The 71,892-nt window shown below is 43.5% G+C and overlaps 1 protein-coding gene and 1 pseudogene across 1 annotated transcript; both read left to right on the top strand.

Moving 5' to 3' along the window:
- The first annotated feature begins 12,019 nt into the window (after positions 1 to 12,019).
- On the top strand, positions 12,020 to 22,807 carry LOC122497367 (annotated as a pseudogene).
- A 329-nt stretch (positions 22,808 to 23,136) lies between these two features.
- TRIM36 (tripartite motif containing 36) lies at positions 23,137 to 55,283 on the top strand. Its single transcript, XM_043603588.1, has 10 exons — positions 23,137 to 23,439; positions 25,510 to 25,744; positions 34,324 to 34,649; positions 38,982 to 39,128; positions 41,253 to 41,348; positions 44,884 to 45,137; positions 45,347 to 45,471; positions 49,623 to 49,913; positions 52,774 to 53,071; positions 54,828 to 55,283. The coding sequence occupies exons 1-10, from the start codon at positions 23,413 to 23,415 to the stop codon at positions 55,177 to 55,179; spliced, it is 2,151 nt and encodes a 716-aa protein (XP_043459523.1). The 5' UTR covers positions 23,137 to 23,412; the 3' UTR covers positions 55,180 to 55,283.
- The last annotated feature ends 16,609 nt before the right edge of the window (positions 55,284 to 71,892 follow it).

Here is a 71,892-nt window from a genome sequence, read left to right as displayed (position 1 = left end):
TATTGTGCCCTCGGTCTTATTCATAAAAAGGTGATCTGTTATTTTAAATATATAGCATAGCTCCTCTCCTTGCCTTGGCTTGTAGTTTGGGACAGGTGAAAATGCCTACCTCCTGGCCAAGAGATTGTCCTTCCTGCTTTTCAAAGTCAATGTTATTTTTATAGTAGAATGCTTATAGAATCCCTTTCTTGGCATTTGTTTCTACTCTGCAAATTTCTTCCTGGGTGTTTCCCTCCCCTATAAGAGAACAACGAGCTCAAGCCTTAGCAAGTACTTTCATCAATAAATAAATCAGTATCCTATATTGGTGCTATTAATATTCTTAACTTCAAATTAATGGAGATATGAACTTTGTTGAGGAACCCCAGCACAACAAGGAGATTTTTAAGATATGCCTTGGTGGCAAAATAGAACACGAGACACAGTTTATCATTTTTGCCAGAGCCAACCAGCTCCTTGTTTAGATAATTAGCAGCCAATCCTATACTAATGGATTCCTCTTAATATACCCTATCTCCTCATTCACTGCCACCAAAAAACAATACTAGATCTGAATCTGAGATCCTGTAAATTGTACCCCCATCTTCCTCCCCCTATCTCCCTTCTTCCAACACTCACAAAACAAACTTCTAAAATAAATAAGGTGGGGTGCCTGGGTGGCTCAGTTGGTTGAGCGTCCGACTTCGGCTCAGGTCATGATCTCACAGTCCGTGAGCTCGAGCCCCGCGTCGGGCTCTGTGCTGACAGCTCAGAGGCTGGAGCCTGCTTCTGATTCTGTGTCTCCCTCTCTCTCTGACCCTCCCCTGTTCATGCTCTGTCTCTCTCTGTCTCAAAAATAAATAAACATTAAAAAAAAAAAAAATAAAATAAGGAATAGAAGACAGCTCTTGGAGCCACTCCATTTAGCTTATTACCAGTACTAGTAAATGACTTCCTTTATCTCTGGCTTGTGACATCTCAAAGGCAGCAATGCGTTTGAGATCCTTCAGGATGCTTAGTGATGAGGCAGATGGGATGGAAACAAAGCGGACCTTTGCCCCCGGAAGAGGACTGAGGTGCCGGGAGCATTTCTTCAACCTCACAAAGAGTAAACTTTTGTGGCAGTAACACCACATGATGAGAGAAGCAGATCAAAGAACTAAAAATGGAGGATGTGCTTAAATTATTTATGATGATGCCGCAGCTGTATTGATCAGAGGCAGTTTTCTCTCTTAACCTTACCTTCCCTCTACCTACAGAAGCTGCCACCTGCACCCCTTACCCACGCCCCCTCCCCACCTGCCCCCCTCTTCCCCACTACCGAAGGAATTATGCCATTATGTGCCTAGTGTGGTGGTGAGGGGTGGGTTACTGGTCAGGACCTTGGTTAAGAGAAGGCTGGTCATCCAATATGGTTCCGCCATATCTAATGACAAACAAACCCATGATCTGTTTGCATATCTCATTTCCTAGGAAAGAAATGGTATATTGTTTCACAGTGTACCCTGCAGGAAAAAAAGGTTCTGCCCTCTCTGTCAGGATCACATTACCTCAGTATCCAAAAGCCTAATACAAAATTGAAGCTGTTGAAAGACATTATGGTATTAAGAGGACATTTATATTTTAAGAACCTTGTTTATCTTGTTCTATGCTGAATCTGCATGGCCACAACACCTCCAGGCACACAGTAGGTGGTCAGTCGTAGTTAGTGAGTGGATATTGTTGGTATATTGGGATTTGGGCAATGAAGGCTGTGTGTGCAGCAGCATATCTTAAGGAGTCGCTGGCTCCCCAGCTAGCCTGGGTTGAACATTCTAGGCTTCCTCTTGGGCAAGGTCTTATTTACTGTCATCTCACATTGAGGCTGAATTGAGGATATGTGCACACAGTTCCAAGCTTTGTCATTTGGGCAACTCTAAGGCAAGGCTCAATGCTTTGTCCTTAAACGATCCCAAGGCAATTTGCCTCCCCTCTTTGGGCCAAAGACGAGGTGTGGTAAACTTCTGAAAAAGAAAGAAAGAAAGAAAGAAAGAAAGAAAGAAAGAAAGAAAGAAAGAAAGAAAGAAAGAAAGAAAACATTAGAAGGTATAATCTAAGAATTTGTCCCAAGTGGGTATTAAAAGCCATGTAAGAAAGGCAGATTGTGACATATCTCCATTACAGGTAACTTTGGTCAAGGTACTTACTACCTTTCTTCCTGACAGTCAAGATTTTATGGGATTAAATAAAAAAGCACATTATTAAAAGAGAAGAAAATGTTAAGTAGGTGTGCCTAGTTTGTGGTGATATTTAAATCAATCAGAGAGTACTAGAAATAATCAGGTTCCAACAAGAACCTACAAATGGCATCAATCTTAGATTTGGGAGAAGATGGAAAGTACAGCCTATTCAAAGGCTGCTGTCCCTCCCATCCCAAATTCCTGGAAATGGCAGATTTTTTTTTTAATTCATTATAGTACTAGAAAACAGAAACAGGTGCACTGGGTAAGCCAGAAATTATTAGAAGGAATCCCTAAAATATGCAAAAGAGATGCAATCTTATTAACAGAAAAAATCCGCTTCCTGAAAATGAGATGACTTCAAATGCGCTACTGGCTCAGAAAGGTCAGAGACAGGGAACAGGCAGAGCCCTAGGCCACCAGAGAGTGATCAGATGGGACAGATGGGAACATTAGAGCAAAATGCTGAAGAACACGTTAACATATCAGATTCAGTAATGTGTTAATAGGATTATATATGATAACCAAGCAGAATCTACACCAGGAGAGGTTCAATATTGAAAAACTATACTAATGCAATGAACTCTACTGCTAGATTAAAAATGGAAACCCTTTAGTCATGTAAGTAGATGTCCCAGAAAACGTTTGATAAAATTCAACATATAGAAGACTTTCTTGGCATAGTAGGAAAAGAAAAAACCCTCCTAACCAAATATAGCATATTAAACCAAAGTCCTTAAGCCAACAAATCTTCAGCTACAGAAGACTGTCTCCATTAAAGTCAGAAATAAGACAAGAATGGCTGTTATCACTTGTGTTACCCTCATCACGACATCATCACCTATTGTACACATCTCCCCACCCACCTGCCCTCTAGTAACCATCAGTTTGTTCTTTATGACTAAGAATTTGTTTCTTGAGGCTCCTGGATGGCTCAGTTGGTTAGGCGTCTGACTTTGGCTCAGGTCATGATCTTGTCGTTCGTGGGTTCGGGCCCCACATCAGGCTCTGTGCTGACAGCTCAGAGCCTGGAACCAGCTTCGGATTCTATGTTTCACTCTCTCTCTCTGCTCCTCCCCCACTTGCATGCATTCTTTCTCTCTCAAAAATAAATAAACATTAGAAAAAAACTTCTTAAAAGTTCTCTTCCCGTTCCCCGCTTTGCTCCTGTATTTTGTTTATTAAATTCCACATATGAGTGAAATCATATGGAATCTGTCTTTCTCTGACTTAGTTCATTTAGCTCCATCCATGTCGTCGCAAGTGACAAGATTTTGTTCTTTTATATGGCTGAATTATATTCCATTGTATAAATACATACCACATCTTCTTTATCCATTCATCAATTGATGGGCACTTGGGCTGCTTCCATTATTTTATATTTTATATATATAAAATTTGTATGCTATACAGAATCTGGAGATTGGGTATAGCATAAATTATCCAAACACTCCTTCATGAGTGAAAAGTAAATTTCTTCCAGTGATTTACCATTATAGACAATGTTGCAACGAACATATTTATACATGCCTCCTTGCTAGATGCTTCTCTGAAGAGATACTGAAAAGTGGAATTTCTGGTTCATTTAACACTGTGATCTCTGTTGCCAAATTGCCCTCCAAAATGGCTGTTTCAATACCGAATGCCGAAAGTTCTTAAAGGTACATCTTTCCTTACACTCGTACAAAAATTTGTATTTTCAATTCCTTTTAATTTCTGATAATCTAATGAATGAATGGTGACGTGTCATTGTTTTTATTTCTGTTTCCCTGATGGCTTTTGTGGCTCTGCATCTTTTTATGTTTACCAGTCATTTGTTTTCCCTCATTTACAGATAATCTGTCCATATCCCTTACCCATTTTTCTTCCGGGCTACTCATTTTTTGCTTATTGATTTATAGGACATTATTTAAGTATTCTTAAATGTGCCCTTTTATCTGTTGTGTATATTGCAAATATTTTCTTCCAGTCTGTCTCATGTCTTTTATCTTGGTATCTTTTGTTGTACAGACTTTTCTCATCAGTATTTGATCGGTCTGTCCTTTCACTCCTGATTCTAAATGTCACCTGTATGATTTAGTAAATAAGTATAAATCACGTACAATCTGATCGTGGGTTTTTAATCTAGACAGTGCAGATCTGGATGTGGGGCTCGAACTCAGGAGCCATGAGATCATGACCTGAGCCCAAGTCCTCAAATGCTTAACCGACTGAGCCACCCAGGCTCCCCATGCATTTCTCTTTTGAATTAACTTTAGAATTAATGTGACCAGTTCCTGAACAATGACTGAGATTTTTATTGTGATAGGTTTGGATTTACAGATTAATTAAAAGATTGAAGGAGTTCATGGCTAATAGGTTGTCTTACAGGGTACCCTACAGGGAGTCTTCAGGATGAAAGGAGATGCTTACAAATAACAAGAAATGTCGAACACCAGATATTATAAACATGTGAGTAAATCAGTTTTTCCTTTTCCCTTAATTTCTTTAAAGAACACATAGTCTTTTGTTAGATTGTATAAAGTGATAATCATAACACTGTATTGCTGGGTTTATAACATGTATAGATGGGATATGTAATAGACAATAAGGAAGGAGGATTGGAACTGTATTGTAAAGTTGCCATGTTTTACCAGAATTTAAGTCAGTATTAACCTATTATAGATTGTGACCAGTTAATATTTACATTATAATTCCTGCAATAACTCCTACGAAATAACAGTTTTGTTAAAAATCAATGGAAGAAGGGGGCAGGTATACTAAAAAATATTTAACACAAAAGAAGACTGAAAAAGAGAGGGGTGCCTGGGTGGCTCAGTCGGTTGAGCATCCAACTCTTGCTTTTGGCTCAGGTCACGATCTCATAGTTCATGAGTTCAAGCCCTGCATCAGGCTCTGCACTGAACAGTGTACAACCTGCTTGAAATTCCCTGTCTCTGTCTCTGTCTCTCTCTCAAAAATAAAATAAATAGAAAAATAAAGTAAATAAAAAGAAGAAGGAGGAGGAGCAGCAGTAGAACAAAGACATAAGAAACCAGCCTTACCTAACTGATTTGTGGAACACTCTACCAGCAGCAGAACACACGCTCTTTTGAAGCACACATGGAATATTGCCTCACATAGATGATAGTCTAGACTGGGGTCAATAAGCTACAGCCCAAGGGCCAGCCACCTAAATTTTTTAAACCATTAAAGAAAAAAATTTTTAATTCATTTTTGAGAAAGAGAGAGAGACAGAGACAGAGTGTGAGTGGGAAAAGGGCAGAGAGAGAGGGAAACACAGAATCCGAAGCAAGCTCCAGGCTCCAAGCTATTAGCACAGAGCCTGATGTGGGGCTCAAACCCATGAACCATGAGATCATGACCTGAGCTGAAGTCAGACGCTTAACTGACTGAGCCACCCAGGCACCCCTTAAACCATTTTTAAGTGTGCAATTCAGCGGCATTAATTACATTCATGATGTGCACCCATCACCATTAACTACATCCAAAACCTTTTCATCCTCCCCGACATAAACTCTGTATCCATTAAAGAGTTAACTCCCCATTCCTTACCCCGCCCCCAGCCCCTCTCATCTACATTCTATCCCTATGAATTGGCTTATTCTAGATATCTCATATATGTGAAATCATATAATATTTGACCTTCTATATCTGGCTTATTTCACTTAGCATGTTTTCAAGGTCCATTGTAGCATTGGACATATTGTAGCATATATCAGAAGTTCATTCCACTTTATCGCCAAGTAATAATCCATTATATGTATATACCACCCTTTGTTTACCTTTCATCTATGGATCAACACTTGGCTTGTTTCTATCTTTTTTTTTTTTAAGTTTATTTATTTATTTTGAGAGAGAGAGAGAGAAAGTGTCAGCAGGGGAGGGGCAGAGAGAGAGGGAGAGAGAAAGAATAGAAAGCAGGCTCCATGCTGTCAGCGCAGAGCCTGACATGGGGCTCGAACTCATGAACAGTGAGGTCATGACCTGAGCAGAAACCAAGAGTCTGATACTCAACTCACTGAGCCACCGGGCGACCCTCTATCTTTTGATTATTGTACAGAGTGTGGCAGTGAACATTGGTGAATAAGTATCTGTTTATGTCTCTTGTTTTCAGTACTTTGGGGTCTATCACTAGAATTGGAATTGCTGGGTTCTTTGGTAATTTTTTGTTTAACTTTTGGCAGGATCATCAAACTGTTTCTCAAATGACTCCACCATTTTACATTTGCAGCAGCCATGGGTTCCAATTTCTCCATATTGTCACTGGCACTTATTTTCCAGTTTTGTTTGTTGGTTTGTTTTAATTATAGCTCTCCTAAGAGGTATGTGAAGTGGAATAAATTGTGGTTTTGATTTGTATTTCTCTAATGACTGGTGATGTTCAACATCTTATTTTTAAGTTTATTTATTTTGAGGGGGGGAGAGAATATGAATGGGGGAAGGGGAGAGAGAGAGGGGGAGAGAGAGAATCCCAAGCAGGCTTCATGCTGTCAACTTGGAGCCCGACGTGAGGCTTGATCCCACAAACCCCAAGATCATGACCTGAGCCAAAATCAAGAGAAGACCCACTTAACCAACTGAACATGAAGATGAACATCTTTTCATGTGGTTATTCCACTGCCTATTTTTTTAAATAAATATTTATTGGAACATAACATTACCCACTTGTTTAATATTGTTGATGGTGGCTCGTATCCTGTAACTGCAGTATTCACAAAGACTGTATGGCTACAAGTATAAAATGTTTAATTATATCTCACCCATTAAGAAAAAAATTGCTAACTCCCATGTTAGACCACAAAAAGGCTTCAATATATTCAAAAAGTCTTTTTAAGTTTATTTATTTATTTTGAGAGAGACAGAGACAGTGTGAGTGGGGGAAGGGCAGAGAGATAGAGGGAGAGAGAGAATCCTAAGCAGGCTCCCAGCTGCCAGCACAGACCCTGATCTGGGGCTTGAATTCACAAAACCATGAGATCATGACCTGAGCTGAAACCAAGAGTTGGATGCTTAACCAACTGACCCACCCAGGCACCCCAAGCCTCAATATATTTTAAAAACAGAAATCATTTAAAGGATGGTTTTTGTTCAAAACAGCATTAGATTGGAAGTCAGTATAGAAACATGAGAAATCTAAAATATTTAGGAGTTTGGAATTTGTGAAGAAACCACATGGGTAATTTAGAAAATATTTCTCACTGAAGGAAAACAAAAAGACAACATATGAAAATTTGTGAAATATAGGTAAATCAGTACTTGATGGTTAAAGACAGAATGCTTCTCTCCTGTGATTGGGAATAAGGCAAGGGTGTCCACTGTTGTCATGTTGACTTAATATTGTGCTGAATGTGCTATTCAGAGTAATAAGGCAAGAAAAATAAATTAAAGGTATAAAGTTTGGAAAGGGAAAAGTAAAACTTGTTTAATTATACATAGTATGATAAGGAATCTTATCATATATCAAATAAAACCTATTAGAATTAATAAATGAGTTTGGTAACATTGCAAGATACAAGTTCATTATGCAATTATTAGTTGTATTTCTACATGCAAGCAATGAGCAACCCAAAAATGAAATTAAGAAATCATGTACAAAAGGAGTACAGTGCATCCAACACCCAAAGCTATTAAGCATAGCTAAGAGACGTTAAAGACAATCTCAATAAATGGAGAGATATTCCAGTGTTTAAAACTAGATTGTGGGGGGTGCCTGGATGGCATAGTCAGTTAAGCATCCGACTTTTGATTTTGGCTCAGGTCTTGATCTCATGGTTCATGGGATCAAGCGCTTCATCTCTCTCTCTCTCTCTCAAAATAAATGAATAAATAAATGTCAAAAAAAAAAACAACCAACCTGGATAATGGGATGCTTGCATAATTCTATAATTTAATTTAAAAAACTGTCCACTTACAGTGGACACTTACATTGGTGGATTTTACAGAATGTAAATCATACTTCAACAAAGCTGTTTAAAAAAAACAATTTCAGGGCACCTGGGTGGCTCAGTCAGTAAGCATCCAACTTCAGCTTGGGTCATGATCTCACATCTTGTGAGTTCAAGCCCCACATCAGGCTCTGTGCTGACAGCTCAGAGCCTGGAGCTTGCTTCAGATTCTGTGTCTCCCTTGCTCTCTGCCTCTCCCTTGCTCACGCTCTGTCTCTCTTGCTCTCTCAAAAAGAAACAAAACATTACAAAATTAAAAAAAAAAAAAGATTTGGGTTTTTAAAATGTCCTTTCTGGCTACAGGTGCTAGGATTCATTTTTGTCAGAAAGCCACATTTTTCTGCTTGTACTTTTGAAATAAAAACCAAGGGTTTACCAAAACCGAGATCTTTTTAGATTTCTTATTCCAGCCTCTAACTCTTAAACTGCTGTGTATTCATCATCATAGATTTCAACCTTCTAAACCTCCACACCTATTTGTGTCCACAGTTTAAGAAAAACTTGAAATATGTTTTCTGTCAGTATTTGTTAAAACTCTTAATGTATCATGTTGTTTACCCTCAGATGGAGAAAGTAGGGTGTTAGGGGTGAAAATGAAGTCAAGACTGCATATGTGTTATGCTTACTTCAGTAATTGGCACGGTATTGGAGCAGTTGCATTGAAGTCCTTCTCTGTTAGATGGAGGTTGGCAATTAGAGGGTTTCCCACAGCAAGTGACCCATTTAGCATCGCTAGTCCTCTCTGTGTGAAAAATTCACACATTACATAATCCCACTGTTAAATACCTTTCTCTTAGGTAGGAAAGCTCCCTGTGAAGCGGCATCTGTCATGTTAATTTTGTGATATTTAAGAAATGTGAATTCACTTTTTTTTAATTAATTTATTTATTTTGCAAGCGAAAGTGCAGTGTGTGGGTGCACAAGTGAGGGAGGGGCAGAGAGAAGGAGAGACAGAATCCCAAGGGGGCTCTGAGCCAACAGCCAGAACTGGATGTGGGGCTTGAACTCGTGAACCCTGAGGTCATGACCTGAGATCAAGAGTCGTTCACTTTAATAGGCTGAGCCACCCAAGCGCCCCAGTTAATCTTCTTCTTAATTTTGGTTCCTTTGGGGAATGAAGTTTAAGTGATATCAGTGTTTATCATATTAATCTTCATTTGTTCTTAGAAAAGCAATGATAAACCACACTTTGGTACCTGTTGACTGTCTGTCCCTGTGTCTTTGAGGTTCATGCTTAGAATTTCAGGAGAGATTTTTGTGGTCTTTATTTTGTATGCTTGTCATCTTTGAAAGGTCTTCGCTCCACACCCAACGTGGGGCTCAAACTCACGACACTGAGATTGAGTCACATGCTCTACCAACCGAGCTAGCCAGGTGCCCCACTTTGAAAGGTTTTGAATGCTCCATAGTGCCTCACACACTGCCAACCACAAAGAGTGGTAAATACCACCAGGCGTCTGCGTAAACTCCAGGATCTAACCCAGGTTGTAATTTCTGAACACTGATCTGGACTCTCACGGGCACTTCTTCTCCTTGTCGCTGAGCAACTGATTCTAAGACCCTTGCCTCCACCACTATCTTGGTCTTGGGTAGGAATCCAGGCAACTGAGAACGATATTTTGCCTGGGGTGTTTCTGCGGTCAGGTGGACAGACCTTTGCTAACAGCAACTTTTTTTTCAGGGAAAAGTGCTGGTGCTGCCAGATGGCAAAGGGATCCTTAGATCAGAGATCTTAACGTTAAGATCAGGGAGGGTTAGAGACTGTTTAGTTCCAAACTGGTCATTTTACAGAAGGGAAAGCTGAAACTCAGAAAATTGAATGGACTTACCCAAGGGATAACAGAAACTAACAATTTCCTATCCAATATCTGTTTCTTCTTCTTCCTTACTAGCAAGTCCTTGATTTTGTTTACAGTGGCAATGCTCCCAGAGTAAAATAATCACCTTCCCAGCCTTCCTTGAAGCTAGGGGTGGACGTATGACCCAGTTCTCACAAGGGATATGTAAGTGGAAGTCATTGGATGGGGCTTGGGGGAAAGCTTTTTAAGAGGAAACATTTGGCTTGTATGCCCCTTTGTCTCAACTTTCCTCCCTCTTGCTTTTCATGCAGACGGAAGACTAGTTCAGTTCTAACACTGTGGTTTTTATTATGTGCCAGATTCCATTCTGGGGCATGAAAAACTCACTTTTAGAGCAGTGGCTCTTTCTGGTAATCTGTTGGCTATTGCTAATGTTAGGGAAGAATCTGTTCATAAATGCTATGGATGTATTAGAATTCTGCTAGTATTTTGGGGCACCTGGGTGGCTCAGTCCGTTAAGCATCCAACTTTGGCTCAGGTCATGATCTCACGGTTCATGGGTTCGAGACCTGCATTAGGCTCTGTGCTGACAGCTCAGAGCCTGGAGCCTGCTTTGGATCCTGTGTCTCCCTCTGTCTCTACCCTTCCCCGTTTATGCTCTCTCTCTCCCTCTCAAAAATAAAAATAAACATTAAAAAATTTTTTTAAATAATCCTGCTAGTTTTATTATAGAAGCAAAGAGAACACAGGAGGTTCTCCAGAACTTGAGGACAAGAAGCTTCCAAGCAAGAAGTATTATGATTGTGTCTGACCTCCTACTCAGCCCCAAACACCTAGCGCCTTATCTTTTGCTGCTTTGCTCCAATCAAGTATCAGCATCAGCTCATAGAGGAATGTAACACATTGAAGAAGTAGGAAAGTTATGATTAGAACAGTTAAGGAGCAACATTATTGAAGCTTTAAGGAGAGGTGTGTAGGGACCGGGGTGGGGGGTGGGTGGGGGAAGAAACACAGCTCTCTGGGCCAGAGGAGAGAAGTCAGAACATGACCAACAACAGAAGAACCCAAGAGGAAACCCCCCCTGTGTATTATGGAGCCTGGAAAGCTGCCCTGTGCCTGCAAAATGGGTCCTTTCCATACACCACCCTGCCCACTGGTGCTGAGCCCAAGCTCAGCACGATGCCAACCTGCTTAAGGAAAGTGGCTTCACTCCTGTAGTAAATCTTGTGTTTGTGTCTAATCCAATTATCGCTGGCTGATTTTGTTTTTGGGGGAAAACTCAAGCCCTTATCCCTTTCCTCCTTTCCGAGGAAGATAAGAGACAGCCCACAGGGGAGTAATAGACCAGGGCAGACTTGTTAAGCCAAGTATTCTTTCCAAGGGAAGCAAAGATTGTCAGGTATGAATGAAGCAGGGAGGAGACCGGGAGGCCATTTCAGCCCCCCTTCCTGGGGGAGCTGCTATTTTAAAAAGAAGTATAAAATGTGAGAAACATGCGCTGAATGCTTAACTCGGGTAATGAAACGAATTGTTGGAAAAGTGAGTGAGTCGTAACTAAGGGTGTTCATGCAGTGCTGGCAGAAATGATGCTTTTTTTTTTTTTAATGGGAAAGTCGAGTATCAGGAGGATATAGAGATACAATCGCCCTTGCACACTTAGAGTGTTTAAAATACAATCCTTGTATTTGTTCTCATCTCGGAAGCGCTGGGCTTGGTCTTTGTTACCTATTGGGTTTCAGGAAGGCTGACTTGAGATGCGGCGTTGCCATTTTCTGGGCTCTCACTAATTTTTTTTTTTTTTTTTCCGGCGCTGGCAGCCTGATCCTTTGTTGTTGCCTCCTCTGCATTCATCCTCTCTGCCCTCGCACCTCCAGACAGTGTGATGGTTTCCCCCCCCCCAGTCCTCGCGCCGGGAGCTCCGGAAGGCCACCTTCCCCGGCATCCGAGGAGGCACCGCTCTCACCATCCCGGGGGCGGAGGGGGGGGTGTCGTTGGGCTGGGACCGCGCCACGCCGGGAGCGGACCCGCTTTTGTGTCGCTGTTTGTCTCCGCAGCCGCTCGACCCCGGGCTGGAGGCGCGCGGGCCGCGACCCCCGAGGAGGCGGGGCCTCGGCGCGGGGCTCCGCCTGGTGTGCATTTCACTGCCGCCGCCGCCGCCCTGGTTTGTTCAGATACTCCGCCCTGCCCCTGCCGCTGCACCCAGAGCCCAGGACGCGGCCGCCCGGATCCCTCTCGGGCCTCGAGCCCACCCAACCCCGCTTTGGGCTTTTCCCCGAGCTTGCTGGCTTTGCCTCGTTAACCGCATCCTGGAGCGGCGCTTGGCAAAACTCAGACTAAAAAGAGAGGGTGGGGGGAGAACAAATTCGATGCACCCGTCCGGGTCCTCCAGAGTTTGTGAAGGGTCGTAACCATGACCGAGTCGGGGGAGATAAGTGAGTTTGGCTACATCATGGAATTGCTAGCCAGAGGCAAGGTAAGTGCTGGGGCGCGCGGTGTCGCGGCCTGGGCCCCCACCCCGGCCACTACCTGGCCTGTCACTGTGGGCGTCCCGGTCCCTTCCAGCGCCCGCGGAGGGCGGGGGCCGGAACCCCGGGTCCGCGCTCCCAGCCAGGGCGTCCCAGCAGCTGCAGAATGCAAAGTAGCCGCCTTTTCTTTATCGCGCCGCATCTCTGAAATGAGCCAAGGGGACTTAGCCAGCTGGGCGACGGCGGGGGCTCCTGGGACGGCGAGGGGCGCGAGCTCAGCTCCGGGAGATGGAAAGGAGGGCGGGGCGTTGGCCTTCGGGGGCGCTCCTCGACGCCCCCAGGACTGCCCAGTCGTGGTGACTTCGAGTAGGTGACCTCGAGCGTCCAGGCGCGCAGCGAAGAGCGGAGCGGAGGGTCGGACCAGCGGGTGAACAGTCGGGAGGCGGGATCGGGTTCAGCGCGCAGTGCGACCGTGAGGCGGGTAAAAGGCAGAACCCCAGTTCGCAGGCCCTTGGCGTTGTCAGCCCTCTTTCCAGGTCCGTAGCCGCTGTCCGAGGCCGAGAACATTTCAAGCAGTCTGCTTTTGCAGGGGAGGCTGAGGGGGATGCCAAGGAGCCGGATTTCAGGCAGGCACCTGTCCGGGAGCCCGTTCGAAACCCGGGCTGGCGCCGTCGGTGTTGCCTCGCGACCACGCCCTCGGCCGGCCCCGGTGGCGCCGAGCCTAGGCAGAAAGCTTGGCGGCAGGCTGGCCTCCGCGCTGCAGCCGAGAAACTGCCCAGGGAGGCACCTGAGTGCTTTGTCGGCCGGCGGTGTCGGGAAATGCAAAGCTGAGCCAGGCGCGCTCAGCCGGGAGTCGCAGCAGGAGAGAGCGAGAAACGGCGCCTGCCTTTGCCCTCTGCACCTGGAGTTTCGATAGGTGCTGGCATGAGGGAGAGAAGGACTTCCTGCGCGCAGTCTTCAGAAAGGAGGATGATCCCGCAGCCCTGCTGTGAGCATCTGAAACTTCGGGCTCACACCTCACCAGCCCCAACTGCGCCAGGTTTTAGCTTTCAGGGCAGGCAGTCCCAAGGCTCCCCGCCGGCGCGGGTCCCCGCACTCCCAGATGAAAGCGTCCCCGGGGAACCGCGCGCCTCCCGGGATTCTCTCTTCCGTTTTGCAAACACGGACTACACTCATCTGAAATAGAATGCTGGTTAACATCTCCAAGATAGAAGCTGTGCTTCGGGCCGCCCCCCGCCCCCCACCGTTGCCACCCGGGGCCCAGAAGTACACGTGGAGGACCCGCTTTCCACTTTTCTTTCTACCCTGAGCTCTAGCCTGCACCTGGAAGGGGCCTCCGGCGCGTGCGTGGGAACACCCGGGCCACCACATCCAAGCTTCTGTCGCCCAAGAAGCTTCAACCTTGGCCACCCGCTGGGCCTAGGGTGCGTACCACAGCCCGCTCCACCCTTTGGAGGGCCCACCCTGGGAGGAAAGGAGAGGGCCGGAAAGAAGGAAGCGTCGCTTGGAAGGAGGAGACTTGCAGCCAGGGGGTCAGAACCTGGCTTTCTTAAGCGCACCGCAGGATCCAGGCTGTCCATGATCTCTGGGGGCTGGGGGCGCGGAGGAAACAGGATGCCTTTTGCTGATTGCAAAATAAATGGACCGCTCTTGATGGGGAGGAGTGGGGTGATTGAGAGGTGAGTTCTTCAGAGGGAATCAGAATTGTATTCATTGGCTAATACTTTCCTTCAGTACAGGCCCAGACTTGCAGTTCTGAGAGAATAGCTCTGGGGCGGGCCCCAGGGATCTGCGTGTCGACACCCCAGGTGATTATGAAGCAGACGGATGAACTTCCCATAAACACCAAATGGGCAACTAAGGCAGCACCATTAGTGAACCCTTAACACTTACAATAAAACCAAAACCAAACCGCTCAGAGTGAGCCACGTGTTCACACTGTTCTTTCTGAAATGAAACGGGGAGAGCAGAAGAACCTGGCTTCATCCACGGGGTCTGCATCGCTCAGTAGCCACTCGCTCGCTAGGCCGACCCTCTACACCAGGCTTCCCGCCAAGCACCTGCAGCAAGCACACGAGCAGCGTTCTCCACCGACTTCCAAGGTTAGAGGCGTGGGTGTCTCTCTGAAAACCTCTGAGGTTGGGAAGCAGGCTCTTACTGTAAGAACTCAGGACAGTTCCGCCCTGGGCCTTTTTTTTTTTTTTTTTTTTTTGATGGGGTGGGGGTGGGGGATTAGGAGCAGCCTCCTACCCATTTCCCCTCAAGCTTATTCTCTGCCCACTCTCCTCATACTTCCCGCCCCCACTTATGTGTGTGATTACACAGGATCGGGACACTGAATACCTCTGCGAGCATGAGCCAATGAATAGCAGACCGTTGAGATTCACTTGCTTTCTTTTCCTTTGGGAAGTTAGACCCCACTTTGGAGTTCAGACTTATAGTGTAAAGGATACTATGAAATGGCGCTGATGACACCAAGTCTCCCGAGTTAAAGGAGAGCAGAGGCCCATTATCTTCCTGCCCCCTTCCCTCCCCTCCCCATCACTCTCCTCCACTGCCCTCCCCACCACGCTTCCCTTCCCTTCCTTTCCTTCAAAGTTGAGACCAACAGCTTGACCGTCATCCTAATTGCTTTTGCTTTTCTCTGATGGCTTTACAGCTTTACGACATTAATACGCTTGTTCGCGTGTAACAGACTTTACACAAAGTTTTACAGAGTAAAAAAAATGGCACTTCACTCCCACCTCCAAAACCCTGCCCCCCTCCTCCTGGGAGCTGCAGTGTCTTGTGTGTCTCTTAACAATTAAATTAGCTTATTGTGTGTTCTCTGAATGTGTGTGGGGGGGGCGGGGGGGGTGGGCGGTGAGGCCACATTCATCTGAGGGTAACCTAAAACCTGCATCACAAACTTGATCAACCTATTTTGATCAGCTTATTTCACTCTCTTGTGATGATGACTTTAATATTTAATGGACACAGGATTCTCTACCATTGTGGTCTTTCTGCTCAGCAAACCATGACCTGGAAGTATAGTTGATTCCTGTGATAATTCTCAGGAGGCTTAAAAATCAACGTACATGGACCACCTTATATTTCACTCTCAGAGACATTTGTGCCACTTCTGGGAGATGCTTTTTGGGCTTTTGTTTGTTTGTTTTTGTCTCTTTTGTATCTCATCCCTTTGGACTAAAACAGACCTTTCCAAATCTGTGGTCCATGTCCAGGAATACTCAAAAGCAGTATTTTCAAAACTTTTGGGCTCTAGAAGGGTTTGGCTCATTAATTTTTTTTTATCATCCTCATTCACCTTTTCCCTTCACACCATCACACACTCTGGAACCATATAATGAAGATTTGATGACAGTGGAAGAATTGTCCATACAAATGGAAGAATTTATATTTAGGGTACCTCTTTATATTTAGACAATTTAACACATTTATATTTACGTATAAATAGTCAGAAAGTACTATTTGGTTTTTGTTTTTTTAAAGTTTATTCATTTTTGAGATTTGAGAGAGGCAGAGCATGAGCAGGGGAAGGGCAGAGAGAGAGAGGGAGAACAGAATCTGAAGCAGGCTCCAGTCTCTGAGCTGTCAGCACAGAGCCCAGCGTGGGCATGGGGTTCAAACTCAGGAACCGCGAGATCATGACCTCAGCCAAAGTTGGACGCTTAACCAACTGAGCCATCCAGGCGCCCCTAGAAAATGCTACTGGTTTTTCCCATAGTTCAATAGTTTCCTGTTCAGACACCTCCAAGGAGTATAATAGTTTGAGCAGAATAAAAGCAGCTTTGGAAAGCTTACTATTTAACTTTGATAGAGAAACAGGCGATGATTCCATTATCTGGTGAATTATTACTTTTAATTTTGAACATCTCTGAAGCATAAAAACTACAAGAACTTTCATAAGCACAAAATTTACCGTGAAACAAGAAGATACTTGTATTCAGAAAGAATTAGGTTTAGAAAATCCTCAAATCTAGACTAATGGAAAGTCTTAAAACCTCTCCAGGGACCAAAACAAAAATAACACCAAATGATCTGTTTCAGAAGGCTCAATAGGTACTTGCTCACACAACCAAAATCTAAACTGGGTGATAATGCTAAGGTTGGGTCCACTGCAAAGTATTCTTTAAAATATTTTTTTATATCCTGGGATAGGGTGAAATGTGTGCGTTGTGGGGGGTAGGAAAGGCAAACAGAAAATTCAGACTTTAGCAATATATTTGCAAAGTAGCCAATTTCACAAATATAATTTTCCTCTGTTTTTTTTTTTTACTTTGTTCAATAGATAATTTGAAAAAAAAAGGATCTTAAACTATTTAGTCATATAATGCTTAAATTGTATTTTTTTGTGCAACTGTGAATATACATGTTGTATATTTATCTGTGGGCAGTGCAATAGGGATGCTGGAGGGAGACTCAAATTTGAATCTCAAGGTTCTTTGGTATCTGGTCATGTGACCTTGAGGGTATTAATCTCTGGTTGAAGGTGGAGAGCCCTGTCCTGTCTGAAGGGAATCATACCTATTCACAGTGTTATTGCCAGGATTAAATGAGTATTTTACAGAAAGTTCCTAATACTGTTCTTGGCACACAGTAGGCTGTTAAGTGAAAGTTATTACCTCTAGCTGCCATGACAGCAGAGTTTGGTTTTGAGACACCTTTATCCAAACTGTGATTACTAACAAGTGGAGATGGGGAGTTGCCAGCCAGGTAAAATACAGGATATAGAATCACATTTGAGTTGCCGATAAACAACAAATAATTGGTTTAAAAATTTTTTTAAACGTTTATTTTTGAGAGATAGAGTACACAAGTGGGGGAGGGGCAGAGAGAGAGGGAGACACAGAATCCGAATCAGGCTCCAGGCTCCCAGCTGTCAGCACAGAGCCCTACATGTGGCTCGAACCCACAAACTGTGAGATCATGATCTGAGCCAAAGTCAGATGCTTAACCCACTGAGCCACCCAGGTGCTCCAACAAATGATTGTTTTAATAGAAGTAGGTCCCTTGCTGTTTATGGAGCATACTTACACTAAAAAAAATTAATTATGTGTCTGAAATTCAAACTTATCTGGGTGCCCTGTGTTTTTGCTAAACCTAGCAACCCCAAGTGTAGGAATAACGTGTAGTCCAAGGGGACCTGCTAACAATGTCTAAATATTGTTGTTCACCTCAAGTTGGCCAAGGGGGACCAGCCAGTTCACTCCTGCCATTAATGGAAAAATGTCTGCCAGAGAGATGCTGTGTTTTTCTCATCAAATTTCAAATTACTGGGCTGGTGCTGTTTAGTAGGGAAGTGTCTGTTGGATTTTCTCTCAAACAGACGAAAGCTTAAAAGGGAGGGAAGATAAGGCTTACAAGACATCAAACACTCATGTACGAAATGAGAGTATGTAATCGTGTTAAACTGAGCGGAAAGATTGTAAGTGCCAAAGGAGTTCAGAGTCAGGAGCTGATCAATGAAAACGAGACCAAGGAGGGAGAAGGCTGTAGATCTGCAGCTTGAAAGATGAGGAGGAGTTGGCTGGGCAATGGACATCTGAACTTCCGGCCTCCCTGGCTCCTCTCCCCTGAGGTTGTTCCCATAGAAACATTTTCTGACAGGTAAGCTTGGCCTGTCACAGGCTTGGGTCAATGATTGATAACTGCCATTCATTGTCCTTTGCCTGTAACCTCTTGATGCCCACTGGCGTAGATAGTGCATGTGCCAATCTCCTGGGAAGCCCTGTGATTTACGTCATTGCTGTCTTGTTCCCAGGGACTCTTCATTTTGTACCCAGATTGTCCATTGACTAGGAGTCCCCAGTAAGGGGCAAGGTGGAGGAGGAGGTGGCCGTATCGCCTAGTTGCGACTTCTTGTTCAGCACATGTTAATGGAATGGCACCCTGGCTGTTTGATCTCAGACCAAACAGATTAAGAGCCAGTGGTGTTGCACGGCACTGACTGAAATATGCACCATGGTCATTAGGACCTGACTGTGCCAGGAACTTAATCTCCTGTTGGGTATTAGGAGTCGGTATGGAAAGAGACCAACCAGGTCAAGTGTAGTGGATAGCCTAAAAGGTAACAGGTTTACATTTTAAATGTCAGGTAATGAACACTTACTGAGCCTCTCTCCTTTACCAAACCTGAATGGTGGTGGTGGTGGTGGTGGTGTGTGTGTGTGTGTGTTTGGGGAGTGGCAACTGCTGGTAGCTGAACTAGGGGAAAATTGACAACATCCTTCCCTGACCTTTTGGGCTTGATGAAATATATAGATGCAAGACAGCTCATGCCTCTGTGATAGAAGAGCCATTAAGCAACACCGGATGAGATAATGTACGCAAGAGTGCTGAAGGTCTGTGAACTTGGTGGAGGCGGTGATAGGTATGGAGTAGGCTTCCTTGTGTTGAACTTTGACCTGTATTTTATTTTAACTTTTTGGTGTTTATTTATTTTGAGAGAGAGAGAGTGGGAGGAGGGGCAGAGAGAGGGAGACAGAGAATCGCAAGCAGGCTCTGCGCCGTCTGTGCAGAGCTCAATGCGGGGCTCAGTCCCACCAACTGTGAGATCACGACCTGAGCCAAAGCCAAGAGTTGGTTGCTTAACCAACTGAGTCACCAGGCGCCCCTGACCTATATTTTGAAAGAAAGTATTGGAGAGGTGCCTGCGTGGCTCAGTCATTGAGAGCCTGACTCTTGGTTTCGGCTCAGGTCATGATCTCAGGGTTCGAGAGTTCAAGCCCCGCATTGGGCTCTGTGCTGAGTGGAGCTGCTTGGGATTCTATCTCAATCCTTCTCTCTCTGCCTCTCCTCCACTTGTGTTCTCTCTAAAAAATTAATTAATTTAAAAGATAAAGTACTGGAAAAGGAGGTGCTAGGATACTCCAAACTAAGAAGGGGTAGGTCCCCACAGGACGGTATGTGCAATGCAAATCAGGAGAATGATTAAAAAAACAAAACAATAAGATCACTCATGTCCTTCCCACTTAAAAGCCTTCAAAAGCTTCCCAAAGTCTGCAGAAAAGACGCACGGCATTCAGGTATACTAGACTCCTTTTGTATTATTGTAAGTTTATCACCCCTCCTGTAACCCTTGTCCCCCAACACACAAACATTTAAATCCACTCGCATGCACATATACCCCTCCTGTTATGGTCCTACACTACGCTTCTCGGGGTCTAGGACCACAACTTTACACTGTCCCTGTGGCAAATGGAGCAATAAGGACAGAGAGACCTGAATGGAAAGTCATCTGTAAATACTTAATTGATAGGCTGTTTCTGTAATCTAGGCACTGGTAGCAGAGACTCAGGGTGGGCAGGGGAATTGGCTGTAAGGATGAGAAAGGACAGGGATCTGAGAAGAAATCAGAGGATTTGAAGCCTGACCAGAGGTAGAGGGGAAGGAGAGAGGAGGCTTTAAAAACAACAACAACAACAACAACAACAACAACAAAAAACCAACCAAACCCATAGAATTTTAACTTGAGGAACCGGGAGAGATCTTGGTATATTCGATAAGTTGGAAGCTAGAATGTATGGGCCAAGGGGGTGTGGGTAGGGTGGGGTACAAATGACTAGAAAAGTGGGTAGAATGGTTTAGAACGGTGGTTTTCATATTTGGCTATCTTCCTACCAATACACCCCCTCCCCCCTTAAGCTTTTCAAATTTATGGGTTAATGGTTTAAATGAATATGGATCAAAACCTCTATGGATTAATTATGTAAATTGCATTAAAAAGTTTCCAGAATTAGGGGCGCCTGGGTGGCTCAGTTGGTTGGGTGTCTGACTTCGGCTCAGGTCATGATCTCATAGCTCGTGGGTTTGAGCCCCAGGTCGGGCTCTGTACTGACAGCTCAGAGCCTGGAGCCTGCTTGGGATTCAGAGAGAGAGGGGGTCAGGGGGAGAGAGAATGAGCCAGGGAGGGGCAGAGAGAGCGAGGGAAACACGGAATCCGAAGCAGGCTCCAGGCTCTGAGCTGTCAGCACAGAGCCTGAAGCTGGATTTGAACCCACGAACTGTGAGATCATGATCTGAGCAGAAGTCAGACGACTTAGACTGAGCCAGCAACTGAGGCACCCAGGCACCCCTGCTTTTTACTTTTGTAATACAATTTTTAGAAATCCTTCCTCATCAGTACGTTCATTTCAGCTGCTGCGCAGTATTCTATGGTATGGTTGTACATCATGGATGATAGATAATATAGATATTTCTTTAAATAAGGTCCAAACAAGGACTTTGTACGTGTTTTTGTGCACACATGCAAGTCTTTCAGTAGGAATTTTTTTTTAAGTTTATTTATTTTGAAAGAGACAGCGTGCACAAGCAGGTGAGGGGCAGAAAGAGAGGAGAGAATCCCAAGCAGAATCTGACTCTGGCTCGATGCCATCAAGCCTGAGACCATAACCTGAGCCGAAATCAAGAGTCCAAGAGATGGATGCTCAACCGACTGAGCCACCCAGGCGCCCCCAGTAGGACAATTCTTAAAGGTGGAATTGCTTAGTCAAAGTTATACGCATTTGACATTTTTGATAGGATGTGCAAAATTTCCCTTCCAATAAGCTGTGCCAGTCTACAGCGTCACACACAAAAAGCTTGAATGTACCTACTTCCCCACATTCTTGCCAAGTGTATTAAGATTATATTTGAACTTTGGGGCACCTTGGTTGGCTCAGTCGGTTAAGCCCAACTTCAGTTCAGGTCATGATCTCCCAACCCTGGGTTCAAGCCCCACGACCGGCTCTGTGCTGACAGCTCAGAGCCTGGAGTCTGCTTAGGATTCTGTGTCTCCGTCTCTCTCTCTGCCCCTCCCCTGCTCGTGCTCTCTCTCTGTCAATAAATAAATAAATAAATAAATAAAAATAAACATTAAAAAAATTTTTTAAAAGATTATATTTGAACTTTGAGAATCAGGTGGAAAATGCTATGTCATTGAAGTCTGATTTGCATAATGGAGAGCTTTCAAATTTATTTGTGGCCAAATATTGTCTATACAAGTTTAATCTTTAGCTCATGTTAATGAAGTCTTCTCATCTCTTTTACTCAGTTAACTAGTTCGTTTTGGACCAAAGGGCTATTCAAGTGGGCTGATGTGAGGTTACAGCCGGAGGAGAATAATTTAACGCAAAGAACAGTATTAAAAACAAACACTGATTTATGCTTTTTAATGGCTGAGTCTTTAAAAAGTATATGGGGACATGGTGTGGTACATGATGTAGGTAACCAAATTACGCGGGTATTTGTTATTTTCCTAATTTCCCTCCTGATTAGGACGCTTCACAACCTGGGGGAACGAAGCAGTCTCAACTCAAGCACGCGGGGCCACAGAGAGGGCATTAATCCGGATCAGACTAGTCCAGGCATTGCTTGGCAAGGCGTTCATCCTCTCGACACCTCCTCATCTGTAAACTGAGGGTTTTCCACTAAAGACAACTGCTCTAGCCCCTTGCTGTTCTTAAGTCTACACTGCCACCCCAGTATTTAATCGCCGGGTTGGAGAAGAGGCTACCACTGCTGACCGTGCTGTGGGAAGACGGCGGAACTTTTCACACGGAGAGACTTCTCCCAAATAGAAAATACGTGGGAAGCATTTCAAAACCTAAACGGGATTCCTCTGCTGCAGCTCCGAGGTCCCTTCACCCAGCTGTTTAGGGCGCCCGTTTTCCCTGTCTCTACGTAAGGATGGAAATAGCCGGCTGGGAAGGCAGTGGCGTGATCCAGTAACACGGCTTCCAACCACCCGAGGTTAACCCGTTTTCGGTTCGCCGTGAAACGAGACAGAAGAAACGCGCTGGAGAGCCGTGGAAGGTGAAACCCGCGCTGCTGGTCCTGAGCAGGCGAGGCGCCGCGAGGGTGCGCAGGTGCCGGAGCCGCCCCGGACCCGCGGCGCCCTGCGTCCCCAAGGGGGAGCCGCAGGGCGGCTGCCGGGGCGGGGGAGGGGCGCTCCCGCGTCGCCGGCTCTGGACCCCTACCCCGCGCCACTTGGCGACAACGTGTTGTGCGTGCCAGCGCCGCGCCCAGGGGTGCCAAAGCAGAAGGAGAATATGAGTGATTCGTGACCAGTTAGGGGACGTGAAGTTCACCCGACGAATTGGGCCGGAAGAGAAGGAGGAAGAGCCGGGCGGGGACTGGGACCCGCTAGGGGAACCCCCGGCCCGGGAAGGGGTGGGACGGGCGGGTCTCGCTCCGGTCGTCTCCCCAGGCGCTCTGTTCTGCGGCGCTCGGTGCTATGGCACCGGGAAGGCGGCCCGGACCCGCCCTCGCCCCCGCCGGCCGTCCAGAGTCGGGAAACGGGGCTTGTAGGTGATGCCTCACATCGCGCTTCACCAAAGCGCAGGGAAAGCAAAATGAAGGGCAGAGGGGCGGTGCCCGGCCAGCAGCCAGAGCTGCAGTCCGCGGATACTCTGCCGACCGCTCCACCCCGGCCCCGCCCCGGCCCCGCCCCGGCCCCGCCCTCCGCCTCCCTAGCCCCCTCACTTCCGCCCCTCCGAGGCTTCCTACAGCGTCTGGCCGCGTAGGCGGCGGCCGCCCGGGAAGGGGCGAGCGGCCGAGGGGGCGGGGCCCAGGCGGTGGCGACGGCGGAGGGAGCCCGGACCTCGGCGCGCGCCGCACTCCCGCCCCGCCGCCGCCCGCGGCCCCGCCCCCTTTGTGCGGTGGGCGCTGTTGCCCGGGCGACGGCGCCGCCCCGCCCCGGTCCCGCCCCTTGGCGGCGTCCGCGCCCCGGTCTCCGCGCTGCCGCCAGCCCAGCCGCAGTCTGCAGGAGCCGCCGCCGCAGCCGGCCGCGGGGCGGGATTCCGGGGCCGTCGCAGGGAGCGCAGCTCGGCTCTCCGCGCGTGTGCTTTCGCCCGCCCCGCTCCTCGCCGCGTCGGTCCGCTGGCCGGGTCCGGCCGACCAGCTCGCCCTCTGGCTCCGAACCCAGGCTTCCCGGCCGCCGCAGGGACCCGCCCACCAGACCCTGCCGGGGCCGCCTGCCTGTTTGGACCCTGCCGTTGATGACACCTGGCAGAAGGCTACTATGGAAGGGGATGGTTCCGAAACGCTGGTGAGTGGGCGACAGGGGCCGCCACCTCACGCTTCCCTGGCGGCTCGCCGGGACCCCCGGGTCTCTCTCCTCCGCCCTGAGCCAGAGGGAGCCTCGCCTCACGAGGAGCGAGGGCGGGCGTGTGGTGGCCCCGCTTCCTCTTCGCCTTCCGCGCCCCGGGTTCCGCAATCCGGGGCGCCCCCTTTCTACGCCTCGGAGGGTCGGATCCCGGGTCTCCTGGGCCCGCGAGGGGGCGCCGCTCGGGTGCGGCGATCGCCCACCTGAGCACCTCGGGCAATCCCGGAGGCGATCTTTAATGGGGTCCAGGCTGTAGACTTCATTCGCCTCCGGGAGTCGGGTGCCCGGCGCGGCGCGGGGCGCATGCCCCACCCGTGTCGGGCCGTCCTTTGTCCCGGAGCGTCGCGGAGCCGGCGCCCGGACCCCCGCGGGCGCGGCCCACCCGGCTCGCGGTCGCGGCGCGCGGAGAGCTCCTCCCCGGCTTCGCCAGCTTGCGCGCGGGGGGCGGGCTTGCCCTGGCAGCTGTCGGGGTGCAAAGTGTTTTTGTCTGAAAGGGTCGGATCGGCAGTTCTTTCCAACTTGTTAGTTTCCGGTCGAACCCCCAGTGATTTTCAGACAGCTTCATTGTGGGAGCCGCCACATCCCATTTCTCTTAATCAGGGTGTTTCCCTCGGTGGATGTAAAAACGGAAAACTCATTTTTTCTTTTGGATAAGAACTGTCTTGTATCTGTCGTGGGTAAAAAGCTTACGTACCGCTTTATGGACCAGGAAGATGGAAATGATTTTAGATCTTCCAGCGGGAGGTAAACCTCCCATCAAATGAGAGCCTATTTTGGACACTCAGAATAATCCCCTTTGAATCTATTTTGGACGCTTAGTTGGGTGTCACGTTCTTGGTGAAATGACATAGGACGTGAATATTCTATTTTCTTTGCCATGAAGTGTGGCTGTCTTCCAAATTTGAAAAAATCGTGACATGATGTGGGCTTTTATTAAATATTTATTGAATGATGCAGCAAGAAACACTTCAAAGACCCATCCACGGTGATAAAGGCGTTTCAGTGTGGTGCTGTTGTCACGGACTGTTAAAGCACTCACTGTCACTTTAGGGGGAATACGTTTTTATTTAGTTAAACTAAATGAATTAACTCGATGTTGACGTTCTGTGTGTTTCCAGTAGTTGAAATGATTGCACGAGGTCTAGGAGTACTTTCAGATTTGACTGTAAAATGGCAGGGAGGCTGAATATAGATTCATAGCACCTGCAGTTTGGGAGGGGTGTGTGTGTGTGTGTGTGTGTGTGTGTGTGTGTGTGTGTATGTGCGTGCGCGTGCGCGCGCAGGAACTACATATGAAAGGTTGCGAAAACTGGTATGAGGTCATCTAACCTTTGAGACTCCGTGTTTCTCGTGGAAAATAATGCACGCCTGTAGTATGGAGAGCACTTAAATAATGGTGCTTTGTAGTCCTCCCCACCCTTTCAATATTCATAAAGTGCTTTTAAGAGAACCACTTCGATACCCATCGCCAGGAGATGAAGCATTTTAGCTACATTATAGTTGCAGCCTATGAAAATTGGTCACATTTAATGTAGAAAATTGCTGATGGTACAGCTCGTAAATAGATTTCAAGGAAGCTTCCACGAACATACTGGCGAACCCAGCTTTTGCCGACTCCTGTTATTTGCCACAGAGTTAGTGTGCCCAGGAGGAACATGGTTTCATTCTCAGTATGCCATGTTCTTCCCTTTTAGTGTAGTGATCTACTTGTAGGATTTCTCAGATGTCCTAAATCAGTGAATTCATGATGATTTGAGTAACTTCATAACAGATGAAATATTATGGGCCCCTCATATTTTGTGCTGATTTTTCTCATACTTCAGTTTTAACCATGTCAAGTGTCCCTTCTGTTCTAGGAGGTGGGGGGTGAGGGTTGATGGTACGGAATTCCGTTGCCAAAAAGGGACTTCAGATTAAACACCTGAATTCTTAATTCTTTTGGAAGGGTGAACACACATGTTTAATGGGGTCCAGGCACTTATTTTGATTCTGATTTCTTTTCCTCAACTCCAGGTTACCATTAAGAATATCGAAAGAGAGCTCATTTGCCCCGCATGCAAGGAGCTTTTTACCCATCCGTTGATTCTCCCTTGTCAACACAGTATCTGTCATAAGTGTGTAAAAGAACTCTTGCTGACACTCGACGATTCCTTCAACGATGTGGGATCGGATAATTCCAATCAGAGCAGTCCTCGACTCCGGCTCCCCTCTCCTAGCATGGACAAAATTGACAGAATTAGCAGACCAGGTACGTGCCAGAAGCTTGGGGTCTGGGAGTTTCCGCTGTGTCTGTGGAAGGGAAGTTACTGTTGCCACTTTGAGGGTTGATCTTTCCAGGTGAATTAATTAAAATTAGTTGTAAAGGAACCATTCCCTCTTTGAAAATGTCAAAATGAACTCCTCACTGTCCTGGTACACACTAAAAGTCGGGGATTGAACACCAGCTTTGTGTTAGACCCCTCATTAACTGTATTTAGGGGATGTTCTGACCTTTATACGAGGGATGGAGTAATGGACCACAGAAGTACTTACTAGGGAAACATCTGTCTCTGGTAATATGTAAATAAATATGCCGATTAAAGGATGAGACTCCACAGTGACTACTCCTAAAAGACTTTTTAGATGCGTTATTTGGTATCGTTTTGTTCTACCTGAGGATTCTGTTTTCTTCAGCCATTTTTAATCCATGTTTTAGAAGAAGAATTTTGAATATCTACTAAATAGTGGCGGAACTCTGTCGTAATGACAGAAGTAGATCTAGATGTGTGGCACATCTGTCTATACAGCCAGAGCCCTTATTATGCAGCCAGAGTGTAAATTGTTTCCCTTTGGGATGGTGTTGCTTTCTTCTGGACATCCATTGCAGGATTAAGGTAGATCAAAACTAATTTGAAATCATTGCGAACAGGGCCACTGAGAATTTCAGGGCCAAAATCAGCAGTGAGGAAAGACCAAGGGGAGGCAGAGCTTTGGGTAGAAATACCGCAGTGTCACGTTAGGTTCGCCCTTTGTTTGGAGGAGAGTCCTTGAGTGGCTCTGGGCACCAGACTGTTGGACTTCGAGGTTTTAGTTTTGATCCTTTAGGCCACTGTGTTTATTTCTCCCTCTTACAGTGTAGGAATAATTTTTTAATCTTATGTGTTAAAAAAAACATATCAGAAGAGAGTCTCCTCCTCCTTACTTGCATTTAGCAAATGCTGTCCCTTTTGGTCCACACCATGATGGGGAATCTCTTAGAGCAATGTTGGTGTCCTTGTGCTCCATCAGACACTGGATAAGTGGGGATTTGTTCTAAGAGTCGTATTAGGCTGTTTTAAAAACATGTATTTTATTTTAAATGGTAATCACGAATTCCTCGGAAGATTATTTTGCACACATAAAAAAATTAGAAGCCTATATAAAAAGAGGAGCATGAAGTAGGTGGGGATGTAGGGAGTATGAGGTCAGAGAGGGTCCTGCCTATTGTGAAGTCATCACTTGTATGTTTCCCTCCCTGCTAGGAGCTAGCTGTCACACGGAGGAGGGAGGAGAGACATTTCAATAGCTTGAAATCCCCTACCAGATAAAATGGAGATATTCTGTTGGTAGATCCTCCCTGGCTAATTAGGGATCCCTTCTGACCAAGAGAAATTCACTTTTTGTATATTAATATATAGCAGGTATTTATTAAATATTAGTACTTAACATTCAGAGGAATTTTAGTCACATACTAATATTTCTGTAATTAGATTGAGCTTATGTACATATTTTACGAAATCCTGTATCTGTTGCGGGTTTTTAATCTTAGTACTTGGTTGGTTTTTATATGTGATTCATATGGAGAATGAATGAAATACAGATGAAGTATGTGTCTAGCAAGATGAGATATGGCTGTTTTTTAAGAGCTCATCTGACAGTACTTGGTGGATGTTTAATAAATACTTGTGGAGTGGTTGTTGAATGTTGTGGGATTTCTACAAAGCATGCCATAGTGGCTTTTATTCTGTAATAGTGGTGTTTTTGTCCAGAACAAGAGATCCATTCCATCATACTTGATGGTGTCCAGATGAGAAATAGACTTGGTGACATGTTCCTCCCTCTTTAGGAAGAACTTACAGTTTGGATCATGTCCCAAGGGGGGGAAGCGAAAAAACTCTTCTGGGAGGAGCAATTACAGGAAGTCAGAGTATTTAACTTGGAGAGGGGGAGAGCGCAGGATATGATGGTGGTCTTGCGGAAGAGAACAGTAAGCTGGGGATCTTCACACAGAGGTTCCCGATCAGTGAATGGTGAAAGAGGAATGCAGATTTCAGCTCGGTGCGTAAGAAAACACACCCCACAGGCTTTCCCAAAATGAGATTGTCAGATCCCTGTCACTGGAAGAGATCAGATTTAGATGCTGCAGGGCCCAGTAAACACATTAGCGAGGCAGGCCCCCGGCATAATAAATACAGGAACGCCTTTCATCTTACTTGATATGGAGATAGACGAGATTTCATTTTCCCGTTAACTCAGCTACCATAGGAAAACCAGCAGCCTAGGTATCAGCAGCTAGCTGTCTTCCAGGCCTCCCCTGTTAGAGACAGTGGCGCATGGTTCCGGACCTTAGACTAGAATGGACGCCTTGTCTAATGGGGCAGTAGCCACTTGGCACTAGTGGGTTTGGGGGTGCCAGACATTCCCCCTCCCCCCGCACAAGAGCCTGATGGTGGGTTTGACATGTGATCTTTTACATGTGGGTGATTAATTCAAATCATTTAAAAACCACGCCAACTCAACAGGATAGGGCAGCCAAAACACATCTTTGACTGTGACCCATCCAGTGTTTGGGCCATCAGTATTTGGAGTCTTTTTTATTTTTTTATTTTTAATGTTTATTTATTATTGAGAGAGACAGAGAGAGAGAGCACGCATGGGTGGGGGAGGGGCAGAGAGAGAGGGAAACAGAATCCAAAGCAGACTCCAGGCTCTGAGCCATCAGCACAGAGCCCAACGTGGGGCTCAAACTCATGAACCATGAGATCATGACCTCAGCCGAAGCCGGATGCTTAACCGACTGAGCCACCCAGGTGCCCTGGAGTCTTTATTTTAAACACTGGTTGTGTGACCACCATTTGACCCCCTGTAGAGGGGATTTCTGCCTTGGGTGCTGGGTTGAGCCCCTTGTACATGAGCAGCCAGTACAGAGAACTTCTGCATTTCATTCATTCGCTCAACAAATACTTAATTTACCTGCTGGTTGCCAGACATGGCCCAATGCTGGAGAGGCATGAACAAGATAGATCCACCGCTCCTTTTTAAGAAGCATATAGTCCAGCATTGTACAGAGTCTTCATGTACACATGGAGAACACAGTCCTCCATCAAGAAGAGCGTACAGAGCAAATTAACAAATACAGATGAAGAACTCAGGGTGGGGAGGCTCCAAGTATAGTAGTCACTTCTCAAATGAATGCAGATTTTAGGATTGTCCTCCTTTTCATGATACCAGTTTTAAATTAATAGAAGTTACTGTATCACACTTATAATGCTACCCTCCATTTATGGGGCCTTTGGCTCTAATTTCTCTTCAGAGAGATTGAAAGAGAAATTTATAGGAAAGTAATGCACCCCCCCCCCTTCCCTTCTGGCAGATATTTAAAAAGGTTTTCATCATTTGGACATACTCGGGGAGGAAATCCTATTCTGAGCAATTGGTGTGGGAGGAGCAGATTTCTAAAAATTGGTTTTGTTCTTGGTTTGCCAAAGGGATTAATTAGACCAGTACTGTCCTGTATAGTAGCCATAAGCCACATGTGGCTGTTGAGCACTTGAAATGTGCCAGCTGGAACTGAGATTGCTGGAAGTATAAAATATACTCTGAATGTCACACACTTAGAATGAAAAAAGGTATAAAGTGTCTCTAATGATTTTTATCTCTGTTTGCATTTTGATGGGATAGTATTTTGGATATATTGGGTGAAATAAATAGCATGTATGATTAAAATTAATTTCACTTGTTTCTTTTTAATCTGGCCACTAGAACATTTAAAATGGCATATGTGGCTGATGCTTTTGGGCTCACATATCCCTTTTGGATATTGTTGCATTGGAGATTGGACAGATTTTTAAAAGGGTGCCCTGAAAGGAGAGTAAGGTTTGTGTGTATAACACAGTAACACATCCAGTGATGTAAAAATAGCCATTTTACTCTACATTTTGGGTCACACGGATGCAAGGCTTTTCCTGCATTTTGTATTTCCTTTTGTCAGGAGGATAAAATCCACTTTAACAATGTTTATATGCAGTGTTGATAATACATCGGTTAAAAAAAAAATCAAACAAAAGATGCTTGATATTGCTGTGTATTTTCAACAGTTACCAGAAATATGATTGCTTAAAAATGCAAATCTATAAGATAAAGTGTAGGCCTCTTAAGTGTTGCACCAACAATGATTTAATTCTGGGCTCCAGGATCAGCCTGATGAATGTTTTTACAATGATGGTTTCATAAATACCACGTGTGCCAAGGAGAAACACATTTTCTTAGTGTTAATTCAAGAATTGTGTTATGTGCAGGACACAGTTGCTGCTTTATCTTTTGTTAACAAGTTGTGAATCTTCTCTTTGAAATTAAATCCTAAATCCAGCTTTCTGTTCATTGTTCACAGCATCACAACGGAGATCTTTGGGGTGGAGAGGTAGAAAATGCTTTTATTGCTTGTGTGGCCGCAGGCAGTATAGTGTTAGATTTAAATTGAGTAACCGTGTATACGTAAAGTTGTTAAACATCAGTGGTCAAGTGTTCAAAATTCTGTAGAACGTGAACACATTTGGGCTGAGTGACTTAAAGGTCAACAGGACTAAATTTCCACGCGAGGTCTGGTGTTTTTAAAGGGAGCACTGATGATTAGCGCTTCCGTTTTGTCAATCCGCTTGACAAGATACTTTTGAAGAAAATGACATACTCTTGCAGATCACCTTAAAAATCATTTACGTGTAGTTTGGTTAGTGGAACAAAGCTTGTATTCACGGCCATGTTGCTACTGTGAAGATCTTAAATCAGCCAGTGCCTTTTGTATTTAAAAATTTGCTTAAAGGTATTGGTAATTTTTTTTGGACTTAATTATATAGGCTTAGCTTGTTTTATGCCTGTGGTGCCTTTCCTTTATTAATGTTTCAAAGTATTTGAGTTTTAACATTGAGGTCTTACCCACTTGTGGGTAAATAACATAACCTGCTTTTTTAAGCTTTCCAAAGTATCTGACTCCGAATGAAAGACAGGCCAACCTACCTTATTAAAAAACACGTGTTTTTATTCCAGTTGACCTTTAAAGTAAAATTGGCTACTTTTCTTATAGAATGCTGGTGATACCATATATCTTATTGGAGAAAATAAACATCTGGAATGTTATCCCTTTTCTGTCTTCCTTACCTTCCTGTCTGCATGCCTCCATTTACAGACCTTCTCGTTACTTCTAAAAGCCACATGTAATCCTTTCTCTTACAGGCTTTAGTGAGTCCCCGAGAATTTTAAGCATTTTGAGATTTAGTAAATAGGAGGAAAGGTAGGAGCAGTTTGTTTAAAAAAAGTTCACTGCTTACTTCCTGTTTTTTACCCAGGCAGCCATTGAGAAAAAGATTTCTGCAGGTCGAAAGTGTCCAGAATACTCAAAGGGTAATGGTAACGCCTGGCCGTCAGATTGGTTACAATGTGCTACAAGAAACATTAAGGTGGCAGTACCATCCGTCAGCCCATTTTCAAGCATAGAAGTCCAGCGGGATAGTGGGAGGTGGTCCACTACCTGGCTAGCAGGTAACAGTGGGGAAGTTGTCTGTAGCCAGAATATGGGACAGGATGCAGCTCGCAGAGGTTTTGAACCTGTCATGAAATCGACTCGGTTTTGAAATACTTCATTTTCTCTTTGATGTTTAAATGAGAAATCATAGTGACCAAAAGCTGATTTTGGGGGAAGATTTGCTCTAAATCAATTTGAAGACGTTTTTTTGGAGTCTTCATTTTAAAACTGTGTCATGATTCATACTCATTTAATATGTTTTTGAAATAAAGGTATACGGGGAAAAGAATGGATTCTGCAAAGTGACAATGTTCACATAATCCTGAACGATTGGCCCCATAAATACAGTTCGACATATATAATTGCATTGCTTGGCCTGCATTGCTTTCTTACCTTTCAAAGCCATCATTACTTTTTCTTTTTCATTAAGTCATGCTATTGAGGAGTATTATCCAATGGAACATTCTAAGTTCAAGGGAATGTTTGTTTGACCCAGCTCTGTACAGTATGGGAGCCAGCAGTCACATGTGGCTCTTGAGAATTTGAAATGTGGCTAGTGCAGCCAAGGAACTGAATTTTTTTTTTAGTATTTTTTTGAGAGAGAGAGAGGGAGGGAGGGAGTGGGAGAGGGGCAGAGAGAGAGGGAGACACAGAATCCAAAGCAGGCTCCAGGCTCTTAGCTGTCAGCACAGAGCCTGATAGGGGCTCGAACTGCAAGATCATGACCTGAGCTGAAGGCAGACACTTAACCGACTGAGCCACCCAGGTGCCCTAGAAACTGAATCTTTGATTTAAATTTAAATAGTGATATTTGGCTAAATTATTACTATGGTAGACAGCACAGTTCTAGAGAGGAAAAAGTTGACTCTGTTACATTTTATTCTTAGTTCCCCTGTCTTGATTTTTTTTTTCCACTAGATTTACTTCCCAGAATATCTTTAGATGTGTTCTGTTTCTTTGTTGCCCTGAACATATGTTCTGTTGTTTGTTTTTGAAAACAGTGGTAGAAGTCCATGACAGATGAAATAAAAGATAAATGTCTTCGCATTTGCCAAAAAATATGAGCATTTTTTAAAGATCTGTTAGGAAAACAGCTAAGATTTATTGATTTAATATTTTGCCTGATTTATGAAAATTAGTGTGATGCTTGATACCTTATTTTTGTTAAAAGTTAAAAGAGGTTTACAGAAAAGGGACACAACATCTTTTTTGAAATTTCTGAACTTGAAGACCACAATCTGGGTGTCACCAGTATACAGGTTAAAGCATGACTTTGTTGTCGTGATTTAATTTGGTTTGATCCTGTCACTTAAACTGATAGCAACCTTCAATTCATAAAACCAGTGATAAATAACCCATTTTTGTTAAACATTGTCTGTTGGGATTCTCCATTTTAATTTCTGTCACCTGGTTCACATGTGGAAGCATGCAGTTAAATGTGACTTTCCATTACTTTCAACTTGACCACTGCACTAGATCACTTCCAAAATTATGTGGCTTGTTTTGTTTCACTGACTGAGATTTTTCATTGGCATGTGTCTTAAAAGTGGCTTTGCTGCTTATTTCGTTCTGTGCCTGCTGTGTTGTGAAATATCTCGCTTGGACTGTGTTGCATGTTTTGAGAATTATTAGAATATACTTTAAATAGACTTTTCAAACTGTTATGGGGAAACTTTTTTTTTTTTTTTTTGGTATGTGGTTTTTTTGTATGTTTAGAAATGTAAAGGTTAAAATATCCTTAAAAGAAGATAATACAAGTATTCTGCATGTTTGTTAAGTAAGTAGTTTTGGGGACCCAGTGCACTCTTAGCATGTTGTAAAGTCACTTCCAGTGGAGAATAAATATGCCAAGACATTATTAATGTAGCTGTAGAAAGACCTTTTCTAAATGGGATCTACTGAGTTGCACCATTCATTTTCCATACTGGATACACGGCAGAGTGAAGGAAGGCTGTAGGTTAAGGAGTTTGTGTTTATATTTAGGTGATTTTGTGGGCAATCAAGACTACATACTTTAAGGGTAGATTTATAAATGAGAGCGGGGAATTAATGGCATGCATACACCTGTGTTAAAGAGACAACCCCTGGATTCTCGTGAACCTGTGGGTAAGGACGGTCGTGTCTTGGTTTCTTGATTTGTTAAAATCCAGATAATATTGAACCAAAGCATGCTATTTAAGGTCATTCAGTGTATTATGTATAGATTGGAAAGTTATTTGTAATACTTTTTGGGTAGCTTTTGGCTTAACGAGTTAAGTAATTTTAATGATTCTTTTTTTCAGGTCATAAGAAGATTCTAAATGGTTGGTCTCTCTTAAAGTCACTAGATTCTAGGTCTATGGATGGGCTTTTCACTCTTTTATAGATTGCACTCCATTAACTAATGATTTTGCCTACCCAGATAAAACAATACTACCGTGGGAAACTCTCTTTTGCAGTGGTTCTTAACCATTTTGTGGTTATGTATGTCTGAGAATCTGATCATAGCTATGGATTGTTGAACCAGAAAATAAGCATAGGTATATTGATGCAAAATCTTGCGTACAATTTCGAAGAGTTTGCCAAACAATTTGGATCCTTCTGGAGCCTATCCATGGAGCACTGGTTAGGGACTCTTGTTCATTTATGTCTGAACTCATTTCCTAGTCATCAGCCAAGGCTGTCTTCATTTAAATGAAAACGAAATTACTTTGGAGGTGACATATAAAAGTCATTATGTATAATTATATGATTTCGAAAAAATCCTGACCCCGTGTAGTATTGTATTACATGTTTTTTCCTTATATCTGTTTGATTTGATGTGGTTTTGTGTGGGGTTTACTATAGAGGGTTTTCCTTTCTGCTTTGATTTAATACCTATTTAACAATTTGGGCTTGTCTTTTGCATACCAAGGAAAAACAAGCGTGAAGCATTTTCAGAATACAGACCAATTCAAGCGGAGCCACTTTGAGTATTAGTTTGGGAGTGGGTATATATTTGTAGATTTCTCTTTCCAAAATCTCTCTTCTTTTGTCTTCATTCTGTTGGTTTTCCTACTGCCGTAACTAAACAAGGACTTCCAATTACACAGGCTGGAAGCGCAGCTCCCTGACCCCTAGGACCACCACTTTTCCTTGCCCTGGCTGTGAGCATGATGTGGATCTTGGAGAACGAGGAATCAATGGTCTGTTTCGCAATTTCACTTTGGAGACCATTGTCGAGAGGTACCGGCAGGCAGCCAGGGCAGCCACGGCCATCATGTGTGACCTCTGCAAACCCCCACCGCAGGAGTCCACAAAAAGTTGCATGGACTGTAGCGCGAGCTATTGCAATGAGTGCTTCAAAATTTACCACCCGTGGGGTACCGTGAAAGCTCAGCATGAGTACGTGGGCCCAACCACGAATTTCAGGCCCAAGGTAAGAGAAGTTCTGATTTAGTTAGAATATCAGTATTACAAAAGGAATTATTACAAGACTAGAACTTGACAGGAAGGGACACCTGGGTGGCTCAGTCAATTCAGTGTCCAACTCTTGATGTCATGATCTCATGGTTCTTGAGTTTGAGCCCCGTGTCAGGCTCTGCAATGACAGTGCAGAGCCTGCTTGGGATTTTCTCTCTCTCTCCGCCCCTACCCTGCTTTCTCTCTGTCAAAATAAATAAACATTAAAAAAAAAAAAAAGAACTTGACAGCAAGAATGGAAATAACTTGAAAAGCCTGTATGGGGGGTGGTGGGTGCAGGGCACCTGGCTGGCTCAGTCAGTGGAGCGTGTGACTCCTGATCTCGGGATCTAGAGTTCAAGCGACGCGTTGGGCATAGAGCTTATTTAAAAATAAATCCGTAGGTAAAATGGATGGTACATGCACATAGAAATGTGTATGTTAAAATGAGAACATAAAAAAAAAAAGCCTGTACCAGAAACCAAGGCCTGGTGTTTGGAGTTAATTTAGTCTGTTGTTAAACATCCCCGCAGCCTAAAGGCAATATTCTGGTTCACCGGGTTACAACAGTGTAATGCAGCACAATGCACGAAGGTGAAGGTTCTTAACGAAAGCTCTGCAAATAGGGGAAAGGTTGAGTTCTCTCCAAGATTGAAATGATTATCAAGTTAAAAAGCTTTTGTGCTTTAATGTGTTAGGGTCACAGTTGTGTAAAAGATTTTGATTGGGAAACATTTTTTTTTTGACATTTTTAGTTAGCTACAGTTGTGCTCTAAGTAAGAGTAAGTACAGCCTAATATTTTGAAGCTTGTGGTATAATGTTAATGTAATATCTGAAGTGGAAGTCATATTTCTTAACCTTTCTGGGTAATTTCTATGGTCATGCTCAAAAGAACTTTATGCATTGTTGTTTGCCCTGCTTTGTGACTGACAAGAAGAATGTTTGGATAGCTTCACTAATACTGCTTTCTGATTTATGCAGATTTAGAAAAACTAGTTGATTCTTTTGGTTAAAGTTCTTATTCATTACAACTTAGTAACTTGTGTATGAAAAATTTATTTGCATTCTTGAGCCCAAAACTTTTCTCTTTAATTTGTAATAAAAAAATGGAAAAAAAAATCCCCAAAGTTATCTTGAAACTATGAGCTGAGTATTTGTTGTATCATTTTTTTTTAAATGTTTATTTATTTTTGAGAGAGAGTGTATGTGCACGAGCAGGAAACAGAGGATCCCAAGCAGGCTCTGCTGACAGCAGAAAGCCTGATGCAGGGCTCGAACCCACGAACCAGGAGATCATGACCTGAGCTGAAGTCAGACTAGCTTAACTGACTGAGCCAGCCGGGTGCCCCCATCATTTGTTTTGTTTTGTTTTGTTTTAGAGACAGAAAGGTGGGGGCGCAGAGAGAGAGGGAGGGAGGGAGGGAGGGAATGGGGGAGGGGCAGAGAGAGAGGAAGGTGGGGGTGCACAGAATCCAAAGCAGGCTCCAGGCTCTAAGCTGTCAGCACAATGCCAGACGCAGGGCTCGAGCTCATGAACCATGAGATCATGACCTAGCCAAAGTCCGATGCTTAACTGACCAAACCACCTAGGTGCTCCCATCATTTTTTTTTTTTTTTTAAAGTAAGTTCTACACCTAGTGTGGGGCTTGAACTCAGGACTCCCAAGATCCTAAGTCATGTGCTCTACTGACTGAGCTAGCCGGGCGCCCCGTCTTACATCCTATTAAGTGCAGGGCTGGTAGATTAAAACAACAGTCTGTGCTTGTATGCTTTTTAAACTTCTGTGCTTGTTTTTCAAACTATGTCATTGTGGCAATAGATTTATCAAATGATTTTTAACCCCCTGTTATGTTCTTTATCTCATTTTAAGTGCTCCAGGTTGTATACTTTTAGAAAAATTCATGCCTTCAGGGATGCCTGGCGACTCAATTGGTGGAGCACACGACTCTGGATCTTGGGGTCATGAGTTCAAGCCCTACAGTGGGCATGGAGCCTACTTAAAAAATTATATATGTACACATATACACATATGCATGCCATAAGCTTTGTGTTTTAATTAAACACAGATTAATTAAGTTGATTAATACTGTTCCATTATGAAAGAACCTGATTATTAAATGAATTCTATTAGGTTTGGGTTTTTATGACTTACAAACTCATGAAATCTTGAGTAACATTTTCAGAGTATTGCAAACTTAATTCTGTTTACAAATATAATGAAAGGTTGGTAAGAAAGAAGCTGGAGATATAGGGGTAAGTTATATTGAGGAAGAACTATTTCCCTTCAAGCCATTAGTGTTCCTCAATATAGCGAAATTTTACAAATTTTACAAAAATTTTACGAAGGTAAAGTATTTGCCAGTAACTTTGAGTTCTTGTCATCATTCCTTGCAGAAAGCCAAATTTTATAACTTATCTTAAAGGTGATGGCTTTTGGGGGGCCTGGCTGGCTCAGACAGTAGAGCGTGCGACTCTTGATCTTGGGGTTGTAGGTTCGAGCCCTACATTGGGATTACTTAAGAAACATATTTAGGGGCGCCTGGGTGGCTCAGTCGGTTAAGCATCCGACTTCAGCTCAGGTCATGATCTCACGGTTCGTGGGTTCAAGCCCTGTGTCGGGCTCTGTGCTGACAGCTCAGAGCCTGGAGCCTGCTTCGGATTCTGTGTCTCCCTCTCTCTCTGACCCTCCCCCGTTCATGCTTGGTCTCTCTCTGTCCCAAAAATAAATAAACGTTAAAAAAAAAAATATTTAAAAGATACAAATAATAAATGTAATGGCTCTGAAAAGTAATATAACGCTGTATGCTAACTATGCTGGAACTAAGATCATGATTAAATAAATACATGTAATGGCTTTGAGAATGTAGGCAGTCGGACCTACATTTGAATTTGAAATTTTTTCCTCTATTTTTCTCCTGGACCTGCACATTAGTATTAAGACTTTTCATATCGGATGTTACTTTTTGTCTCAGTGTTACCAAACCAGTTGTAGTGGCACAAAATCTGAACTGTCAGAGCCCCCGATAACTGTTTAATTTCATTGACACACTAGTCTAAAGGAATCTCCGCTTTCTTGCAATGAACCCAGTTATCTCATGTACAGTTTCAGACATACCTGTGATGATAGTTTTCAGAATAAAAAAGAAGGTAGAAACTTACATCTTAAAAAAACAAAACAAACAATTCTAAGTTTGGTAATTGTGTGCATGATTAATATGTAAAAGCAATATCTGGAGGCTCGTATCATAAAGTGTTCTAAGACTCCTCAGTAACAGATTTCTTTTTCTTTCTTTCTTTTTTTTTTTTTTTTTTTCCAAAATTTTTTTTCAACGTTTTTATTTATTTTTGGGACAGAGAGAGACAGAGCATGAACGGGGGAGGGGCAGAGAGAGAGGGAGACACAGAATCGGAAACAGGCTCCAGGCTCCGAGCCATCAGCCCAGAGCCCGACGCGGGGCTCGAACTCCCGGACCGCGAGATCGTGACCTGGCTGAAGTCGGACGCTTAACCAACTGCGCCACCCAGGCGCCCCATCTTTCTTTCTTTTTTTAATTAATTAATTAAATGTTTATTTTTGAGAGAGAGAGACAGAGTATGAGTGGGGGCGGGGCAGAGAGAGAGGGAGACACAGAATCTGAAACAGGCTCCAGGCTCTGAGCTGTCAGCACAGAGCCTGACGGGGGGCTTAAACTCACAAACTGTGAGATCATGACCTGAGCTGAAGTTGGACACCCAACTGACTGAGCCACCCAAGTGCCCCGTCCCTTTTTTTTTTTTTTTAATTTTTATTTTTAAGTAATCTCTACACCCAACGTGGGGCTTGAACCCACAACCCTGAGATCAGGAGTCACCTGCTCCACCGACTGAGTCAGCCAGGTGCAGATTGCTTATGAGGATGGTGAAGCCATGGGTTCCCATCAGCCATTTGCTATTGGGCCTTACAAAAATATGGGTCATGGTCCTTAAGAATTGCCTACTCAGTGTGGCCAGAGGGCCTTTCTGGCCTGGTTAAGCATGCAAGTCTGATAGGAATGAAATTTTCATCTTCTTGCCACCAAGTTTAAGGGCGATAACATCTATGTATTTAACTGACCATTTGAACTCTCAAACTGAAAAATAGTAATTGTAATACAGAAAATTTTCATACGATATACCAAATGCTTTTACGCTTCTTCTTTTCACACTTTTATGTATTTCAGTGGCTTTATTTGGTGATTTTATAAAGCACGTCTTTGTACCTTACGGACTTTGTGAGTATCCGGCAAACTCTGCTGACCCTTAATTGCACTTTGGTTCTTCATTCCGTAGATTTTAATGTGCCCAGAACATGAAACTGAGAGAATTAACATGTACTGTGAGTTGTGTCGGAGACCGGTTTGTCACCTCTGTAAGCTGGGCGGCAATCATTCCAATCACCGAGTAACCACTATGAGCAGTGCCTACAAGACCTTAAAGGTAGGATTTGTGTGGTTTTGGAACTCGATTCTGGGTCTTTATAACTTTGTTTTACTTTGTGCCTTTAGCTTTGTCTTCATAAGATCCTAGCTTCCTTTGTGGTCTTGTTTGACTGAAATGAGTTAACAATGTAAAGAGTCACTCAGTGTTCTACTAATATTAGGTTGTTAGTGTTTTTAACCAGGTAGTTCTTTGTGGTACTGATGGGGAGAGGCAGAGAGAGAGAGAGAGAGAGAGACAGAGAGACAGAGAGAGAATCAGAGAGAGAGAGAGAGAATCCCAAGCAGGCTCTGCACTTGTCAGTGCAGAGCCCGATGTGGGACTCGAACTCACAAACCTTGAGATTAGGACCCGAGCCAAAACCGAGAGTCAGACGCTTAAGCCACTGGGTCGCCCAGGCACCTCACAAGCTCAGTTGTGGCTGATTTTTCTTTTCAGTGTGATTTATATGGTATTGTAAATTTTACCTTGTTGAGCACTGTATCTGTATCCTACAGATGATCTTGAGTTTTCTTCTAGTGTGTGAGTAAGTTACTTCGACACACTTTGCTCCTTCTTTGACTTGCTTTTAAGCTTCGGTTGCCAGGTCAGAGCAGCAGTTAGCTCTGGGACTAGTTTTACCAGACCGTTGAAGCAAAACCTTACGTGGTTTACTCTTCTGGATGCCCCATGAATGTTGAGGGTTTTTTAATTTGTTTTTTGCTTGTTTAGTTTGGCTGATGAGGCACAGGGCTCTCCCAGCCTCGAGTTAGCTCCTGGAATTGTTCCTTGTTGAGCTCCTCAGGTCAGCAGCAGTGACTGAGAAATCCTCAGATCCTCTCGTTAGGGCGACAGCTCAGGATATTCTTATGCATATTTAGACTCTGAGTACACTTGTCTCTCATAACTTTGAACCCCATGGTGCTTCAAGGCTTTTTTGTTTGTGTTTTAATATACTTCAGTCATATTACGTGTTATTTTTTCTGGGCTAAATGAGGGATCTCACCAACACCTATTATATTATCTCTACAATAAGCATGCTAATTTCAGAATCACTCCTTTATAAAGAAGTTCTTTAATGAGCTCTGGTAGCTTAATGAGATCTATTTAAAAAAAAATTTTTTTTACTGTTTATTTCTGAGAGAGAGAGAGAGACCTAGAGTGTGAGAGGGGGAGGGGCAGAGAGAGAGGGAGACACAGAATCTGAAGCAGGCTCCAGGCTCCAAGCTGTCAGCACAGAGCCTGACACAGGCTCGAACCCATGAACCGTGAGATCATGACCTGAGCCGAAGTTGGACACTTACTGACTGAGCCACCCAGGTGCCCCTAATGAGCTCTATTCTTACACATCTATATTTTCATTTTCACGTATGTGTAATTATATAATGAATAGCTCACCTGGGCTAGGCTGTGAAGTTTATTTTAGAAGGGTCTTTGTTGCTGTTTGGGTTGTGTGTGTGTGTGTGTGTGTGTGTGTGTGTGTGTGTATGTGAGAGAGAGAGAGAGAGAGAACGACAGAGCGAGGGAATGAATTATAAAATCTGATGGAGGACACACTCCCATTTGCTATTCTTCCATTTACTCAGAAGCCTGAGGAGGAAGACCTTTGGGAGCGATGAGGAGACAACAAAAATGTATTATATATATATATTCCAGGTTTTTGAATACCAGTCTGAGCATCACTGCCTTGTTCTCTTATCCAGCCTGTTTCTAATGTCTCCTATGTCCTTGGACCTCAGTGTTCAAAGCCAGTAACTGTTTACTCCGAGTTAATAATGACAGTCTCCAGGGTCGCCTGGGTGGCTCAGTCCATCAGGCATCTGACTTTGGCTCAGGTCATGATCTCACAGTTCATGAGTTCAAACCCCGTGTCAGGCTCTGTGCTGACAGCTCAGAGCCTGGAGCCTGCCTCAGATTCTGTGTCTCCCTGTCTTCCTGCCCCTCACTCACCCCCTCTCTCTCTCTCTCGAGAATAGATAAACATTAAAAAATATATATATAATGACAGTTTCCAGTTCTCATCATAGGCTAAAGAAGAAGATGGGTATTGTGTGAAAAAAAAAATAAATAAAAGCAGGAAAAACCTGCGAGGCCTTTGTTAAACTCCTGCTTCTGTTTATTTGTGTTTCTGATATGCTCTAACAGGAAAAGCTTTCAAAGGATATTGATTACCTTATTGGCAAGGAGAGCCAGGTGAAGAGTCAAATTTCTGAACTCAACTTGTTAATGAAAGAAACCGAGGTAAGTGCTAACCTGGTTTGCATGTTTTTATTTATCCATCTAGAGAATGTGTTCCTTCACAAAACCCTGAGGGTAGTGGACGTGCTGGGCTTACAGGATCGTGTTGGATTTCACCCCTGCTTTTCTGGGACTAGGAAAACATGTGTGAGAACTAAGTTACAATGTGTGATCAGCTCCTGATAGGGGCAGTGATTAAATTATATTGAAGCACAGGGCAGAGGATGACTCCCCCTTCACATGGCGGTTACGGTGTCAGAAGTAGTCACGTGAGGTAAACGATCGCTTTGCCAATTATCGGCATTTTACAAAATGAACAGAATGCATCTGAAATACATACTGTGTGTGCTTGGGACCAGGTTGATTTAAAATGCCGGCTATCCCTAAGTATATATACCTGACATACTTTCACCAAAACATACGTATCAGAATGTTCCATCTCTGTGTTGTTTGGAACAGCCACAAAGTGGAAACTACCCACACATCCGTCAACAGTGGAAGTTAAGCAGAGGTAGAGTGAGTATCTACAACTATATGCAACAGTGTAGCTGAATCTTGCAATAGTATTGAAAGGAAGATGCCAGAGACAAAGGGGTACAAACTAACCCATTCCTTTTGTAAAAAGTACCAACAAAAGGGAAGCTGGATCCTCTGGTTAGAATTCAGGATAGGCGTTATTGAAGGGTGGGGAGGGGAAGGATGGGTGCCTGGAAAGGTTATAGGGATGGTGTCTGGGATCCGGTAGCATTCCTCCATTTAATCCGGATGCGGGTTACATGGACGTGTTTACAAAGGTTCATCGATCTCCACGCTTACGTAGACCATTTTCTGCTTGTATATTACACTTCAGTAAAACAAGTGAAGAGAATTGGTAGCATTTAAAAAATAAAGATAGGACTGGGTTCTTTTAAAATTCCAAATGTTCACCAATCTTGATGTGTGTTTCTTTTCCTCTATTTAAAATAAACTGAAGGGCCATTACTTCTGATCACTGTAGAAGCTGTGATTCAATATAACAATATCCTAGCTAGTGTGAGACTGTTACTTCTTGAGATTTTATTTACCAAAATGGGCTCGAAAATTGAGAAATTATGCAAATGAGCAGCATTATCACCATCACTGCCTTTGTTTCTATTTTTTTTTCCCCTGATATTCACTGATTGCATTCCCCACACTAAGTAAGTTGTTTTTCCATGTACTTGAAAAGTGTGATTTTGTGTCTCCTATTTTTGTCTGATTGAAAAACTCTCTGTGTTTCATATAATCCCCCAATCCTTGGTAAATTATCACCTACCTGGTAGGTTGCTTCAGGGATTGTATCTTTGGTCATTTTTGGTTTGTTTTATTACTGGTCCTCAGTCATGCTGCCCTTACTTCTTGTTACTTTTTGATGTTTATTTATTTTGAGAGAGAGAGAGAGCGAGCACATGTGGGAAGGAAGAGCAGAGAGATAGAGGGAGAGAGAGAATCCCAAGCAGGCTCTGTGTTGTCAGTGCAGAGCCTGACGTGGGGCCTCATCCCATGAACTGTGAGATTATGATCTGAGTTGAAACCAAGAGTCAGACGCTTACCTGACTGAGCCACCCAGGGGCTCCTAGCCTTATTTCTGAAATAAGGGAGACCCAGGACCCGTTGCTGAGTTTGTGATTCAGTAGGCTGAAAATGGAGGAACTCTCACGTCACCTGTTCATGCAGACGCTCATTCCTTGGGCTCCTGGAGAAATTACCTAGCTTCTTATACCTTTGACCTAAGCTGCATTGGTCAGCTCGTCAGTTAAGAATCTTCCCAATTTGTCTGCATTCTTGACTTTTGCTCAGTGAGGACTGTGACACAGTCTTTTTTTCTATAATTACACTTAGCTGGAAAAAAAAAATCCCCCTTTTTACCTATGCGTAATGATCTTTTGAGTTTAATGTTGTGATCTCTCATTGAACTACTACCAAAATGTCACCACCCTCTGTCCCCCTTCCTTCCTTCCCTCCTGCCTATCATTTAAAAATTTTTATAAATTTTTTTTTTTTTTTACAGTTTATTTTTGACAGAGTGAGAGAGAGACAGAGCATGATTTGGGGAGGGGCAGAGAGAGGGAGACACAGAATCTGAAGCAGGCTCCACACTGAGCTGTCGACACAGAGCCTGACGCGGGGCTTGAACTCATGGACCGTGAGATCGTGACCTGACTGATCATGACCAAAGTCAGACGCTCAACCGACTGAGCCACCCAGGCGCCCTATCCTTAAAAATTTTTTTTTGCCTGTTGGGTTTAGGAAACAGAGAAAGGAATCTGGAAAAAAATTTCCTTTCATTAGAAATGTTGGCCAGAAGACACTGGGAAATGCACGGTGTAGTTCTTCCACATGTCAGCTTTTAAGAATGTGATTGAAGCATTTTTTCTGATGGCTGCTGCTTATGGGTCTATAATGATGGCTGCACACGTGGGCTCTGCTGGTTTTGTTTTCAGAATCTAGTTGGTCTCTGATGTTACAGACATTCAAAATGTTCAGTCAGTACTGCAGATAGGATCATTTTATAGCCAAGTAGAGGAAGAGCTGCATGTACAGGGAATATAATCTCTGTGTGTACAGACTATGTACCATTGTGGTGGGCATTTTATGTAAATAATCTTTTCCCATCTTCAAAAAAAAAACCCAAATTATTTCTCTTATCCCCAGTTTTCAGAAGAGAAAAACTCAGGGGTTCAGAGGTTAAATAATTTGCATAAAGTCATGTAAAATTTAATTTTAATTAAAGTACATTAATTTGAAGAGAAGAGTTACATTCTGATACCTTAGTAAAGGATGTCATATTCCTGAGTTTTAACTGTTTTAACATCTCGTAAAAAATTGGAATAGGATAGAAGGGGTCAAAAGTTGCCTGAATTAGAAATGAATTAAAAGCTCTGGGATTATATTCCTCTTCCCCCCATGCTCTGTCTCTCTCTCTCAAAAATAAATAGACATTAAAAATTAAAAAAAGAAAGGGGTGCCTGGGTGGCTCAGTTGGTTAAGCATCCGACTTTGGTTCAGTTCATGATCTTGTGGTTTGTGTGGGTTCAAGCCCCGCGTTGGGCTCTGTGCTGACAGCTCAGAGCCTGGAGCCTGCTTTGGATTCTGTGTCTCCCTCTCTCTTTGCCCCTCCCCCACTCATGCTCTGTCTCTCTCTCTCTCTCTCTCTCAAAAATAAATCAACGTTAAAAAAATTAAAAAAAAAAAAAAAGCTCCAGGATTATATTATCTTGTGTCTTTAGTTAAATCAGTTAATTTCTTCCTCAAGTTCCTTTGTATATAAGTTGAAGGTTGTTTCCCTATTTAATTATTTATTGCTGAGCTTTGGAGATTAAAGCTTAAGGAAAACACAGTATTATAAAATTACAAAGTACGTCTAAATAAAAATTGGCCATTGTTCCTTGCTAAGTGTATTCAGTGCCAAATTACTGTTCTGAAAATGTCAGAGTCATTCAAAATTGAATTTTGGTTATTTTGAGAAAAGACATTTGGATTTAGCAGATGAAGTAACGTGTTGCTTGTTTTATAATAGTGTAATGGAGAGAGAGCTAAAGAAGAAGCAATCACACATTTTGAAAAGCTCTATGAGATTCTAGAAGAGAGGAAATCATCTGTTTTGAAAGCAATTGACGCTTCTAAGAAACTGCGATTAGACAAATTTCAGACCCAAGTGGAGGAGTATCAGGGGCTTCTAGAGAACAACGGGCTTGTGGGATATGCCCAAGAAGTGCTTAAGGAGACAGACCAGTCTTGTTTTGTACAGACGGCGAAACAACTCCACCTCAGGTGTGTTGCTTTGAATTTAGATCTCCTTGGCGGTATCTTTCAACTTGAGCTCCGAGTGGCTCCTGGTGCTGTGTTCTGTGCAAGGCACGGCCACACTCCTCACCTGAAAGTTGACGGAAGTATTTTTTTTTTTTTAATCACATGGCAGATATGTAGTCTGATTGGCCTTTTAAAAAATCGTTTTTATATAAAATAATCTCTGTCTGCAGAATACAGAAGGCTACGGAATCTTTGAAGAGCTTTAGACCTGCGGCTCAGACTTCTTTTGAAGACTATGTTGTTAATACATCTAAACAAACAGAACTTCTTGGGGAATTGTCCTTCTTCTCTAGTGGTAAGTTTTACTGATGACAGAGCCTTACTCTTGTAGTCGGAATTCAGAAGGTATGGGAACAACAAATGCTTCGGTTTGCCATTATGAAAACTAGGTTTTTATGCACAAAAAGTATATTCTGTTAGTTTGTGTCTTTTATTTTTTATTTTATTTATTTATTTTTAAAGATTTTTTTTTTTAAAGTTTATCCATTTTTGAGAGAGAGAGCATGAGCAGGAAAGGGGCAGAGAGAGAGGGGGACAGAGGATCTGAAACAGGCTCCACCCTGACAGCAGCGAGCCTCGTGTGGGGCTCAAACCCACCAACCGTGAGATCATGACCTGAGCTGAAGTCGGATGCTCAACCGACTGAGTCACCCAGGTGCTCTGGTTCATGTGTTTTTTAAACATTGTAGAAATAGGGGCACCTGGGTGGCTCAGTTGGTTAAGCATCCAACTTTGACTCAGGTCATGATCTCACCGTTCCTGAGTTCAAGCCCCACATTGGGCTCTGTGCAAACAGTTCAGAGCTTAGAGCCTGCTTGGAATTCTGTGTCTCCCTCTCTCTCTCTGCTTCTCCCCTGCTCAGGTGTTCTTTCTCTCTCTCTCTCTCTCTCACTCAAAAATGAAGAAACATTAAAAAAAATTAAACATTGTATAAATGGCATTACATTGTATATGTATCCTTTTTGTAAATTGCTTTTTTAAACACGTGAAGTTTAAGATATTATCACACAAAGTTCTGGTTTAAAGCTATATTTTAGGGCTGCCTCGATGGCTCAGTCGGTTAAGCATCTGACTCTTGATATGGGTTCAGGTCATGATCTCATGATTCGTGAGTTCAAGCCCCATGTCGGGCTCTGTACTGGTAGTATAGAAGCTGCTTGACATTCTCTATCTCCCTCTCTCTCTCTCTGCCTCTCCCCTGCTCACTCTCTGTGTCTCAAAATAAATGAACTCCCCTGCTCATTCTGTCTCTCAAAATAAATAAACATTTAAAAAAGCTATTTTAACTGCTTATAGTATTTCATTTTATAAGTCATTTCCCTACTGAGAGACAATTTGTTTTTGTTTTTTCTCTGTTGTAAACAGTGCCGTATTGAACATCTTCATCAGTGTTCTTTGTGCACATGTGTGTGAGTTTCTGTAGGGCAGAAACCTAGAAATGATGTCTCCAGGCTACAACTGACTCTAAGATGTTTTCATCTTTACTTTGCTATGTTAGTTTGTTAGGACTGCTGAGACAATATACCATAGACTGGATGCCTTAAACAACAGAAATGTGTTTTCTTACAATTCTGGAGGCTAAAAGTCTAAGATCAAGGTGTTGACAGAGTTGGTTTCTTCTTCTTCTTTTTTAAATTTTTAATGTCAATTTTTGAGACAGAGAGACAGAGCATGAACAGGGCAGGGGCAGAAAGAGAGGGAGACACAGAATCTGAAGCAGGCTCCAGGCTCCGAGCTGTCAGCACAGAGCCCAACGCGGGGCTCGAACCCACAAACTGTGAGATCATGACCTGAGCCAAATTTGGATGCTCAACTGACTGAGCCCCCCCAGGCGCCTCTGCATGCACCTGTTTTGCTTTAAAAAAAAAAAAAAGGGTGTGTGTGGGGGGGTGGAGTATACTCATCATGTTATTTTATAACTAGCTTTTTTTTTTCTCCCCCAAATGTATTTTGAATGACTTTCCAGATCTCATCATGGCTGTAGAACATAACAGTTGCATAAATGTACTCTATAAAGACATGCTTATACACTGCTTATATATACCTGGGGAGAAGGACAAGAGGGAGACTTTTATTTTCAATTCATATACTTCTCTGACGAATGTGTGGTATGTGTGTGTGACTTGTATAGCTTACCCCTGGGCAGTTAAGCTTGTGGGAGTTCCTTCTATGGAAAGGATTATGCATATGCACAGAGATTTAGCTGAGATACTTTTGTGTTGTGTTTTTCATGAAAAACTAGAAACCTGTTTCTGAGTTTCTGAAAACAGTTAAATGTTGACATGACCATGCAGTGGAATTGCCAGTGGGAGACAAATACTGGCAGGATCTATAAAAAATTGTTGTAGTGCTTATCTTGGAGTTGCTTGAAGTGTGTTTTGTGTAGTTTCTGATGTTCTTACAGAAAATATTATGTATTGGGTCACCTGGGTGGCTCAATCGGTTAAGCGTCTTACTTCGGCTCAGTCTGATCTTACCATTCGTGAGTTCCAGCCCCGCATCGGGCTCTGTACTGACGGCTCAGAGCCCGGAGCCTGCTTTGGATTCTGTGTCTCCCTCTCTCTCTGCCCCCCTTCCGCTCACACTCTGTGTCTCTGTCTCTCAAAAATAGATAAACATTAAAAAAATTCTTTTTAATTAAAAAAAAAAAGAAAATATTATGTATCATGTTTATACCAAGAAAAATTCATTTAAATTGCCTTGTAACTCTGTGGAGGAAAATATGAAAGAAAATTGTGTGATGTTTCATTGAATTTTGTTATAGTCACCAAACTTAGATTTTAAAATTTATTTATTTTGGGCGCCTAGGTGGCTCAGTCAGTTAAGCATTTGACTTTGGCTCAGGTCATGATCTCACAGTTTGTGGGTTTGAGTCTCGCATCAGGCTTCATGCTGACAGCTCAGAGCCTGGAGCCTGCTTCTGTGTCTCCCTCTCTCTCTGCTCCTCCCCAGCTTGCACTCTGTCCCTCTGTCTCTCAAAAATAAACATTAAAAAAAATTTTTTTTAATAAAATTTATTTATTTTTATTTTGTTTTAGTTTAGAGAGAGAGAGAGAGCGTGAGTTGGGGAGAGGCAAAGGTGGGGGGTGGAGGGAGAGAGAGAGAGAGAGACACACACACACACACACACACACACACACACACACACACTCTTAATCAGGCTGCATGCTTAAGATCGTGGGGCTTGATCCCACGGCCCTGGGATCATGACCTGAGCCAAAATCAAGAGTTGGACATTCAACCAACTGAGCTACCCAGGCACCCCTGATTTTAAAATATAATTACAGGAGGGCACATTAAATATTTTGAGCCCCAGCATTACTATTTAGTAGGTGGAAATTGAAAGGCATATTGTTAAAAAACTTTATGGTGTTTCAGAATTAATATAATGCTTAAAGCTAAAGTCTTTTTTTGGTCTGTCTTATTTTTTTGTTCTTCTCCCTTTTAGTTACACACCTAAATATACCTTTGAAAGTCTTCATTGCTTACTCTTTCTCATTAAAAAAATTTTTTTTAATGTTTATTTGTTTTTGAGAGAGACAGAGACAGAATGTGAGTGGGCTAGGGGCAGAGAGAGAGGGAGACACAGAAGCAGGCTCCAGGCTCTGAGCTGTCAGCACAGAGCCAGACGCAGGGCTCGAACTCATGAACCGTGAGATCATGACCTGAGCCAAAGTCGGACGCTCAACTGACTGAGCCACCTAGGCGCCCCTCTTTCTCATTTTAAATTTTGTGGTGAGAGCACTTACCTTGAGATCTGTTCTAACAAATTGTAAGTGTGGAAATACAGTGTTGTTGACTCGGTACAGTGTTGTACTGAGATCTTTAGAGCTTATACGTCTTGCTTAACTGATACTTGAGGTAACTGATACTTTCTGCCTCTTGATTAATAACTGCCCATTTGTCCCTTCCCCGCCCCTGGAGCCAGAATCTCAGTCTTTGATTTTATGAATTCAGCTCTTCTAGATTCCTCACATAAGTGGAATCATGCGTCAGTATTTGCCTTTCTGTGTCTGGTTTATTTCAGTTTGCATGTCCACAGGGTCCACCCATGTTGTTGTACATTACAGGAGTTATTCTTTCTCTTATACGTAGTGTTACAAATTTAGAAAACTCTTAGTACAGAAATGATTTAAGGGGCACCTGGGTGGCTCATTTGGTTAAGCTTCTGACTTCGGCTCAGGTCATGATCTCATGGTTCTTGGGTTCGGGCCCCATGTCGGGCTCTGTGCTGATGGCTCAGAGCTTGGAGCCTGCTTCGGATTCTGTGGGTGTGTGTGTCTCTCTCTGCTCCTCCCCCACACATGCTCTGTCTCTTTCTCAAAACTGAATAAACATTAAAAAAAAAAATGATGTAAGTATTTTCAATACGTGATTTTTATCGAGGAACATACAGGTTCTGAAATAACAGTATTTTAACTCTGTTTGGTTTCTTCTTTCTTACAGGTGTAGATGTGCCAGAGATCAATGAGGAGCAGAGCAAGGTATATAACAATGCTCTGATCAACTGGCACCATCCAGAAAAGGACAAAGCTGACAGCTATGTCCTTGAATATCGGAAGGTTAACAGAGATGAAGAGATGCTGTCTTGGAACGAGATAGAAGTGTGTGGCACGAGTAAAGTCGTTTCCGATCTGGAAAGCAATTGTAACTATGCTTTCAGAGTAAGAGCCTACAAGGGCTCGATCTGTAGTCCTTGCAGCAGGGAGCTGATTCTTCACACCCCTCCAGCTCCAGGTATTGGGAAGACAGGGAATAAAAAAACCACAGAGTTGGAAGAGACCTTGATAAAAAATAAACTAGGGGCGCCTGGGTGGCTCAGTTGGTTAAGCATCCAGCTCTTGATTTCGGCTCAGGTCATAACCTCACGGTTCAGGAGTTCGAGCCCCAAGTCGGGCTCTGTGCTGACCATGCGGAGCCTGCTTGGGATTCTCTCTTGCCCTCTCTCTCTCTCTCTGCCCCTCCTCTGCTCTTTTACATACTCTCTCTCTCAAAATAGACTTTAAAAAATAATAAATAAATTAGGCACTGTTTTTATATAGCTCTACATTGAAACCAGTTTTCATTGGTTTAACAAAAAGTTTTCTAGAAAACCCATTCCATCCCCAGCTAGGTCTTGGAAGTAGACGAATACTTGAATTTCACCATGTAGGCTGGGAACAGGATTAGAATGTGGACTGACATCAGATGGAGAAAAACATGAAGACATTTGAGTGAGGGCTATTAATTTGAAATGAAAAATAGCATAAATATGCTACCGTACAATTTTTACATGGTATAATTCTGTATTTTTGATAGGTTTATAGAAATCTCTATAACATAGATCTTGGGAGATTAAAAAAAATTATTGGCATAATGTGAAATATTTTGATTAACCTCATTCTGACGTGTCTGGATGTTCTCTCGAACTTGGTGATTCCTGCCCCCCTCAATATTAAAAGCTCATCTTGCCCAGCCACCCCCCACCTCCCAAGTCTGAAACCACTGGTGCTACCTACAGAGTGCCCATAGATTTTTGTAGAAAGAATCATCTGCAGGTGAGCGGTTTCCCTGCAGGGTCTCCACAGACCAGGGACGCTGAGAACCAGTGCTGGGTTCATTCTGGTTATAGCGGGCACACATTGTGTCCTGTTGCTCACTGCCTTTGAGGTTCCTGCAGTTGGTTTTTAGACCCCACAGCCCCTGCCTGTTTTTAATGGCTTGTGTGCCCATATTTTGTACAGTCTGTCCTTCCTTCCCTTTTTGTCCAAAGTGTACTAGCCACTACTTGTTTTTCATGCACATTGTGGCTAATTAAAAAAAAAAAGTAGAATACAAATAAAGTAGGGTTGGCAAAAATTGGTTATCTTGAATTTGAATAAAATCCGATAGTTTTAGGGTGGATTTGCAAGTATGAAATAAATATTTGTACATTTTAGGCAGTTTCCCCTTTCTTTTCTTGTCTGACTGAAAGTGGAATTAAAAAGAAACCTGGAAGTAGCTGCTGGGTTTTCAGTGACTTGGTGGAGGGGGAAGGAAGAAAGGACACATTCAAAGCTCTTACTTTCTTTTCTTTTTTTTTTTTTTAAGATTTTATTTTTAAGTAATCTCTATACCCAGTGGGGGCTCGAACTCACAACCTCGAGATAAAGAGTTGTGTGCTCCACCAACTGAGTCAGCCACGCATCCCCAGAGTTGGCTTCTCTCTGGGAATAAGGTGACCAGGGTGACCGTTACAATTTTTATTTTGCAAACGGGGAGACTTTTGAGATTGACGGGAAGATACCAGGCCAGGACGATAGGCATTCCGAGAGAGGATGGTCCGCCTACATATGGAGAATGGCTTTAGCTTACTAGTACACAATTTTCTTCTTTATCATGGTATATAGTATAGTAAAAAATTACTGTCTTAACCACGTTTAAGTGTGCACATCAGTGGACAGTGGCATTAAGTACGTTCCTATTTTTGTGCCACCACTACCACTCATATTTCTACAACATTTTCATTTTTTCCAGACTGAAACTCTGTGCCCATTAAACACAAATCCCCCCTCCCCACAGAGCCTGGGAGCCTTGATTCTATGTTCTTCCTCTATGAATTGCCTGTACCTCATATAAGTGGATGGATATAATCCTGTGCCTGGCTTATTTGGGGTTTCATCCTCGATGTAGCATGTACCAGAATCTCCTTGCTTATTTAGGGTGAATAATATGCCACTGTATGGATAGACCACGTTTTCTTTATCTGTACATCTGTTGATGATCATTTGGGTCATTTCCACTTTTGAGCCAATGTTCTGCTTAACGGATCTGAGTTGATAGAGACTTAAGAGAGTGGTATTCTGTCCATTCTGTAGTCAGGAAATCAAAGGTTAAGTTAAACTCCATTTAAATGCCTCAGCTGGAGGGTGCCTGGGTGGCTTAGTTGGTTAAGGGTCGGGTCATGATCTCATGGTTTGGTTCCTGAGTTTGTGAGTTTGGGAGTCAAGCCAAACCCCACATTGGGCTCTCTACTGTCAACACAGAGTCCGCTTCAGATCCTCTGTCCTCCTCTCTCTCTGCCCCTCCACCCCACTCAAAACCAAACAAAAATGCCTCACCAGGGATTAAAACTCTGGTCTCTCTAAACCCAAAACGTGTGCCTTTTTTTTTTTTTTTAAACTACTGTACAGTTTTTCATGTCTGCCCTGTGGATTGATAAGGAAAAGCCCCTACTGAAATTGCTAATATTTAGAATAAATATTTAGAAAACTGTACAGGTAATTATAAAAAAGTACATCTCCTTATATTAAAGGGAAAAGGGACAGATCCAGTAGTATAAAATAGAAGAGATCTGCTGTGTCTCTTCCCAGGAACCACGTTTGTTAAGTTTTCTCGTACGCTTGAAATAATTTTTCTGCCGTTTGACATTCCTAGAGATTTTCAGGCATAGAGACTCTACTGGAACTGATTTCCCAATTGGGGATTCGGTTTGTAATACTTTGTCTAGGGTCATGTGACACATTCCTCTTCATGTCTGTTTTCACTAATTTCTAGTTCAAAAACAGATCCTAGTTAACCATCAGTTATAGAAGTGCTCACCGATAATGATGAGACTAATCTTAAGCTCTCTTTACAGTTTTTAGTTTCCTCTTTGATGAAAAATGTGGCTATAACAATGAACGCCTCTTGCTGAACTTGAAGAGAGACCGTGTTGAGAGTAGAGCTGGGTTTAATCTTCTGCTTGCTGCGGAGCGTATCCAAGTGGGTTATTACACCAGTTTAGACTACATCATTGGAGACGTTGGAATTACCAAGGGGAAGCACTTCTGGGCCTTCCGCGTGGAACCGTATTCATACCTGGTAAAAGTGGGAGTCGCTTCCAGTGATAAACTACAAGAATGGCTCCGTTCTCCCCGGGATGCAGTTAGTCCAAGGTAGGCTCTTTTTATTGATCTAGAACTTGGTGATTCTGTTAAAGGTACACATCGTTGTTTGGCCAGGTAAGACTGGAAATTGATGTGGGTTTGCTTATTACATCTGGAATACATTCCTTAGATTCAGGTGTTCTGGCCGTGCAGATGTGGCTGGCTCCAGAAAGGAGTCAGGAGGTCTTGGGATACAAATCTCAAGTATCTAAGCCTGTTTTGGGTACTTCTCGACTATCCTGTAGCTTTGCAAGTAAAAAAAATTTTTAGGGGCACCTGGGTGGCTCAGTTGGTTAAGCATCCAACTTTGGCTCAGGTTATAATCTCATGGCTTATGGGTTCGAGCCCCAACTCAGGCTCTGTGCTGACAGCTCAGCCTGGAGCCTGCTTCAGATTCTATGATTCCCTCTCTCTCTGCCCCTCCCCTGCTCACACTCTGTTTCTCTTTCAAAAATAAACATGAAAAAAAGTTTTTTTTTAATTTAAAAATTTCTTAAACCTTTTTTCTCCTAGAGAGAGAGCAGTGCGGGGGTGGGGGGAGGCAGAGGGGAGATGAAGCACAGAGAGAGAGAGAAAGAGAGAGAATCCCAAGCAGGCTGCACAGTGTCAGCACAGAGCCTGATGCGGGGCTCAGTCTCATGACTGTGAGATCATGACCGATCCGAAATCAAGAGTCGAAAGTTCAACTGACTGAGCCACCCAAGCTCCCCACAGTTTTAAATTTTGAACATCTTTCATATCCATTTCCTTAATTCTGTGATAAAAATTACTCACACGTATAGTGAAATGCTTCCAACTGCCATACCTCATAATTGGTATGAAACTGTTCTTTTGTAATGGGACATAATTTCTTTAAACTCCCCTGGAGGTACTTTACAAAATTGGGTCACGGTAAACAGGTTTCCACATCAAAGAATTCCAGTTTGTAAAGAGATTATTTAATGGGGATTGTGTGGTTTTGTTGTTTTACGTGGTATTATGTATACTAGCCCACACAAATAATTTATGACCTCTTGTGTGAACAGAACCCCAAATTGGTAATCTGAGTGACAGGAAAAGTTTTTTGCACAAGGGTGAGAAATTAACAAAACAGTGACTGTGGTAATCGGGAAATGGTTAATTAAACATGGTACCATGACCACTCGATAGAATATTGATATTAATAATGTTTAAAAGGCTTGTGACATCAGAAATATCAGTGAGACCTGATTAAAAGCGTCAATATAGTATGATCACAAATACATAAAAAGTGAAGTATGCATCGGAAAATGAAGGAAGGACGTTTGTATCAAAAATCTCTATAAGCTGCTGTTTTATGCTAGCTCCTCACTGTCAGCACAGAGCCTGACACGGGGCTCAGTCCCATGAACCATGACATCATGACCTGAGCTGAAATCAAGAGTCAGAGGCTTAACCCACTGAGCCACAACTTCATTTTAAAGCAACATATGTCGGGGCATTTGGGTGGCTCAGTCGGTTAAGCGTCCGACACTTGGTTTTGGCTCAGGTCATGATCTCTTGGTTCATGAGTTCGAGCCCTGTGTCAGGCTCCATGCTACGCTGAGCACAGAGCCTGCTTGGGATTCTCTCTCTCCCTCTCTCTCTGCCCCTCTGCTGCTTGTGCTTTCTCTCTCTCTTAAAATATGTAAGCTTAAAAAAATAAATAAAGCAACATATATTATCTTGTGAAAATGTTTTGAGGATAGTTGACGGCCTGTGGATGGCGCCACAGCTAAGACTGCTTTGTTCATGTATTGTGTTCTAGATACGAGCAAGACAGCGGCCATGACAGCGGAAGTGAAGATGCCTGCTTTGATTCACAGCCCTTCACGTTAGTCACCATAGGCATGAAGAAGTTTTTCATACCCAAGTCAGCCACTTCCTCCAATGAACCTGAGAATAGAGTTCTTCCGATGCCAACAAGTATAGGGATTTTCCTTGACTATGACAAAGGCAGAGTGGCTTTCTATGACATGGATCACATGAAATGCCTTTACGAGCGCCAGGTGGACTGTTCGCACACGATGTACCCAGCATTTGCATTAATGGGCAGTGGAGGAATTCAGCTTGAGGAACCCATCACAGCAAAATATCTAGAATACCAAGAGGACATGTAGTTGAAGCACGTGATGTGACTTAGGGTGAAAAAGGGGAGCAAAACGACGGCTCTGTGTTAACCTTCGTAACTAATTACACATCATCTAAGTAGTCTGTGGCCACACTTGTATTTTGTGTGTGTTTCTTCTTAAATCGGAAAAACCTAAACAGTCTTGCCTCTTTCCTGTCTTCATCCTGCCTTTCACAAACTGCGGGAGTAAAGACGCTCTCTCCTGGTTGACCCTGAAATGGTTAAACACTGTAACTGGATTGTCTTTCTTTTCTTATGAACAGGAAATCTAATGTATTTATGTCAGTCAGTGTTGCTGATACTGATGTTTCTTTTTTGAGGGGGAAGGGATACAAAACTATTTATTATTATGTTTCTTTTGTGTTTGGTTTTTCATTTGGTATCATGTTTATGTCTTAAGAGAAGCTATTTTTTAGATGCCTTATGGATAGAAATTAGTACTTAGCATTGTGTCTTGTGTATGTTTTTCACAAGAAAACAAAGGTATAGTTAGTATAAGGGCCAGAGAAATGGTAGTATATTTAAATGGTAAATTATGTATTTTGAAGTGCATAACTAATATTCAGAGTATATTCCCCAGAAAATGAATACTGCTTTTTTTTCTTTTGAGACGGCAAATTGTATTTTTAAGGATATTTTTAAGAGTTCGCTTACCTGTAATGCCCATACCTGATCGTGTGTAAACATTTTTGTTTTTTGTTTCTTGTTTTTGCAGGAAACACTAAGTTCTTGGCTAGCACAAGCAGCTTTTCACTTGGTGTAATTTTTTTTTTTTTTTTTTTTTTTTAGAAAATTTGTCTTCAGTTTTTCTTACTCTGAAAATACCTGCGTCGGTATCAAATAATTTATTTTTCACAAATATTAGAGAAGCTGCACTGATATTTAACATATTTGTTCTTTGCCCTCTTATTGTGTCCTGTGATTTTCATTTTTTGGCACCAATATTACATATCACATTGCCCTGGTTTATGTTTACATGTTTGGAAAGTTCATGAAATATTTTTAATGTCATTAAATATGTTCTAAAATGTAGAGTAACTTACTGGTCAGTTGGATGATATTTTCTATGGCCTGTTGTTTGGCAATAAGCATCTGTAAAAGTCAGTAAAACTACAAGTCTAGATTAGGAATAATGAAAATCATATTGACTTTGTACCCTTTTAAAAGTTCTTCTAATTTGAAGAATTAATACTTTGACATTTTACATTCATTTTTGAGAGATGTCCTTTAAAGGGTTTTTACTTAAACTGCTTATTTTTTAGAAGTCAAAGTGTTCAGAAACTAAGCTGTTACACAGTGTAGCGCTAATGATTTTGAAATGCTTTTGATCTCTCTTAATAGACCCACCAAAATCTTAGGCCTGATTTGGTTTCCTTGTTGTTTGCTTGTTTTTAATATATATTTTTAAGTGGAAATCTGTTATTCAGGCTGGTAGCATCAATTGGCCTTTCCCCCCCTACCCGGAGTAGGAAATATCATGGAGAAGTTGAGTGTTTAGTAGGTTTGTACCTTCCTACCGATGAATAAGCACTTTACGACATAGGCTGAACTAAACAAATATGCAGTATTATGTGGATCATTGTGCAGTAAGACTGCTAGAGTCACGTGTGTGGTCAAGTTTGAGCCTCAAGCTTGTGTAAGCACATATCATGTAATGTAAGCATTTTAAATATAAAGCTTTAATAGGATAGGGAAGCCACTTAAAACGTTGTATAGTTGTATAGAAATTGTTCTCCGTGTTTTCTTTCATTTTGAATAAAAATTAAAATAAGTGTAATTATTGAATTGCATTCTGGGAATTCTCAGTTATGTTTCTGTGGAAAATGGAAACAAATCTTTCACGAAGAGATGTTTTGCCGAGTATATTAGCTTAAGAGCGAAGGTTTTACATAAAGTTATTCTGGGCATGTCCTTACTAGCCTGATTCTTGCCGAAGGGATCATTAGAAAAGTTTGACGTGAAGCTGGTTTTCTTCGGCTAACTGATCAGATTCTCTGATGTTGCTTTTCTGGTCCATAATAGATCAGATATTGATTATATGTGTGTTCTTTCAGTTCACATTCATACTCTCAGCCCTTGGGGCTCTGATAGTCGTGCATCACAATGAATTGTTATTTATGCTTCATGGGTTTTAATTTTTAAAAAAAGTCAATTCCGTGTTGTCCCGTGATAGTGTATAATAACTTAGCCTCGTATTCACAGTTGCATTCTGGGGAAAGGAGTAGGAGTCGGAGCGATCTCCTGGGCACTGAACACAGTCTGGGTCTGTGAAATTTTTGCCATGGTCCATCATCTGATTAGATCCCGGGAGCATGTCCCATGTGGGAATATGATCAATCATGCTATTGCTACACAAAATGGAGAAGTGTTCTAGCCAAGAATACTCGTAAGAAATTATTTTCTATCAGATGTGCATCCGTTTTATTTTTTTTTCAATGTTTTTGTTTATTTTGTGAGAGAGCAGGCAGGATAGGGGCAGAGAGAGGGAGGGAGAGAGAACAACCCAAGCAGGCTCCCTGCTGCCAGCGCACAGCCCGACGCAGGGCTTGAACTCCCGAACCGTGAGATCATGACCTGAGCCGAAATCAAGAGTCAGACGTTTGACCCACCGAGCCACCCAGGTGCCACAGATGTGCATTCATTTTAGAGGATTTTCACCTGCTTGTTTATGGGGATTAACACACTGAGAATTGAAGTTCTCCTTGGGACTCTTCTGCTTTAACAAACCCGATGGAAGTTAGTTAAGTTCGATTTGGAACCCACTTCACTGATGGACAAGTTTTTAAGTTGTGCTTTCTGAGACATCGTGCTGTGTGCTTACTGGGTTTCAGGTGAACCAGACCACCCAGCCAGGTTCCTCCTCTTAGGAGCTCTGTTTGCAGTAGGGGGGAGGTGATAGAAATGAAAGGTGCTACAGAGTGTTTGAGGAGGAGGCTCTGCTAGACCCGGTGCTGAGGGAGGCCCCTCTGAGGAGGCAGCACAAGATGGACCCCTGACTGCTAAGGAGCTGGCCGTACAAAGAGCCGAGTGAGGTGCATGCTGGGTAGAGAGGACAAGGAGCACAAGAAGGCTTTGAGATCGTGACCTGCTCAGAGTTTTGGCAGGAAACAGCATTCACCCTGGATGGTTCAGCTGGAAAGTGAATGAAAGGGGTACTTTGAGATGTGAGTGACCTTGAAGAAACAAGCAATGGTGAGACCCTGGAAAGATGAGCAACAGCCAGAAGCCATTAGTGCTTCCAGAGCAAGGAGGGCAAAGTGAAAGCGTGTTCCTAGATGTCAGGGAGAGTGAGACATTAAGGAAGGGTTGCTTGGTGGGAGTTGGGCTCGCCATGGGAGGCAGCAGGTCCCTGAGACGTGGCGCCAGGACGGGGGGGGAGTCAGAAATCTCCTTCACTGGATCTGTTGGTACTGCCTATTGACCACTGGACTAGCCTACTGGAAGCCACCCAGCAAGGGCTCTCTAGGGATGCAGGCAGTGGGAATCACCTTCCTGGGGCGGAGAAGGGAAAGCAGGCATCTGGTGGTATTTCTGGGGGTGGCTTAAATGGAGAACAGCTGGCACAAATGGGAAGAAGCTGCATGTATTTGAGGGGAAAAAGGCTATTGGCTGTTGTGCTGAGTGCTTAAATAAGGGTGTTTATAATGTTCTGAAATAATACAACACACAAAAACGAAGGCTTAGAAAGCCATGTACCTGGGAGGTCTCCTGCACGTACTTCCTGTCCCTGAGTTAAATCTCCAGTTTTCTTTAGAAGCTCCACCTCCTATGTCTGGAAGTGGGTGGGGGTGGTCGTGAACTATTCCCTACACTAACCTTTAAGCAGTCCCTTTGGCTCAACTTTGAGAATTTACCCAAAGTCCACTTTCTCCCACCTTCCCCCACCACCCACAACCTCACCTGATCACTATAATAACTGCCTGTCACTCTGGGCTGATGGCTCAGAGCCTGGAGCCTGTTTCCGATTCTGTGTCTCCCTCTCTCTCTGCCCCTCCCCCGTTCATGCTCTGTCTCTCTCTGTCCCAAAAATAAATAAACGTTGAAAAAAAAAATTAAAAAAAAAAAAAACCTGCCTGTCAGACCTCCCTTTCAGCCGCGTAGGAGTTGAATAGCTAAGTTCTAATAAACCCTGAGCTAACCAAAATTCATTTTTTGCTCTCCCCAAATCTCTTCTAGGTCACCAATGGCTTCCGTCCACCAGCGATACAGGGATCAGGCTCCCTATGTTTTATGATGCCACCTTGTTAGCACATCATTTCTAACATTGCTAGTTTACATAGTTTCTAGAAAAAGAGCTTAAAGCCATTAATGTCCCCAGCACATCGTTTGCTGCATTCATGTTTCATTAGATAGAATGGATCGCGTGGTGCTGGCAGTCATGGGGGTGAGAAAATTGTTTTTTCCAAATGCCCAGGTGGGGAGACCAGCAGATGTGGGCAAGCACTGATAATGTCCATCTCAAACCTTTCCGCTGACTTTTTCTCAGTTGCAAAATAAGTGTGAGCTTTTTGCTAATTCCTACTGTTCCAGATATCCACACAGTTCTTCACCTTTGTCTTTTCTTCAGATGTCACCCTAACTGCTCTTTAATTTTAATTCTTTTAATGTTTATTTTATTTTGAGAAAGACTGGGCTTGAGCAGGAGAGAGGCAGAGAGAGAGGGAGATACAGAATCAGAAGCAGGCTCCAGGCTCCGAGCTGTCAGCACAGAGCCCTATGGCAGGGCTCCAACTCAGGAACCTTGATATCATGACCTGAGCTGTAGTCACAAGTTTAACCAACTGAGCTACACAGGTGCCCCTGTATCCAGTTGCTTTTTTTTTTAATTAAAAAAAATTTTTTTTCGGGGCACCTGGGTGGCGCAGTCAGTTAAGTGTCCGACTTCAGCCAGGTCACGATCTCGAGGTCGGGGAGTTCGAGCCCCGCATCAGGCTCTGGGCTGATGGCTCGGAGCCTGGAGCCTGTTTCCGATTCTGTGTCTCCCTCTCTCTCTGCCCCTCCCCCGTTCATGCTCTGTCTCTCTCTGTCCCAAAAATAAATTAAAAACGTTGAAAAAAAATTTTTTTTTTAATTTTTTTTTCATATTTATTTTGAGGGGGAGAGAGACAGTGTGAGCCGGGGAGGGGCAAAGAGAGAGGGAGACACAGAATCCAAAGCAGGCTCCAGGCTCTGAGCTGTCAGCACAGAGCCCTATGCGGGGCTTGAACTCACGAACCTGGATCGAGCTCATGAAACTATCCAGTTTTTATCACTGCTGGATCCCAGCACCTTGAAAATCTGGTTTCCAGCCTGGTGATTCTCTTACATCTTGATGCACACGGTCTCTGCAGTTCTAGAACCTGTCTGGGGATCTGTGTGGACAAATTGGCTTGCAGGTCACGGGCTTCTCCCTGTGAAAGCTTTCAGATTTGAGCTTCCTCCATGGGGTCATTTACTTGCCATTTCTTTATTTGCTCATACGCCACAATAGTTAACACGTGTCCTGGTTGCACTGAAATTGGAGTTGGCTTCTCACTTCCCATGTATTTTGTTTTGGGGTGTTTTCTTTGGTGGGGGGAGATGATTTTTCAAGAGAAAGAGGCAGATAGGACTTTGCCAACTTGAAACTAGAAAAAGTATTATTTTTGGAATGATATGTCCATAAAAATTAGTATCTTTTCCAGATGTTCATTTTATAACACCTTGATTCTTAAAATTTTTTTTTTCCACGTTTTTATTTATTTTTGGGACAGAGAGAGACAGAGCATGAACGGGGGAGGGGCAGAGAGAGAGGGAGACACAGAATCGAAACAGGCTCCAGGCTCTGAGCCATCAGCCCAGAGCCTGACGCGGGGCTCAAACTCACGGACCGCGAGATCGTGACCTGGCTGAAGTCGGACGCTTAACCGACTGCACCACCCAGGCGCCCCTGTAACACCTTGATTCTTAAGCAAAGCAAGGTTTTGTTTTTTTTAATGATGGAGTTACAAGGTGTAGATGTACCTTATTCTTTGCAGAAGATACTTTCTTGCAAAATCGCTTATGAATTGAACTTTTATTGTATATGGTGAGTGGATTCAATATTTGGTAAAATATAAGTGTTTTAAGGGGCTTTGTAATACCTTAATCTGGTCCCTCCCCTTTTGATTCTTTTGCCCCTCCATTTTTAAGCAAAGCTCATCTGACTATATGGCAATATTCTGGGAAAAACCCAGAAATGGTTTTCCTGGTAAAACTTCTTGGGTTGCCGGTTCTGCTCATAACTTTAACATGTGACTTATTTTTTTAAAGTTTTTATTTTTTTAGTAATCCCTGTACCCAACGTGGGGTTCAAACTCACAACCCTGAGATCAAGACTCTGTTCCTACTGAGCCAGCAAGGCACCCCTAACATGTGACATTAGATTTCTTAAGTGTACCTGACATGCCCTAAAATTGTTGATAGGGAAATGTCAAAACATTAAAAAAAATTTTTTTTAACGTTTATTTATTTTTGAGAGACAGACAGAGACAGAGCGTGAGCAGGGGAAGGGCAGAGAGAGAAAGGGAGACACAGGATCCGAAGCAGGCTCCAGGCTCCGAGATGTCAGCACAGAGCCCATGTGGGGCTGGAACTCATAAACCACGAGATCATGAGATGCTTTATCGACTGAGTCACCCAGGCGCCCCCCAAAACATTTTAAAAATGTTGTACGTTGTAGTACATGTCTGAACAGTGATCTAGTAGTCGTTTATAGGTTTGGGGGAAAGGAGAGTATATTAAATTGGGGTGTTTCCCTGTTGGGCAAAGATACTTGTCTTATATTTGCAGGGATTCTCAGTTTTTACTGCCTGTTTGATTCTCTGGAACATGTGGACGGAGTAGTAGTGGTTGGTGTGGGTTTTTTTCTTTGGATTCCTGAGGTTTGTCATATATAGCTGTGGGATTTGTGACAAGTGATTAACGGTGAGCCTCATCTGTAAAATATCTCTATGGCTACATACTCCAGGTAATTCAGATCATGTATACAAAATGTTTGACACAGCATCTGGTGTATACCAAATACCCACTATATGGGGGCTTCACAGACACATTCTGCTTTTCGATAGCGTTTTTGTTTTGTTTTTTAAGTTTATTTAGTTTGAGAGAAAGAAAGAGCAAGCACAAGCAGGGGAGGGGCAGACAGAAGGAGAGACAGAATCCCAAGCAGGCTCTACCCTGTCAGCGCAGGGCTCCACGCGGGGCTCAAGCTCACGAACTGTAAAATCATGACCTGAGGTCAAGAGTCAGACGCCTAACTGACTGAGCCACCCAGGCGCCCCTTCGATAGCATTTCTGAACGTAGTATGTAACTCCATAGATCTCTTTTACGAATGATGAGAATGTCTTTTGAGTACAAAAGTGTACTAGTATATTCAAGTGCTATTATTTGCTTATAATACCCAGAGCCAAACAGAAAAGTGAACATGAATAACTTGAAGTTCAGACAGACAAGAATTAAATCTAGCTTTTGAAAGACCAAGACAATATGGTCCAGGTGTGTTTCTTTGCTATTATATAGCAGTGAGCAAGCGCTCGCTCGGAAGACGCAGAGGAAAAGGACTTTGTGTCAAGTTACCAGCTTCGCCGGGAGACTTAGTTCTTTGGGGTAGATTTCTCCCTGCTCCAGGAGTCTGTGGATGGACTTGTTAATTAACAAGCCGCAGCAGGTGTTAAATGCATGTGGTTCACCTGGGGATCTTGTTAAAGTGATTTTAATTGAGTAGGTCTGAGTGGGGACTGACGAGTCTGTGTTTCTAACCAGCTCCCGGAAAAGCCCACGCTGCTGACCCTGGCTCACAGTAGGCTCACAGTAGGCGTTAGCTGGGCTTTAGAAAACCCGAAGGGGTGTGGGGGAGGAGGCATGAGAGCAGAACTCGTCTGCCTGGAAAACGAAGCAGGCTCAACTGGACTGAGAGGTAGACCTCCTGAGATTTACAGGTAAGGCTCAAATTTTGTTTCAGTACAGTTTTGAATCAGCTTGGCCATGTGGGCAGTCATTTAATTGAAACTCCCCAGCTACTGTGTCATATGGTATAGGAGTTGAGGCTTCCAAAACAATGTGGGGGTTTTTGGCCGTTTAAAGCAAACCAACCGACCTCAGCCTGTTATCTTTCAGAACGTGAGTAAAATTTGCCTGATCCTGACCCTTGGTCCTTGGTGATACTAGAATGTGTGAGTTGCGCAAGATACCCACAGGCGGTTTGCCTGCACAAGAGTTGCCTAGATAAGGATTTATTATTTCAAAAGTTGGCCATGCGTTGACTGCTGTGTTCCAGAAACTATGCTAATTGCTTAGTGTAGACCTTATGTTAAATTCTCAGAATATTGCTAAGGAGAGTGCATCATTTGTTAAAATAACAAAATCCAGCCGAGGACGTTTGGGAATCATTGGCTTTATCAAACAATTCTTGGATTAAGAAGAGGGAGAGACACAAAATAGAAGGCTTTTATAGGAGGGGGGTGGGACAAGAAAGTTTTTAGCAGAAGAAAAGGATTCTTCCCTGCAAGACTGCTTTCCCATCAAGAAAAACAAGGGGTCTTCTCATGCAGATGACCTCATCTTTCTTTTTGGGGGGAGATGGAGAGGCCCCTGAATGTCAGACTCACAGGCACTGATTGAAAAATTCCTGGGGGGCTTGGGTGGCTCAGTCGGTTAAGCGTCTGACCCTGGCTTAGGTTATGATCTCGCGGTCCCTGATTTCGAGCCCCATGTCGGGTTCTGTGCTGACAGCTCAGGGCCTGGAGACTGCTTCTGATTCTGTGTCTCCCTCTCTTTCTTCCCCTCCCCTGCTTGAACTCTGTGTCTTTCTCTCTCAAAATAAATAAACATTAAAAGAAATTAAAAAAAAAAATTCTTTTAAAAAGAAAAAAGAAAGATTCCTGACTGATGGTGTAAGACCTTTCTAGGGGAGGCTGATACCGTAGTTATACTAGGTATTAAGCCCCTTGAGAACTAGGTCTAAGTGATACCGTTTTGGACCTGTGACTTTTTTTTTTTTTTTTTTTTTTTTAAAGCACATTTCACCCATTTTACAGGCGAGGAAATAGAATCAAACGTTAAGGGGCACCTGGGTAGCTTAGTCGATTAAGCGTCTGACTTCGGCTCAGGTCATGATCTCATGGTTTGTGGGTTGGGTCCTACATCGGGCTCTGTGCTGACAACTCAGAGCCTGGAGCCTGCCTTGGATTCTGTGTCTCCCTCTCTCTCTCTGCTCCTCCCCCACTCATGCTCTGTCTCTCAAAAATAAACGTTAGGAAAAAAAAAATGAAATAACCTGCTCGGGGCAGAGTTGGGATTTAAACTCCAAACTGATTCCGAGGGCTAACTGCCGAACAATTATCCACCCTTTGTTTTAAACCTATTTAACTATCGTGCCATGTATGCCACGGAGAATGACAATAATTGAAAATACTGTTTTTCATAAAGTCTTAAAAATTTTTGTGTTTTGTGTTTGTTGGATTTTTTAGTCTTGGCTCTTAGAAGAAATGTTTCAAAGAGTGTCCTTGGTACAGTGGTTTCAAAGTGACCACTCTTGGAGGAATGTGTCTATATGTTTTGTGTCCTTGTCTGTAGGTGGGAAACATATAAATCTTGTAAAAAAAACCAAAAGCTTGAATGCTTTCCTGCTGGTGGGCAGGGCATGTGGGCTTCCGTTTCAGGGTCACTGCACACCATTGTGACTTGCACCCCCTCTGAAAGCCTTTGAGGTTTTCAAGGCTCACGAGTGTGGGTTTTTTTTGTTTTTCTGTTTTTTGTTTTTTGTTGTTGTTTAATCTCTATACCTAACATTGGGTCTGAACTCACAACCCTGAGGTCAAGAGTCACATATTCTACCAACAGAGCCAGCCAGGCACCCCAAGGCTCGTCGTTTGTTTGTTTTTAATATTTATTTTTGGGAGAACACAAGTGGGGGAGGGGCAGAGAGAGGGGGACAGAGGATCTGAAGTAGGCTCTGTGCTGACAGCGGCGAGTGGGGCTCGAACTCATGGACTGTGAGATGATGACCTGAGCCGAAGTTGGTTGCACAAGCACGACCCACTGAGCCACCCAGGCTCGTGGTTTTGAAAGGGATGTATCATGAATTGGAAAGACGTGAAATTGTCAATCTTTTCATTATCTTTAGTTGACTCCACTCTAAGTATCTTCCAAGGAAACTTGGTGAAGTTGGTAATGCCTATGATGTGTCAAGGATTTTGGTGGTAATATGATAGGAAAAGATAGGATTCACTAGGCAGAGAGGGGAAAGGTTAGGACCTGAGGTCCCTGGGTGGGGAAAAACACCTATTTTGGAACAGTGCTGGGAGCATCTGACCATGGCAAACCCCCTCAGGCTTAAGGTTCCTCTTAAGAATGTAACAGACCCCACCTACTTCCCCCGAGGGTCCCCTCAGGAATTAGGTGTTCAGTCAAAGTAGTAGACCATAAAGCGTATGACCCACCAGAAAGGATATGGCCACAGACCACTCCCCATACAATGGAAATGAGCCAATCAGGAATGGACAACCCAGCACCTAGAACTATTAAGCCATTAACGGTAGAACCTGAGAAGGAATGAGGGGGAAGGGAAGAAGGGGGGCTGATCAGAACCTTATAAAACAAGGACCCTTGCCTATAGTCCTCGGGCATTCACCTTGGAATGTCCTCTCTCTGTAAAGAGCGCTTTCCTACTACTCTTCCTTCCTGATCTTATATTCTAATAAACTTTTGCCCACTGCTCATTCTGTGTCCACATCTTCATTCTTCAAAGCAGCGAGACAACGAATCCTGGGTACTGAGGTGGTAAAATCCTGCAACAGTAAGAAATATTCATAGGCCATTTTCGGATAGAGATGATTGCTTCTAAAATGGATGGGGTATTCGATTTTACCTAGGGGAAATTCCATAATCTACATTCCTGTCTTGTCCAGTCATTAGCAGAGACGTGTGTACTTTGGTGACTGTGCCCCCAGATCTGTCTTGGCCCATACTCTCTAGTACCCTTCATGTTTTTCCTTTACCCTAAAATATAACTTGCTTCAGAAACTAGAGCCAGGGGTGCCTGGCTGGCTCAGTGGATAGCGTGTGTGACTCTTGATCTCAGGGTTGTGAGTTCGAGCCCCAACGTTGGGTGTAGAGCTTACCCTAAAAAGAAAAGAAAATGTAGCCAGAGCACAGGGGTGCAAGGGCACCTGGCTCCAGGGTCCCAAACAGACTAGGTTCAGTCACTTGCTGCTGACAAAACCTAAAGGCAGAGGGATGAAGTGATGTGAAACAGGAAAAGAATTTATTTCAGTGATACCAACACCAGGAAGATAGTGGACTGGCATCTCAAAGACTGTCCCCATAGCACTGAAAATACTTCCAGGCTTATATAAGGAAAATGTGGGACAAAGGTCAAGTACATGCAGGTGGGCAGTGAAGGTCACCCCGATGATTGTCTTGGGGTCAGTCCCGAGGGGGAGTTGGTGGCTCAGGGTAGCCCTCATTGCTTGTGCAGGTGGATTCCTTCCCATCAGGGGATGCTTTGCACTTAGGTTCTTCTGTCTGAGTTAAGAGATGAGCTGGGAAGAAGAACTTGAGGTCAACTTTGACTTTGAGGTCACAATGGAGGTTGTCCAAGTCCCCTTTCAAAAAGATGTCACTGTGTGAATATGATGCAGGCAGACCAGGTCTGTGAGCCCAGGGGAGGGTCCCATTGGACCAAACACGAGGGTCCTTGGCATCAGGAAGGCTAGACATCAAACATGAGCCAGAGAAAGTGAAGACAGTTTATTGAATAGCACGAGTGACAGAGAATAGATGAAGTGTCTGGGAGACTCGGAAAACGAGATAAAGGTCTCATCATTGCTTGGGGTTAGGGGTTTATGATAGAGAAGGGTCAAGGGTACATGTTCCTTCAGGAATCCAGGGGAAGGTCTGATCAGAGGCGACTGTCAGGTGAACAATAGGTATTATTCCATAAATTACCAAAGGTAGGATCTTTTTTTTTTTTTTTTAATTTATTAATTTTGAGAGAGAGAGAGCATGAGCACAGGAGGGGCAGAGAGAGAGGGAGAGACAGAATCCCAAGCAGGCTCTGCACCATCAGTGCAGAGCCTGATGTGGGTCTCGAACTCACAAACTTCTGGATCATGACCTGAGCTGAAATCGAGAGGCAGAGGCTCAACCAACTGAGCCTTCAGGGGTCTTGATGCCATTGTCAGCCAAGGTGTGTTTGAAGCTTATGTCCTGGAACATGTTTGAGATCTGGTTACTCTGAGGTGTTATCAGGTGTTTAGGGCCTAGGACAAAACTCAAAATGATTAACCTCCTCGCTTCCCCCTTGAACTGGGCACATAGCTTCTTTGGCTTACTCAGAGGCAAAATAGGGATCATGAGTAAATGGGCCTAGCAGAAAACAGTGGAGATGGAACCATCTTAAAATGGAGTCCCTTCAGCTTGCCTACCCCAAATAGTCTCATTTGAGCTCTGTTTCAGAGAACTCCTCCTGCCCTCCAAAGTTTTTTTTGCTTCGTTCACTTTAATTTAGCCAAGAGACACAATAACCTCTCTCCACGTTTTAATCTATCCACAGTCCACATGCATGTAGTTTGACAACTAAGGTTACTTGATACTTGAAAAGGTTATTTGTGGAAACTAGAAAGGTTTAGAGTCTATATTAACCTCCTCTCCATATCTGATTCAGGGCCAGTAGAAAAAACAATCACATTGAACATGGTCCTCCCATTTAAAAAAATAAATGTTTATTTTTGAGACAGAGACAGAGCATGAGTGGAGGAGGGGTAGAGAGAGAGGGAGACCCGAAGCAGGGTCCAGGCTCTGAGCTGTTGGCACAGAGCCTGACACGGGGCTCGCAAGCTATGAGATCATGACCTGAGCCGAAGTCGGATGGATGCTCAACTGGCTGAGCCACCCAGGCGCCTCATTTTACTGTTTATTTTTGAGAGGATGGGGCAGGCAGAGAGAGAGGGAGACAGAGAATCTGAAGCAGGCTCTACGCTGTCAGCACAGAGTCCAAGGCAGGGCTTGATGGCACGAACCATGAGATCATGATCTGAGCCACCCAGGTACTCCGATCCTCCCAATTTTTTTTTTTTTTAAGATTTTATTTTAACCTGACCTCTACATCCCACATGGGGCTTGAACTCACAACCCTGAGATTGAGTTGCACGCTCTCCCGACTGAGCCAGTCAGGCACCCCAGTCCAAAATATCTTGATGATGGAGATAAATAAAGTCCAATTATTTGAGTCAATTATGTCAGTTCCCATTTAATGTAGGAATGTAACTGACTGATGTAGACTTAATTTATGGGCTGTAATATACTTAGATTTTGATGATCCAGGAGGTTGACCCTTTTTTTCTCAACTGGCCATTTTTCTAAGGATATTTACAAGTCTTTCCTCTATAGGTTCCCCGTGATAAAATGATGTTAGGATACCTTTGGTATTCAGGTGGCTATTATTTTTTTGTTTGTTTATTTTGAGGCGGGGGGGGGGGCGGGGGGCAGAAAGAGAGAGAGTGAGAATGTATCCCAAGCAGGCTCCATGCCATCAGTGCAGAGCCCCACTCGGGGCTCGAACTCAAAAACAGTGAGATTATGACCTGAGCTGAAACCACGAGTTGAAGGTTTAACTGACCGAGCCACCCAGACACCCCTCAAGTGACTATTGATTTGGACCTAGACCTCTGGGGCATCTGTCCTTATTAATAGAAGAGGTGGGTCCAGAATGACAAACTCAGAAGCATTAGGTCCTTACATGTGCTATAAAAATCATAACTGAAATTAGGCTGGCTATCCAGGATTGGATTGCCAATGTAAGGAAATGTGTTACAGATGGGATCTCTCTCTCTCTCTTTTTTTTTTTGAGACAGCATGCACACATGAGTGGGGGAAGGGCAGAGGGAGAGAGAGAATCCCAAGCAGGCTCCATGCCCAGCATGAAGACCAACCGTGAGATCATGACCTGAGCCAAAATCAGAAGTCGGATGCTTAACCGTCAGAGCCACCCAGGCATCCCACAGATCTGATCTCTTCTACACAGATTAGCTAAGTCTGTAGAGAAAGGTTAGAGAATCTAGATCATTGCTTTTTTTTTTTTTTTTTTCTCATACTGACATTCTGGGAGAGAAGTTTGAGTAATTTTAGACCATCTGTATTTGCCTTTGGGGTTTCAGGATTTTGCAATTCCAGTCTGTTAATTGACATTTCCGACATAATGGAGATCTAACTCACATGATCCTCTCAGTCAGATGTTCTCATCTTTGCCCATGATTTCAGCAACTGCCTCTTTGCCAATGGTTCCACACTTTATCTCCACCCTGGGCCCCTGAGACCCAACTCCATTTATACAACTGCCAACGTGCCATGGTGTGACACTGGTTTATAATAGGTACGTATTTGTTCTTTGTCCCTCTTGACACAGAGCTCCTAAAACTCTTGGATCTTCTTAAGTGAAGAGCCCAACAAAGATGTCCTGTGTTTGGTTAATGAGATGATTTTGGAATAGCACCTAAGGATAGGGGGTGGTTGCTGGTGGAGTCGGCAAGGGTTGGAACTTTTAGCTCCTCCCCATCCCACCTCTAGGGAGAGGAGGAGCTGGAAATTGAGTTAAATCACCAGTGGCCAGTGGTTTAATCAAACATGCCTATGTAATGAAGATTTTATAAAAACCCAAAAGGAGGGGGTCTGGAGACCTTGTGTTGGTCCCCACTTGGAATTTTGGGGAGAGTGGCATGCTCAGGGAGCATGGAACCTCTTCGCCCCTTGTTTTATGCATCTCGTCCATCGGGCTGTTCCTCAGTTGCATCTTTTCATAATGAACTGGCGGTCCAGTAAATACAATGTTTCTGAGTTCTGGGAGCCACTGGAGCAGACTCCTCTAACCCAAGGAAGGGGGGGTTGTGAGAATCTCTGATTCATGGCCAGTTGGTCAGAAGCACAGGAAACGATCTGGACTTGCTATTGGCATCTGACACGGGGAGGAGGCAGTCCTGTAGGACCGAGGTCTTTTGTTAAGTAGCAAAATTCATCCAAGTAACTTTGAAGGTCTAATCAGCTTTACTAAATTATTCATGAATCAGGCAGTGCCACATCCAGAAGTAGAGGGCAGATCTGAGGAGTTGTACAAAATGGAAGATTTTTATGGAAGGAGGGTGGGGCAAGGAAATCAGCGAAATGAAAGGATTATTCTAGGCAAGGCTGCTTTCTAGGGGGAATAGCAGGGGCTCTTAGCCTCCAGATGACCTCCTGTTTCTTTGGGGGATGGAGGGGGCCCAACTGGCAGACTCATTGGCGCTGACTGAAAAGTTTCCTGACTTCCCCCTCGCCCCCTCTCCTGGGGAGGTCAAGAGTGCAATTAAATTATGTGTTTCCTTTTTCTTTTTTAAAGTTCATCTCTATTTTAGAGAGAGAAGGAGAGAGGCAGAGAGAGAAGAGAGGGAATCCCAAGCAGACTCTGCACTATCAGCCTGGAGCCCAACATGGGGCTCGATCTCATGAACCGTGAGATCATGACCTGAGCTGATACCAAGAGTCAGATGCTTAACCGATTGAGCCACCCAGGCTCCCTGCAATTCGATGATGTATGAAGCACTGGTTTGGGAACTGGGGTCTAAGTGACACCATTTGGGCCTGTGGGCATTTGTTTCATTTTGTTTTAATTTCTTCAACTGAAGATGCTATCTCTGGGTAGGTAGTGCCAGAATGGAGTTGAATTGTGGTACACCCAGCTGGATGTATGAGGGTCCCCCTGACCCTTGGAATTGGGTGTAGACCCTTATGTGGACATTTGGATGGCTCCATGGTACCTCGAAAATAAAGTGCCATTTCCCAGGGCTCCTGACCCCTTGCCCTCCCACCTAGATAGTTCTTACTAAAAGTCGAGCTATTAAAAATCTTTAAAAAGGTAGAACAGTGCATCAGAGAGCCCACGTAGAAGGTCCTTCGGGTGTCTTCACTCACTCACCAAAGTGCACCAGAAAATGTCGGCAAATCACTGTGCCCCTTCTGAAAGCCTACTAAGTCATAGATGAAGGCCGACAGCTTTTCTGGTAAACTCTCCCTAGCTCGGATCAGTGCCACTTAAATTCTGGCTCAGTTGCTGTCTGGAGGTTTGCCAACAGCATTTTTGTTTGGCATGCTTTTTGGAGCCACTGCCCAGGGATCCCAGGGCAATGTAAAGAGCTTGGTCTAGAGTGAGGGAGGCTGGAGTTCAAACGGCAGACCTGCTACCTCCTAGGGGGTGACCTTGGCTATGTTTCCGAACCCTCAGAGCCACTTTCCTCATCTCAAAATGGAAACACACCGGCCTTGTAGGGTTTTGAAGTAATGTATGCCTAGTGTGTAAATACTCAATGAGCGTTAGTAATTCCTTCTCACCTTTTACAAAGTCGCAGGTTCTCTAGCAGTTTCTTTATAGTTCTGTTACCCAGCAGAATTTACATCTTGGTTGTACTTGATAACATGAGCATTCCTTAGATCTTGTTCAATTGGGGAAATAAGATATTTTGTCTTCCTTCTGTTTTGTCTGTTCTCTGGTGGTAAGTGTGCTGTTAACACAGAATATGTTAGAAGAAAAAAAGGAAAATTTTTTTCCTAGTAATTTAACCACTTTTTCTTTTCTTTTACACTATGCTTTTTTATTTTTATTTTTATTTTTTTAAGTAAACTCTACCCCCAACATGGGGCTTGAACTCATGACCCCAAGATCAAGAGTTGCAT

The sequence above is a fragment of the Prionailurus bengalensis genome, chromosome A1 (assembly GCF_016509475.1).
Source record: "Prionailurus bengalensis isolate Pbe53 chromosome A1, Fcat_Pben_1.1_paternal_pri, whole genome shotgun sequence".
NCBI classification, from domain to species: Eukaryota; Metazoa; Chordata; class Mammalia; order Carnivora; family Felidae; genus Prionailurus; species Prionailurus bengalensis.
Note: the sequence above shows the minus strand (reverse complement) of the source record. Positions and strands in the feature narration are given on the sequence as shown.

Bases quoted from the DNA above. Each gene is read 5' to 3' on its own strand.
- TRIM36 (XM_043603588.1), top strand. From the start codon at position 23,413: ATGGAAGGGGATGGTTCCGAAACGCTG. The intron at 23,440-25,509 runs GTGAGTGGGCGA...CCTCAACTCCAG, and splicing joins GGGATGGTTCCGAAACGCTG to GTTACCATTAAGAATATCGA. The intron at 34,650-38,981 runs GTAAGAGAAGTT...TTCATTCCGTAG, and splicing joins CCACGAATTTCAGGCCCAAG to ATTTTAATGTGCCCAGAACA.